At 37.5% G+C, this 72089-nt stretch overlaps 1 protein-coding gene across 1 annotated transcript; it reads left to right on the top strand.

The window, feature by feature from the left end:
* Window positions 1–32200: 32200 nt before the first annotated feature.
* LOC145992342 (uncharacterized) lies at window positions 32201–32584 on the top strand. The gene has a single exon (XM_083128726.1). The coding sequence runs from the start codon at window positions 32201–32203 to the stop codon at window positions 32582–32584; it is 384 nt and encodes a 127-aa protein (XP_082984852.1).
* The last annotated feature ends 39505 nt before the right edge of the window (window positions 32585–72089 follow it).

Here is a 72089-nt window from a genome sequence, read left to right on the forward strand (position 1 = left end):
TTACCTGTGCGTGCTTCCTGGTATTTCTAAGAAATGCTTAAGAATGAATAATATAAACAAGAGTATAATTCTTGAATGTTTGGCTTGGGAATATTCTACCCTAAGGTCACTTGACTCTGTTGATTGGTAAGATATATGTATATATATTAGTATGCTCCTTCCCTCCCCTCTCCTTCACACTTGCAGATTTTGAGAATTGGAACTTATACTTGTAAGTGAAATTCGGGAATATAACGAAAACTAAACTAGTTCGGGAATGCACCGTCAGAGTCACATGACCACCTGCTGATTGGTTGAAATCATATATAATTATATATATATATATATATATATAGATATATATGTGTGTGTGTGTGTGTGTGTGTGTGTGTGGTGTGTGTGTGTGTGTTTATATATGTATAGTTATGAGTATGCGTTTGATGTAAATTCTATTAATACCCAAAACATTTTATTATTCTTGATATTATATGCATAAAATTTGTTTTTCTAGCAATATATATATATATATATATATATACAAATAGCTGGTCTAGATACCCTGGCACTGTGGGACTATGGAAACTAATCACCAAGAAATACCCCAAAGATTTAACAGATGAAGATTAGCAGAGTTACTGAGAAATTTTGATACTGTCTGATGCTCTATACCCAAACAATGATGCTAGTCAGGAAAGAGTTAAATCTAGCAAGAATTTGATTTAGTCTATATGGAACCAACTTAAACTGTTAGTGGCATTATACACTACAATGCTCTAACCAAAGAGTTTGCGTGGGTGGATTATGTGGGAAAACTCATAGATAGATTATTGAGTATTATAGGAGAAGAAAATGCTGGCAACAAAAAATTCCATAATGACAAAATAGGCATTACGGATATAATTAGTGCAAATCTAGCCAATTTTATTGTAAATGAGAGTAAAGGCATAGGATACTTAATTAAAATTATTAATACTCTACCTCCTAAATTCTGGAAAGGTCAGGGTTTAGTTAATGACATTATTAACAAACATCTTTTCGAAATGAACTCACGTAGTTACAAATACTATGGGCCAGGGACTAAACTAGAACAAGGACTGGAGAAAGGACACAAGGGAATGTATCCTTCGGATACAGCTTGTAAAGACCATTACATTGCCTACAATACTCATACTAATCTTAGTGCTCGTCATAAGGCAGATCAAAAATTGGAGCAAGCAGAATTTGGAAGACTAATCAGCAAAGATGCTTCAATAGGTGAAAAATAGCAGCATTGGGTACAACCATTTTCATGAATACAAGACAGAAATTAGGGTGGGGTCTATAATGCTAAATATATATATATATATATATATATATATATATATATATATATATATATATATATATATATATATATCATTTCGTTATGAAACCTAGAGGTATTGCATGCCAAGTACCTTTTTAAGATCAAAATCTCTAGGATTCCTAGACAGTCTCCTCACCGAAGTACAAAAACAGAAGAAAAATCTTATTTCAGTGAGGGTCATGGAATGAAATTAACTCTTAGTACACCTCAGTTGAAAATATTGCAGAGTTCCAGTAAAATCAAACACTAGTGGATTCATATTCAGTATTCCAGCTATTTTAGCAGCTCTAGGTGCTATGGGTAGTTTAGCAGGAGGTAGTACTGCTATAGTAAAACAGTTATTGACGCAAGGAAGAATAAAGCTGAACTAGAATAGCAATACTTCAAAATTTGGCAATGGAGAAAAAAGGCAAGGGTATTAATGCTTTGGGAAAATATTTTTTTAAAAATAGAAATACTCTCCAAATTTGATACTGAAAATTTTATTGAATTTCTGGGAATTCAACACTTCAGAGGTGTTTTCATGTCAGATTCTCTACATATCAATAGACCATATAAAAAAGAGTGGTGTAGTCAATTTGTATAGTTTCAAAAATCAAGGCACCCACTGGATCTGTTACTACAAACAAATTTTCGTTTTTGAATCTTTTGGTTGCATACCTCCATTAGGTTTAGTTTGTTATCTCAATACTCCTAATATCTAATATAGTTACTAGTCTATCCAGGGTCTTGAGTATGTAAATTGTAGCCACCTATGTGTTTCAATGCTTGCCTTTTTATACCACATAAATAATTCATTAATTGAAGATTTTCAGAAAGCTCTGTTGCATATAAAGCATCATGGGAGTATCCCATTTCACTAGTGACACTTCAATACTAAAACTCAGCTTACAATTATCTATCCTAAATCTACAGGTCTTCGTGCTTTTTACAGTATGTATCTTATTCCCAATATCACATAACACAATAATATGGTTGCAGTGGGAAATGAAAATAATATTATTACTCCTTGTCAGTATGATCTATCAACATCACATCATCTGCCTAGAGGAGTGTTATTATCACAATAATCTGTTACACATAGAGTGTAATTAGTTTCTGCAACTTAAACAGTTGATCTGGGTACACTTCGAAAAATACTAGGTTTTGAGAATAATACAAAAATTTGAGCATTCCACCAAACACATAGGTGAAAATATTCCTAATTCTTGGCCATAGAGATTTTGAATATTCATTGTAATGTACATGAAGGAATGATTATAATTCTGATGGCAACATAGGTAGTCACAAACAAACTGGAATCATAGCAACTTTCAAACTAAATTCGAGTTCATGGAGCCTATCATCTACACACCCTCCTCACCTATCTATTTTCTAGTATCCCACAATCGTATAGACCACATAGTGTTAGTAGTAACGAACGAAAAAGGTGAAATAGTAGATTTTGCTGGTGCCTCCACAACACCAATCATTGAAATTAATATATAAAATAACAATTAACATGGAGCATATTGATAGTTATGAATTACAATCTTTTCCTCCCAATCGACGTACCTTTGATAATCTCAATGAACCAAATCGTGAAATTGAATTTGATCTGTACCTGGTTGACAGTTTTGTTACATCCTCACAAGGCTGACTTGTATACTAAATATGAAGTAATAAAAAATGAAATAATGAAGCATCTCCCTGGTGCAAAAATAAAACTAGTATATCATTTTAAACCATAAACTCCGAGACGCACATTTACTTTTCTTTCGATTTTGGAGCATGCTGCGACTCAACCAAAGTTAAAAGATACATATATTGGGGGCTACACAAAGAGCTTTAAGCATTCTATTCGTATTTTGTAAAGTTCAATTTGTTTCAGAATATATTTGTTACATTTATATGGAAAATTATATATTTTCTCCGAAAGTAAGAGATGCAAGTCCGCAATTCTTGTAACGAGAATGAATCACATATCCGGCAATATGCAGGTAACGTTTTAAACCATCACGTTCCGGCGTTGCCTACGTGAAGACCTGATGAAATTAATATTTTCTTAAAAATGTAATTTGATTTCACTTTCGTGTTTTTCTTTAACTTAAAAAATGAAAATTAAGGTTGTTTGACATTGGGTGTATTGTCTAGTGTGCACAGAAGAAAGCGAGATATACATTTAAACTCTGGTATTTATAGTTTCTGAGATAACAAATTTTGGATTGTTAAATTTTCCGTTAAAATGCACGGATTTTAATATGAGAAAATATTTCTCTACTACGAGAGTATCATCAGTAAGTGCACAATTCTAACTACGAGAATGAAATACATATCACGCAATACGCAGGAACTGTTTTGAACCCTAACGTCCTGGCGTTGCCTACGTGGGGTCTCGACGAAATAAAAAAAATATAAAGATAAATTAAGATTATTCAATTTCTCATTCTTCTCCTTATTCTTCTATTTGGGTAGTGCACATTGGATTTATATATTAATGTTTTATCAAGTATTTCACATACAGCCTTAACCATTTTACATTGGAATGTATAACAGTAGAAAGGAACAATTAAAATAACAACAAAATAATAACATAAAGAAAAGTTCCATCATATATGGACGTTTACACGTTTTTGTACAATACTGTTTCAAAACGTCCCTGATTATCAAAAATGTATATTTGATATGTCAACATGTTGAATTGGCTGGGTAGTCTGTAGAGCAAGTTACGTTGGATGAGGCTTATCCTTGGCTTCTGAGAAGCGAAAATTTAAGTGCTTCTCGTTTTGCGAAATATCACTCTAGAGTTAATTTCCTGAAGAAGGCGCTCACTTCTGATGGTACCATTAACAATTTTTTGAAGGAATACATGGTGTGCCAATGTATGTCTCTTGTGAGGTGGTTGTATATTTAAAACTTTCAGAAGATAGGCTTTTGTAGGTGTTTAGTGGATGGAATTCGGTAACGAACAATGGTCAGAAAGAAATTTCAAACAGAATTTAGTATATATAAATTTGAAGGGCATGCCATATACCAGACCGGAGAACGGTATTCAATTTTAGGAGAAACGAAGGATTTGTAAAAAATGTTGAGAGCAGACAGGTTGTTCATTTCGGTAAAACAATAGAGACCCAGAATACGCATGGAACCCTTCATGACTGCGGACATGTGTTCAGAAGAGGAAAGTTTCTCATCAAAGATGACACCTAGGTCCTTCTGTGTGGCAACTCTTTGAACACAATTATTATTTATGAAGCATTTTGTGTTGAATGTGTTTTTCTTTAAGAAGAATGTAATTGTAGTACATTTCTGAGTGTTATGTTTCAAGTTCCATATTTCACATAACTTTGTCAGGGAGTCTACATTCATTTGCAGAAGTGCCATATCACTGAAATTTAATATTTTACTGTAAATTTTGCAATCATCGGCAAACAAACGAAGGTTTTTAGAAGAGTCGGAAAGATAATCTGGATGGTCATCAATATATATATATATATTACATCCAGTTAGGAGTTTTCAGATATGGAGTGGATAGCGTCAGATAGTAAAATGCTCAAGTTATTTAAGCAGTAGCTGCCTGGTAAGAAGCCTTGCTGTGCTGTATTTATGTATGGAGAAGTACATTTGTAGAGTCGGTCCTTTATTACTTTTCACAGGCGATAGAAAGTGGTGATAAGAGAGAGAAAGGTCTGTAGGAGGCATTGGCACCCTTGTCTCTGAATTTGTATCACAACAACACATTAGATAATTTCCATGAATCTAGGAATGTACCCTCATTGAAGCACCTGTTTATTAAAATGGAGAATGCGATAGAGAGAGAAGAAGGAGTGTTTTTGAGGAAAGTAGAAATGATATCGTGAGGACCATTAGCGTGCTTTTCAGGCATTAGAGATAGGATATATATATGTATATACATATATACATTTTTACATTGCTAACGTACGATTCTGCATTGCGGAACATTTATTTAGGTGAAATAATGAATTTCTAACGAAAATAATGTCTATTTCTTACATTAACGAGTACTTACTGTTCTTCCTTATTTCCACACAATATGGCGATAGCTTACCCGTTCATCGTGCGTTGTGCCAGTGTTTTGTCGATTTGGAGTGTGCATGCAGTGTTGCAACCCTTTTCACCGAAAAATACCTAAATTTAAAAAAAAAATAATAAAAACACTTCACGAAATTTTTTCACGAAAAATAGTTCAACTTTTGACATAAAGAGTAATTATTAAACCATTGACGTTAGCCCCAAAAAACATTCACGGGTAGCCCCAAAAATTCACGATAGCCCCACGAACCATCACGGGGACGAGGTATGCCTACTAGGTTAGGGTAGGCCTGATAGGTTAGGTTCCATTAGCACTCCTTTCATTCAATTTAGTATATACGGACAACGACACGTCATCTAATAGTGAAAAGACGGCATGGGTTGAAACACTGACTACGGCGTTTACGTCAATAAACACATGGAACATTGTGCTCTCAAGCAGAAAGCAAATGGCGGCAGCAGTAATAGCGCGTCGGAAAGAGATTTTCGTAGAAAACCACACGCATTCGCATTAAAATGGATCAAAACTACATTACCGATAATCACCAACGCTACAGAAAATGATTTGCGTAAGTACTTTCTCCTGTAAATTTGAAGAAACCCGTCTCTGGTATAGTAAAGTGTTACCCTTTATTTTTAGTGAAATATGAGTTGAAAAGATCCGCTCTGTCAGGGCTCTCTGAGTATAATGAGTCGTGTTTAGCTTTGAATGGTATACGAGAATATTGCTTCCTTGAGTTAATGAGTGACAAAATGCGTTCGGGATTTGATTCAATTTCGTTTGTGATATTGCCAATGTATTCACTGTATTTCATTTTCTGCAGTTGTTTAGGGTGGCATCGTAAATCCGTGAAAGTTTCTTGTGTTTTCATGAGGAAATATTTTTCACATATCCGAGGCCTTCTTCCGGATACGAAGGGCAAGTAAAAGTTCAGGGTCAAACCAAGAAGGGATTTTGGCAGATTTATTTTTCTCGAGTGGCACATAGTCTTTTATCACTGCGTGAATCACATCTGTCAAAACGTCAGAAGCTTCGAACACTCTTCCTCTTTCCAGTATCGTCCAGGGAATGGAATCCGCCGCCGATCGGATTTCTCCCAACGCTGCTTTGCACAATCAAGGTATTGCCGTCTGCGGTGGAAGGTCGTTGACTCTTCAGGTGGTCAGGGAACCAGAATTTTTTCAACAATGGGCGTGTAGATGAGATGTTATTAAAATAAACAAGCTGTAATTGTAACTCTAGGATTCGTAATTACGGATGTATATATCATCATATAAAACCTTGCACAATTTTAAACTTCCCACTGAAAATGCGCTGAGAGATTAAGGGTCTGCCTTTACTGTGCACGAGCGTCTTGTAATGTAACGTAGTAGTGGGGTCAAGTTGTGGTTGCACGCGATATTTAACTTGGAAACGGCTGCACGGCAACCACAACCACGAAAACAATGAAATTGGATCTGAGACCCGTACTATACGTTGCAAATTTATATTTGTGTCGTACTACCTGCACGGTGCTGCGGGAGTTTACAGGCGGCACATAGAAGATCGTATTTTACTCAACGTTATTCCCTTTCTCAATTGCCCCTTTAGATTGCCTTAAATTTTAATTTGACTCGCAATGCAACTTTCTCTCACGCGGGTCTTACTGACTAGAATTTGATAGGTAAATGAATTTATGCTACTCCAGAATTCAATTAACAATAACATACGTATATTGTCCCATTCCCATACATTCTTGTAAATACAAATATCCAAAAGGTAGTTGCAACGAATATCAACAAACGTATAACCCAACAACAATCCTTTTTTAGAGCGCAATCGCTCAATTATTTTTTCCGCACGTCCAGCGTGCTATGCCCTTTTTACATTAAACTTTGATTCTGCACCCACAAATTATGCGTAATTACCAACGCGCATGCATGCTTAACAACAGACTAAATCAATAATCATTAACCCACAAAAAAAAAGGAATAATTAAAGTACACACCATTCTCTCTGTCAAGCGTGCACGGAACGTTCAGCAGAGCCCCTTTTTACTTAATCAATGACTCCTTTTTACTTTATTTTATATTAGAGTTAACCACGCTGTTATTTGTTTTGTCCTGATCCCTTTAGCATCGTTAGTGCTACCGTAACAAGAATAGGATTAATAGCAATTTGCGATTTGAACAAACTAGGGAAAAGATAGGGGATTGTAGTTTTCTATGCCGTTTTCTTAAGTTCAAATAATGTCCATTTTAACGCCACTATGCCCAATCTTGAATAAACAAAAACATCAAGTTGCACTGCAAGGTCGAACACACATCTCGTACATCTGCCATATTATGGTACGCCTGTTCATTAAGTAACTGACCGTGCCATATACGTTACTTACAAAAGACTGTTCAAGAGAACGTATTTATGCAAAGGTAATTTTAACTAAGTTCGCTCATGTTTTATGCACGTTTTCCTTCTCTTGCCCCTTTACGACACTCACGCAAAATATACGTATATATTTATTTTTGGCACAATTAAACTGTTCAACACGAGAAAAGAAGGGGGCAAAAATGTTGGGGAGAAGCTATAGGTTTCTCCTCGTTCCTTATTTAAGTCACGTGGAAACAATAACGACGCAAATAATTTTTATAATGAACGGCGACGAAAAAGTTAATGAGTTCCAATATCACAGTCAAGAGTTTTCTTACGTACCTCACCACTAATGTTCAGCCGATGTAAAGACACAAAGCCACTCTTCCATCGGGATTCTTGTGCTCATTGGCCTGGCCTCTTCGCGCTGGTGGTTCGCGTGGCAGGCTTCTCCTCCACAGGCAGCGTGGTTGAGTACGGTCCTTTGCCGACGAGGAATAGATGTAATACGCAAAAAACTGGTGCGTGCCGTTCGTAGCGGGCGATCGAAAGAGACTGTTTGCCCGGTCGGGCGAGATTTACGGCCAGGCGTTTTTACGCCAAACTGCCACTGGAGGCAGCACCAGTAGAGCTATCGAGGGAAGGAAATGCCATCTGATAGCCGAAAGTTGAACATGCAGTTCAATTTTCAATTATGTAATGTTTGCAGGCACGAAAGTAATGAAAACATTACAGTAATAACAAGTTAAAATTTTGATCCAAATTGAAAGAAGGTCTAATTATGTAGTGTGTACAATTTAGCTTCGAAATCTCATGTCCGTTTTGTGCTACATCATTACAAACTTCCACCAGTTTTCGTTGATTTTTCAATTTATTTCATATCCAACCACATATAATATGGATTGGGTGATATACAGGGTGTTTCTAAAGGTCGAATACAAGAAAAAACTGTGAGTTCCATGTTTATGACTGAGGCTTCGTTTCAGAGATAGGAACCTTGCAAAAGGTGACAAAGTGAACGTCACATCTAAATGGGACGAATAGTATCACAGATAGAGAGGCGGTTCCAAGGGAATCATCAAGGAATCGTAAGTGCTCAGTCCAGAAGTCACTATGAAAAGTTCACTGCAAGCATGCGCAATGGAGTCCTCAAAGGAATTGGGTATTTCCAGCAAGAACAATGCATGAAAATGGTATGTAACGCAGCAAGAAGGACCGTGGCAATGAGAAATGCGTTAAAGACAACACATCCTGACCTCAAACATCAAAACATGAGCACGAAAATCAAAATCCGAAAAGTTGGGCACGGTTGCATACCCCAGTTACACGCCAGGAATGAACGAATCATGTCATGTGGCATACGAGAGACAAATTACTCCACCAGGAGGAGGGAAAGAAAAACGCAATATCAGATGATTGCGACAACGTGTACTTTTACATGCGACAACTACGTAATATCCCCCTCCACGCACACAACAAACAACAAATGCTACAATGTCTTACACACAGACAGTGCGTGTCACTGTACAACAAATGAAGATGTCACTTTCACCACACAAAGGGGGTGGGGAGCAATACAAAGAGTGTTCGCACGCGATCACTGTGACGTAAAAAAAACAGTTTTGGAAGCGCTGCGCAGGCAAGTCTGGCTCTCGTAGTCTACGTTTGACCTTCATGACTGCTGTACCCTCGAGAGGAGCTCAAAGGGTTGGTTCTCTGCGGCCGTCGTCCCAGTCATGTTGCAGGTGCTGGGAAATGATCAGCAGTTCGCTCTAGTACTAGTACGTTGTATTGAAATAAGTTGACGTGGTGGAGTGGTCAAGTCAAGTATCGTATAAATTGGTCTGTGGTGTTCGTGCGGTGAAACGGCCAATTTGTGAAGTGTGCCAGTGTAAAACAAAAATGATACTTTGCAGTTCCAGCTCCCTATTACACAGATGGCTGCGCATACGACCCAGCAGCTAGCAGACATGCATCTCCTGTATGGGGAAGCACGTGGTAATAGCCGTGAGGCAAGGCGTCTGTATGGAGAACACTTTCCACATGGACGTTTACCGTATCACGCCTTCTTTCAGGTAGTGGACAGTCGACTGCGTGAAACAGGGTCAGTGTTAGCACGGCGGCAAGAAGTTGGAAGAAACCGAAATGTACGCACACATCAGTTTGCAGAAGATGTTTTAACATCGGTCGCAGAACATCCTGGCACCAGTACGCGCGTGCTCGCTCGGGCACGAAACACGTCTCATGTGAATGTTTCGTGAGTGTTGTCAGAGGAAGGAATGCACCCTTTCAAACTACAGAATGTACAAGAACTATTACCTCGTGACTTTCGACCTCGTATGGAGTTTTGCCAATGGTTATTGCATCAGCTGGACACAAACCCTAACTTCGGGGCAAAGGTATTATGGACAGATTAAGCCATTTTCAGCAGGATGCATTTCTTCGATAGTAGGGACAGTCATGTCTGGGATTTTGACAACCCACTTTTTGTGGCCCATCACAAGCACAGGTTTTCAGTGAATGTGTGGTGCGGGATAGTACATGATCATTTAATTGGACTATACATTCTCCCTGTTCGCCTGAATGGTTCACGTATCATGTATTTTTAGTGAGGTTCTGCCTGAACTGTTGGAGACCGTACCTTTGGCACTGTGGCAAGAAATGTGGTACCAACACGATGGGGCACCAGTTCATTTCGATCGTAATGTACGACATTTCCTGCATGACGTGTTTCGCAATAGGTTCATTGGTAGCGATGAGCCTGTGCCTTGGCCACCGAGGTCGCCAGATCCCAACCCTCTCGAATTTATCTTCTGGGGAGAAATGAAAACCCTCGTATATGACACGCGTCTCACATCAGTTGAATACCTCGTTGCTCGCATCAACGTCGCCGCCCCGACGGTAGCAGATACACCTGGCTTGTTTGCTCGTACTCGAAAATCCTTGATTCGTCGCTTTTATCTCTGCGTAGAAGTGAACGGCAGACATTTTGAAAACTTTCTGTGATTATCGCCCTCGGCAAATCCCAGTGAGAGCACTCTTTGTATTGCTCCCCACCCCCTTTGTGTGGTGAAACTGACATCTTCAGTTGGTGTACAGTGACACGCACTGTCTGTGCGTAAGACATTATAGCATTTGTTGTTTGGTGTGTGTGTTGGGGGATATTACGTAGTTGTCGCCTGTAAAAGTACATGTTGTCGCAATCATCTGATATTGTGTTTTTCTTTCCCTCCTGCTGGTGGAGTAAAGTGTCTCTCGTATGCCACATGATATGATTCGTTCATTTCTTGCGTGTAACTGGGGTATGAGACCGTGCCCAACTTAACGGATTTTGGGTTCCGTGCTCATGTTTTGATGTTTGAGGTCGGGATGTGTTGTCTTTAACGCATGTCTTATTGCCAGGGTCCTTCTTGCTCGTTACATACCCTTTCCAGGCATTGTTCTTGCTGGAAATCCCCAATTCCTTTGAAGACTCCATTGCGCATGCTTGCAGTGAACTTTTCATAGTGACTTCTGGACTGAGCACTTACTATTCCTTGATGATTCTCTTGAAACCGCATCTCTATCTGTGATACTATTCGTCCCATTTAGATGTGACGTTCACTTTGTCACCTTTTGCAAGGTTCCTATCTCTGAAACGAAGCCTCAGTCATAAACATGGAACTCACAGTTTTTTCTTGTATTCGACCTTTAGAAACACCCTGTATATCACCCAATCCACGACTTTGTCTCAGTCGTAAAAATAGAACTAACAGTTTTTGCTTGTTTTCGTGTGAGGAATCACCTCCCAAGCGTTGTAAACGACCTTTAGAAACACCCTGTATATGGATACGAGATTATGTGTTCATACTAAGCTCACATGATGGTTACTAGAAAACTTAATGCCACCTTCCTGGTCGGATTACACATGTAACAGCAGGCACAATAATTAAGATTTTTTTTGACACGTAAGGCTTTTTAAGTCATATTTTCTGGTATTTTATTTTCTAACGTAAACAAGCTGAATGTATTTTGACGGATTACACGTGTGACTTGCTGACAGTTTTGTTTCGTGTTTAAATATAACTAGGTAGTTATTGATTGCAAGGTTATTGAGTCCTTGTTAGATGTGAGGCCAATTTCTCATATTGTAGTTAAATTTTCTGTTGCACACCACCAGTAGTACAGTAAATATGCCTTCTACCGCAACCCTGATTTTTCGACCTCTAAGAAAATCGCACCAAAACCTCAAAAACTCACTTTCTCTCCACGTTCCGCGCATCATTTATTGCGCTGACGATGTTTCACAGCGCAGAAAAGCAGTGATGAGTAAATGCACTTTCTCATCCTTGAAGGATGAATGCACCTTATCGTAATTTTCCAAGTCCGGGACCAATGTTTATATATCGTGACCTTTGTAAACCTCATTTTTTTGGTATGTAGTTATTTATAATACGTCAAGACGGTTATTGTAACGTTGCAACGTTTAGTTCTGTACGTGAGAAAAAGTATGAATAGAACCTATGTTCGGAAATCGAAAATGGCGACAGGAAGTGGGGTTATCTTGGAAACGGTAAGACTTAGGAAAAATCTGTTTGCGGATTCATCACGTACGCCTATACGTGAGAAAAAGTATGAATAGAACCTATGTTCGGAAATCGAAAATAGCGACCGGAAGTGGGGTTATCTTGGAAACAGTAAGACTTAGGAAAAATCTGTTTGCGGATTCATCACGTACGCCTATACTTGAGAAAAAGTATGAATAGAACCTATGCTCGGAAATCGAAAATTGCGACCGGAAGTGGGGTTATCTTGGAAACGGTAAGACTTAGGAAAAATCTGTTTGCGGATTCATCACGTACGCCTATACGTGAGTAAAATATGAATAGAACCTTTGCTCGGAAATCGAAAATGGCGACCGGAAGTAGGGTTATCTTGGAAACGGTAAGACTTGGGAAAAATTTATTTGGGGATTCATCATGTACGCCTATACGTGAGAAAAAGTATGAATAGAACCTATGCTCGGAAATCGAAAATAGCGAACGGAAGTGGGGTTATCTTGGAAACGGTAAGACTTGGGAAAAATCTGTTTGGGGATTCATCATGTACACCTATACGTGAGAAAAAGTATGAATAGAACCTATGCTCGGAAATCGAAAATAGCTACCGGAAGTGGGGTTATCTTGGAAACGGTAAGACTTGGGAAAAATCTGTTTGGGGATTCATCATGTACACCTATACGTGAGAACAAGTATGAATAGAACCTATGCTCGGAAATCGAAAATATCGACCGGAAGTGGGGTTATCTTGGAAACGGTAAGACCTGGGATCGCCGATCTATTTTCCAGTATGTCGCAACCGCATAGACAACATAGAGTTGAGTAGACCCAAATAGAGAATTGACAAACACCAATTGGGGCTCGGTGGGGCTCGCAGTGTTGGCGACTGCTTATTCGATAAAATCACCAAGGTTTTTGTTGGTCTAACCTAACCTAAAGCAAAAAACTGGCAATTTTGCTTGAGAGTTCACAAACCGGAAGTGGGGCTCGGTGGGGCTCGCAGTGTTGCCAACTTTTTACTCGAAAAAATCACCAAGGTTTTTGTTGGTCTAACCTAACCTAAAGCAAGGAGCTGACAATCTTGCTTGAGAGTTCTGCAACCGAAAGTAAAACTCGCAGTGTTGCCAACATCTTACTCGAAAAAAATCACCAAGGTTTTTGTCTTGGTCTAACCTAACCTAAAGCAAAGAGCTGGCAACTTTGCTTGAGGCTTGAGTTACAGTGCATAAAGCAATTTTTGGTAACCTACTGGTACTTTTGCCATGGCTTTTTACAAAAAAGAGAGGAGAGAGGAGAGAGAGAGAGAGAGAGAGAGAGAGAATTAAACAACCGACAGCCTACCTACAGCCTTTTTCTTCTTGGTCTAACCTAGCCTAAAACTACTATTTTTTTTTAGGCTTAGCCAATTTATATACTGGCGTAATATACACACACTAAACAAGGAGAGCCGGCAACAAATATATACTGCCGTAAAAGAGAGAGAGATTTATGGCTGGCAACAGTAATGAGCGAATGCGCCATATCGTAATTTTCCAACTCCGTATATCGCGACCTTTGTAAACCTTTCTCTCTCTCGGGGAAACGATGTGCCACACACACACACACACACACATACACTCACTTTCTCTCTCTGTTCCGCGCCTTCTCTCATCTTCTCATCTTCTCATCTTCTTATTCTCTCATCTTCTTATTTTTTTATCCTCCAAAATGTTTGTAGATCGTGACCTTTGTAAACCTCTCTCTCGAGAACGATGTGCCACACACACACACACACACACACACACACACACACACACACACACACTTATATTATAACACAAACAAACAAACAAAATAATAATAATTGTTGTTTTTTAGGATTTCTGTCCTCCATAACCCCGCCAGGAGTGCGTGGTGCCCAACCAAAAAAGTAAAGGTTTACAAATAGGAATTGGCAACACTGACTAGTTGCTTCACAAATCTTTTGTTTTTTAAAAAAAATTGGCATATGATATTTCAGAGGCGAGGCTAACCTACAAATAGGAGTTGACAGCGTAGCCTTCTAAGATGATAAGTATGCGGTAAAATGAAGAAGAAGAATTAATGACGCTAACCGGCGGTGCAGTGTTAATGCTTTCTCTTCTTTTTTTTTTTTTTTTGTATTTTCTAGCATACTGATCTATTGCATGCTAACCAAACCTCTTGGGAGGTGGGCCACGGGTCCTCTACATGTATGTATGTATGAAATGCGATTTGGGGGAGGCCAAATTTTAAATTTACAGCTTAATTAATCTGCATGCATGCTTAATGTTTGATTTTTTTGTTTCTAGTTCGACATGAGATACACACAATTTTATTTTTTGAAGTACAGTTAATATTACCTAGGTTAATCTGTGACATACAACTAGCGATCGACACGACCACCTGACACACAGACACAGAGAGAGTGAGCAAATTTAAAATGTGATCTATCGTGAATTAAACTAAGCTCCCTCACCTACCCACATATAGCCTTACAGGTGACTCAAAAGCAGAAATTGGTCATAGCGTGACAGGTCGATCTATCGTGAACTAAACTAACCTCCCCCACTCATACATACACACTATGTCTTACAATAAGTAAGGCTGCTATATTACATGTAAGGGCTGACGGTTGCCAACATACACAAGATTTATTGCAAATTTTATTAACCTACGACATAAGCTATGGACATACACACACCAAGCCTTCCAGATAGGCTATAAGCAACTCACCTCTTGCAATTGTATAACGGGGAAAATTAACCTACAGCTAGCAACACTGTTTGAGCTGCTTTCGACGAGTAGTGTTACCAAACTTATTTTTTTGCAAATAGGCTCTACAGCTAGAGGCTTGAAACATATACCCTACCAGAGTATGCCAACTTACCTCATGTAAAAATATTACCTAGTACGGGTTAAGCTGTGACATACAACTAGCGAACGACACGACCACCTGACACACAGACAGAGAGAGTGTGATACAGCTTATACGCAGTTTTTCCTACACACGTACTGGGTTTAAAAGATAACTTGCAACAACCATTTCACTCACCTCCTATCATATAATAAAATTACCACAGGTTTTTGATACTTGCTGCCAGAACATGGTGGTTTTAGACTGGAAATTCAGCCCGATTATTCTATTTGTGCAAGAGAAAAATGATGATGCCTGCATTTGGAATATATAATTCTTCTTACGGTATTTTGCGTGCCCCCAGTAACCTTGCTTTCGATTCACGGAAGCTATGACGTGTATTTCCTGTTTCGCGAACATACGAGAACCTTTCACAATGTCGCATCAGATAATATATTGCAAGAGCGAGTTGGCTGTGTATATAAATCTAGTCTTGGGGAATGGACATGAATATAATGTCAAAATTATTGCATAACTTAAAAAGAACATTTATTGCACTGCGCTTTCTAGCAAAGGTAAATGTGGAATGCCCCGGCCCCTCAGAGATTCGAATACTGTTAGTTAAACAGCAAGTATTGTCATATGAACTGACGATTATTATTTTTTAAAAAAAACAGACCTCGTAGTAAGTTATAACCTGAGCTGTCTTGCAAGTCTCTCGAGTTTGATATCTGGTGAAGGAATATGATGCCACTATAAACTGTATACAAGATATACCCAGTCCCTGGCATGAGATGGACGAGAACCTATACAGTTGTACAATGGTTGTTTTTTTTATTAAAGCATAGCGCTTATTTACATGTCAGCGCAACATGCATGCAAAGAAGGGAGGGAGACCATAACGGATAATTCTTATTTCGATTTCAATATTTTTGCTAGTCACGCTATCTAGACGAACACTGGAAGATGGGCAAAAGCGAGGGAAAGAGAGAAATGTTACTTTTTGCCTCTCTGCCTGTGTGTGATATACTAGTTTTACATGCATACGGCTGTATCGTGAAGCGAGGCCGAAAATAAATTTTGAAAAGCAGTCTCGAGCATCTTCGCGTTCAGCCAACAAGAGAAATAAAACATTACACATGGGTGTGGGGCGCAACAGCCACAGTACGGTAATGTGCATGGATGTTAAAACTTTTGGGTTTTTCTGAATAGACATACATATCAGTTTTGCAGTCTCCAGATGGGACCGGAGCTTATTCTTCATTTGGACAAGGGGGTTCAGATCAACTATAATTTTTGTTCACATCAAAATGAAACAAAGGATTTTACTCCACTGCTTACTTATTCAATATTTTTATTATTGTAAAGAATGGGGCGGTGTGTCTTATTGTATATAGTCTTCCAACAACCACCTCGGGGGCGTAAATTTATGTTTCTGCATGTATGCAAAATGCACTTAACTTCAGTTGTGAAGTTTGTTTTGCTGTTGTGATTAAATACTAAACCAAAATCTTATTACATAACTTTGAAGTATATTTGTTAATACGATCTATATTATATCATCGCTATAGGTGGTCCATATTATGCGCAGGAGAATTTTTAAAAAATGTCTTGTTTCTCGAACCTGTGACCTGCAGATTTGCTTTTGCTGGCAACAGAAACAGAAAATGGCACTATGTTATTCTATACTGATACAGGTGTACTGTAATCATAACAATTTTCTAGTAACAAAACAACAACTATGTCGGAAAGAAATGGTGGGGGACTTGTCTGTGTGGGGTCTTATTAACTACTTCACATCTGTACCCGCACAACTCATCGACTACAAGGCAACAATTTTAGGAAGTGTGTGCATGGTCCCAAAAATACAAAATTTAAAATCACCAATGAGACATGAACTCCCTTCACTGGTGTGTATTTGAATATGCGAAAATGAGGTACTTTGAATAACCACAAAAAAGCTTGCAACGGTATAGAGAAGGGTCACAACTTCAAACTTTAGACTATTTTCGTTAATCTGCAAAGGGCCAGGGCGTACGGTAAATTGATTTTATTGAAAAGTATGCAGAAGCAGTGTTGGAAGCAGTTTGAAGACTGAAACGGCTATGGAAGGACACTTATTATAATGTTAATATTTCAGTATAATGTTTTCAGAATTGCTTTTCGATAATGTTCGCTACTTAATTTAATCAATTGTTAGACAAAACATACATTCGAATTCAAGGACGGAAAATATGAACAGCGAATGAATGCTTTAGAGTAGATGTGATATTTAAAGGAGGTGATTATTTTTTTTACTTTCTCAATTCAAAACAAAAATTCATGAATATTATTATCATTGAATGGTTGGTTAGGTGCTCGGTTTACCTTGTCCCTCCGAACGAAAGATGGAATGTATACAAGCCTGTGCCTCCTAAGTTTATCGCGGCTATGAGGATAAATCGCGAAATGAAACGAACTGGAAATTTTCAATATATATATATATTTTTTATAACATGCTTCACTAAGGAGGTCAAATGACAAGTTGGATTGCTATCCTTTTTATAATTTGTTAAATTTTATTACGAACGAGGAAAGAATGCATGGCACTTAATGCTGTAATGTTATTGATTAGATCATCGTTTATCTTGTCCGCATCGATTAATCTCCTTATGTTCTTCTTTTTTGTCTTTTCGTCGCGCCCATCTCTTCTGTTATCACAATCGAGACTTCCAGATTATTATTTTTTCTCCCTGCAATTTTAGAAATGTAATTTTTCATGATCATCCAGCGAACGCCTGAGACATTTCAGCAAAATGTCGATTATTCAATGGATGTTGTAAGGTTCCATGTTTTTTTTTCACTATCTCTTGTTTGGTCGATTTTGAATTTGGGAGTTATTTTTTTTTATTTTGCCTTTCGCGACATGTTCGACTAATCGTGACAATACGTTTCAACCTTTCTGCATAAACGTTGAAACGTTTCAACGAACGAACGTTGAACCAAAAAAAAGGTTTTCTCAAACGTTTAGACGACTACGAAAACGTTGAAATGTAAAATATTGTTGCATTGTAATAAAAAAAAATTCGTTGAATATGCCTAACCTAAAATAAAATTGAAGAATTAATAGAGTTAAACATTTGCCACTCTGAAATAGCGACGGCTATCATAACATTATTTTCAGCAGAATAATAATGACAATATTATATATATTAAGGATTAGGCCCGAGGGATTCTTATTCACTACACTCGTTTCTAACCTGTCCATACTGGAAACCGAAAACACAAGTACGAGACACTAACTTGGGAGAGGACATGCAAAAACTCTGCGGGGCTCATCTTAAAAACTTCAGTAGATGTTTGTCATAGAACTCCCTCCTTAAATTCGATTCGAAAGGCACAAATATTCCGGTTCTTGAATAAGAAGCGCGTATGCCTTCGGAAAGAGAGAAGAAGAAATAAATAAATCAACTCATGCATATTCTTCATGTACGTACGCTTGGTGACAAGAAACAGTATTTTTTTTTCTCTTCAAGAAATTGTTTTCAACTTTTTGCTAGGTGACCCAACAGGAGTGGACGAAATAGCTTATTCATTCAAACTGGAAGCTTGCTTTTTTTTCAACAATGGAAAAACACATTATTTCCAGTGAAATATCGACTCAACTACCTAGAATGGCTACCACGGGCTTGGTGACTGAATACTAAAAAACTATCGAGCGACTTACTTCACAGCAGTGTCACTTAGTTTCAACAAGAACAGTTCAAGGCTTCCCGGGTGTCCTGCAAGGTTCGGCATTTATTTTTTTTAATAGCAAGCAGATGAACTGGCCTTACAATATGAAGACCCCTCTCACTGTGTCGGTTTTAGTTATTTTCTGGTAATTATGTCTTGGCGATGGTGTTGTTGCTTTGTAATCAAAAAAGTGCTAGGTTTCGATTGATACCTGTTGGAGGCGCATGGTGGTTTGATTTACAGGCCCAATCCCGATTTGCCTTTCCGTGCATAAAGCGAACTTAAAGCTGCAATTCAATCAATGATTCACTGGTAATTATATTCTTGTGTCAAGTACATCCCCTCTCTAGGAACTTTTAACATATATACTGCTTGTTAAATAATATTGTGTTTCTGATTCTTTCATCCTCATAGTCATGAATAATCCAAGAGAAAAATATATTGTGCTGACATTCGAAACATGCAATAAAAATGTATGATCAAAAAGCTAGCGAAAAAAATAAACAGTGAAGGTAATACACACAAGATTCGAGCCGTATGGTTTGAACAGAATTAGATACAAAATTGGATTGATCTTGCTCATTTATAGGGTGAGAGATGGAAGGCTTCTGTTGCTAAACCTTCGGGTTTAAGAAGACAAGAGAATTAGTTGGTTAATACCGAGCTATTAGGAACTGGTATTCTTGAAACTTCATGCTGCAAGCCTCGTCCTCTACACGTTTATTTCCGACATAATCCTCACTCTCGTTATGCTTTTTTTACAGATAACATCAAAAGCCGTGACATGCGATTTTCTGGCTTTTTCACTCACAACATGGACATTCATGTTTCTCATCACATCGCAATGATGAGGATACTCAATACCATATAGGGTTTGGCGAGTCTCAGAGCTCCAGGAAAAAATAAACTCCTGTAGGATTTTCCGTGTAGCAGTGAGACACGCTAGTACCGTAAATTGAACTGCACATAATTTAGATTTTATTGAAAAGCAAGCAGAAGCCGTGTTGGGAGCACTTTGAAGACTGGAACGGCTATGCAAGGACACTTATTATAATATAAACATTTCAGTATAATATTTCGAGAATTGCTCTTCAGTACTTAATTTAATCAATTGTTAGACAAAACACAACATTTTGAAATGAGAATTCCTTTTTTGGTACTTGAGAAACTATTTAACACTCTTCGTAAAGCTGTATATACTATTTCCAACTTTTTGAGCCTGAAATTGTGGTGAAATCTGTTTTCTGTTCCTACAATAGTTAGCCCAGTTTTTTAACAGTACATCTACAAATTCCATGGAAGTGTACCAGTTATCAGTAGTTACATTTCTGTTGGTATCAAAATTAGGTTTACACAGTCTTACTACAGCCTGCCTATGTATAGAAAGCTTTTTCTCGTTTTCACATAACTCTAGCCTATCTGTTCTAATGTGTTCTGATTATTAGTTCTAGTTATATTAGCACCAAGCGAATAGCAAGCTTGAGAATTGACATTAAATTCACTCAAAACTTGCAAAATTGCTTTCAGGGTTGACAAATCTCATAGAACTCGGAAGTACTGCAAATCTAGCTGATGACATGGTTACTCAAAATATGTTCTGTTCCGTCTGTAGCAAAAAAAAATCGAAAATTTTTGTTGTTCTATTTAAAATTATATTGTAAATAAGAAGTCCAAGAAAGCTTTTCAGTTCTGTAAGAGCACAAGTTGTGAGCACAACTCTATCAGAATTAACGTATTTCTTTCTCACATTTTCAATTTATTTTCTTTGTCTATTTTAGCATGTTCTCCTGCATAGTGTCTGTGATAATGTAGCCCCATGCATCAACTGGAACTATTTTGTTTCTTCTTTGTAGTTAGGGGTGAAACAAAAAAAAATATATATATTCCGGGACTCTGGTATGTTTCGTAGTCTCCACTGAAGATCTCTTGAATCTATTTTTTATCATAAAAATATTTGTCACTTACTGTATCAGGTCTACTGTTTTGGTTGTCTTCATCACTGTCAACTGACACATATGAATCGGTATCATGATTGCTTTGAATATATTCTTCGTCCTCTGTATTGGAAAAATTCAATATCTGACACATTACTTGAAATCTCGGCAAGCATATTTGCAAGTTTCTGTTCGAAGTTCGGATCACGAAAAAAGAGGTCGCATTGCCTGATATGTTCTACATTTTTTTATTTAACTCACAGTACACACACAAACACAGTCGTGACGTTCGCTAAAACCGACACAGTGAGAGGGGTCTTCATATTGTAAGGCCAGTTCATCTGCTTGCTATTAAAAAAAATAAATGCCGAACCTTGCAGGACACCCGGGAAGCCTTGAACTGTTCTTGTTGAAACTAAGTGACACTGCTGTGAAGTAAGTCGCTCGATAGTTTTTTAGTATTCAGTCACCAAGCCCGTGGTAGCCATTCTAGGTAGTTGAGTCGATATTTCACTGGAAATAATGTGTTTTTCCATTGTTGAAAAAAAAGCAAGCTTCCAGTTTGAATGAATAAGCTATTTCGTCCACTCCTGTTGGGTCACCTAGCAAAAAGTTGAAAACAATTTCTTGAAGAGAAAAAAAAATACTGTTTCTTGTCACCAAGCGTACGTACATGAAGAATATGCATGAGTTGATTTATTTATTTCTTCTTCTCTCTTTCCGAAGGCATACGCGCTTCTTATTCAAGAACCGGAATATTTGTGCCTTTCGAATCGAATTTAAGGAGGGAGTTCTATGACAAACATCTACTGAAGTTTTTAAGATGAGCCCCGCAGAGTTTTTGCATGTCCTCTCCCAAGTTAGTGTCTCGTACTTGTGTTTTCGGTTTCCAGTATGGACAGGTTAGAAACGAGTGTAGTGAATAAGAATCCCTCGGGCCTAATCCTTAATATATATAATATTGTCATTATTATTCTGCTGAAAATAATGTTATGATAGCCGTCGCTATTTCAGAGTGGCAAATGTTTAACTCTATTAATTCTTCAATTTTATTTTAGGTTAGGCATATTCAACGAATTTTTTTTGATTACAATGCAACAATATTTTACATTTCAACGTTTTCGTAGTCGTCTAAACGTTTGAGAAAACCTTTTTTTTGGTTCAACGTTCGTTCGTTGAAACGTTTCAACGTTTATGCAGAAAGGTTGAAACGTATTGTCACGATTAGTCGAACATGTCGCGAAAGGCAAAATAAAAAAAAATAACTCCCAAATTCAAAATCGACCAAACAAGAGATAGTGAAAAAAAAACATGGAACCTTACAACATCCATTGAATAATCGACATTTTGCTGAAATGTCTCAGGCGTTCGCTGGATGATCATGAAAAATTACATTTCTAAAATTGCAGGGAGAAAAAATAATAATCTGGAAGTCTCGATTGTGATAACAGAAGAGATGGACGCGACGAAAAGACAAAAAAGAAGAACATAAGGAGATTAATCGATGCGGACAAGATAAACGATGATCTAATCAATAACATTACAGCATTAAGTGCCATGCATTCTTTCCTCGTTCGTAATAAAATTTAACAAATTATAAAAAGGATAGCAATCCAACTTGTCATTTGACCTCCTTAGTGAAGCATGTTATAAAAAATATATATATATATTGAAAATTTCCAGTTCGTTTCATTTCGCGATTTATCCTCATAGCCGCGATAAACTTAGGAGGCACAGGCTTGTATACATTCCATCTTTCGTTCGGAGGGACAAGGTAAACCGAGCACCTAACCAACCATTCAATGATAATAATATTCATGAATTTTTGTTTTGAATTGAGAAAGTAAAAAAATAATCACCTCCTTTAAATATCACATCTACTCTAAAGCATTCATTCGCTGTTCATATTTTCCGTCCTTGAATTCGAATGTATGTTTTGTCTAACAATTGATTAAATTAAGTAGCGAACATTATCGAAAAGCAATTCTGAAAACATTATACTGAAATATTAACATTATAATAAGTGTCCTTCCATAGCCGTTTCAGTCTTCAAACTGCTTCCAACACTGCTTCTGCATACTTTTCAATAAAATCAATTTACCGTACGCCCTGGCCCTTTGCAGATTAACGAAAATAGTCTAAAGTTTGAAGTTGTGACCCTTCTCTATACCGTTGCAAGCTTTTTTGTGGTTATTCAAAGTACCTCATTTTCGCATATTCAAATACACACCAGTGAAGGGAGTTCATGTCTCATTGGTGATTTTAAATTTTGTATTTTTGGGACCATGCACACACTTCCTAAAATTGTTGCCTTGTAGTCGATGAGTTGTGCGGGTACAGATGTGAAGTAGTTAATAAGACCCCACACAGACAAGTCCCCCACCATTTCTTTCCGACATAGTTGTTGTTTTGTTACTAGAAAATTGTTATGATTACAGTACACCTGTATCAGTATAGAATAACATAGTGCCATTTTCTGTTTCTGTTGCCAGCAAAAGCAAATCTGCAGGTCACAGGTTCGAGAAACAAGACATTTTTTAAAAATTCTCCTGCGCATAATATGGACCACCTATAGCGATGATATAATATAGATCGTATTAACAAATATACTTCAAAGTTATGTAATAAGATTTTGGTTTAGTATTTAATCACAACAGCAAAACAAACTTCACAACTGAAGTTAAGTGCATTTTGCATACATGCAGAAACATAAATTTACACCCCCGAGGTGGTTGTTGGAAGACTATATACAATAAGACACACCGCCCCATTCTTTACAATAATAAAAATATTGAATAAGTAAGCAGTGGAGTAAAATCCTTTGTTTCATTTTGATGTGAACAAAAATTATAGTTGATCTGAACCCCCTTGTCCAAATGAAGAATAAGCTCCGGTCCCATCTGGAGACTGCAAAACTGATATGTATGTCTATTCAGAAAAACCCAAAAGTTTTAACATCCATGCACATTACCGTACTGTGGCTGTTGCGCCCCACACCCATGTGTAATGTTTTATTTCTCTTGTTGGCTGAACGCGAAGATGCTCGAGACTGCTTTTCAAAATTTATTTTCGGCCTCGCTTCACGATACAGCCGTATGCATGTAAAACTAGTATATCACACACAGGCAGAGAGGCAAAAAGTAACATTTCTCTCTTTCCCTCGCTTTTGCCCATCTTCCAGTGTTCGTCTAGATAGCGTGACTAGCAAAAATATTGAAATCGAAATAAGAATTATCCGTTATGGTCTCCCTCCCTTCTTTGCATGCATGTTGCGCTGACATGTAAATAAGCGCTATGCTTTAATAAAAAAAACAACCATTGTACAACTGTATAGGTTCTCGTCCATCTCATGCCAGGGACTGGGTATATCTTGTATACAGTTTATAGTGGCATCATATTCCTTCACCAGATATCAAACTCGAGAGACTTGCAAGACAGCTCAGGTTATAACTTACTACGAGGTCTGTTTTTTTTAAAAAATAATAATCGTCAGTTCATATGACAATACTTGCTGTTTAACTAACAGTATTCGAATCTCTGAGGGGCCGGGGCATTCCACATTTACCTTTGCTAGAAAGCGCAGTGCAATAAATGTTCTTTTTAAGTTATGCAATAATTTTGACATTATATTCATGTCCATTCCCCAAGACTAGATTTATATACACAGCCAACTCGCTCTTGCAATATATTATCTGATGCGACATTGTGAAAGGTTCTCGTATGTTCGCGAAACAGGAAATACACGTCATAGCTTCCGTGAATCGAAAGCAAGGTTACTGGGGGCACGCAAAATACCGTAAGAAGAATTATATATTCCAAATGCAGGCATCATCATTTTTCTCTTGCACAAATAGAATAATCGGGCTGAATTTCCAGTCTAAAACCACCATGTTCTGGCAGCAAGTATCAAAAACCTGTGGTAATTTTATTATATGATAGGAGGTGAGTGAAATGGTTGTTGCAAGTTATCTTTTAAACCCAGTACGTGTGTAGGAAAAACTGCGTATAAGCTGTATCACACTCTCTCTGTCTGTGTGTCAGGTGGTCGTGTCGTTCGCTAGTTGTATGTCACAGCTTAACCCGTACTAGGTAATATTTTTACATGAGGTAAGTTGGCATACTCTGGTAGGGTATATGTTTCAAGCCTCTAGCTGTAGAGCCTATTTGCAAAAAAATAAGTTTGGTAACACTACTCGTCGAAAGCAGCTCAAACAGTGTTGCTAGCTGTAGGTTAATTTTCCCCGTTATACAATTGCAAGAGGTGAGTTGCTTATAGCCTATCTGGAAGGCTTGGTGTGTGTATGTCCATAGCTTATGTCGTAGGTTAATAAAATTTGCAATAAATCTTGTGTATGTTGGCAACCGTCAGCCCTTACATGTAATATAGCAGCCTTACTTATTGTAAGACATAGTGTGTATGTATGAGTGGGGGAGGTTAGTTTAGTTCACGATAGATCGACCTGTCACGCTATGACCAATTTCTGCTTTTGAGTCACCTGTAAGGCTATATGTGGGTAGGTGAGGGAGCTTAGTTTAATTCACGATAGATCACATTTTAAATTTGCTCACTCTCTCTGTGTCTGTGTGTCAGGTGGTCGTGTCGATCGCTAGTTGTATGTCACAGATTAACCTAGGTAATATTAACTGTACTTCAAAAAATAAAATTGTGTGTATCTCATGTCGAACTAGAAACAAAAAAATCAAACATTAAGCATGCATGCAGATTAATTAAGCTGTAAATTTAAAATTTGGCCTCCCCCAAATCGCATTTCATACATACATACATGTAGAGGACCCGTGGCCCACCTCCCAAGAGGTTTGGTTAGCATGCAATAGATCAGTATGCTAGAAAATACAAAAAAAAAAAGAAAAAGAAGAGAAAGCATTAACACTGCACCGCCGGTTAGCGTCATTAATTCTTCTTCTTCATTTTACCGCATACTTATCATCTTAGAAGGCTACGCTGTCAACTCCTATTTGTAGGTTAGCCTCGCCTCTGAAATATCATATGCCAATTTTTTTTAAAAAACAAAAGATTTGTGAAGCAACTAGTCAGTGTTGCCAATTCCTATTTGTAAACCTTTACTTTTTTGGTTGGGCACCACGCACTCCTGGCGGGGTTATGGAGGACAGAAATCCTAAAAAATAACAATTATTATTATTTTGTTTGTTTGTTTGTGTTATAATATAAGTGTGTGTGTGTGTGTGTGTGTGTGTGTGTGTGTGTGTGTGTGTGTGTGGCACATCGTTCTCGAGAGAGAGGTTTACAAAGGTCACGATCTACAAACATTTTGGAGGATAAAAAAATAAGAAGATGAGAGAATAAGAAGATGAGAAGATGAGAAGATGAGAGAAGGCGCGGAACAGAGAGAGAAAGTGAGTGTATGTGTGTGTGTGTGTGTGTGTGGCACATCGTTTCCCCGAGAGAGAGAAAGGTTTACAAAGGTCGCGATATACGGAGTTGGAAAATTACGATATGGCGCATTCGCTCATTACTGTTGCCAGCCATAAATCTCTCTCTCTTTTACGGCAGTATATATTTGTTGCCGGCTCTCCTTGTTTAGTGTGTGTATATTACGCCAGTATATAAATTGGCTAAGCCTAAAAAAAAATAGTAGTTTTAGGCTAGGTTAGACCAAGAAGAAAAAGGCTGTAGGTAGGCTGTCGGTTGTTTAATTCTCTCTCTCTCTCTCTCTCTCTCTCTCTCCTCTCTCCTCTCTTTTTTGTAAAAAGCCATGGCAAAAGTACCAGTAGGTTACCAAAAATTGCTTTATGCACTGTAACTCAAGCCTCAAGCAAAGTTGCCAGCTCTTTGCTTTAGGTTAGGTTAGACCAAGACAAAAACCTTGGTGATTTTTTTCGAGTAAGATGTTGGCAACACTGCGAGTTTTACTTTCGGTTGCAGAACTCTCAAGCAAGATTGTCAGCTCCTTGCTTTAGGTTAGGTTAGACCAACAAAAACCTTGGTGATTTTTTCGAGTAAAAAGTTGGCAACACTGCGAGCCCCACCGAGCCCCACTTCCGGTTTGTGAACTCTCAAGCAAAATTGCCAGTTTTTTGCTTTAGGTTAGGTTAGACCAACAAAAACCTTGGTGATTTTATCGAATAAGCAGTCGCCAACACTGCGAGCCCCACCGAGCCCCAATTGGTGTTTGTCAATTCTCTATTTGGGTCTACTGAGTTGGTGGTGACGAACGAGAAAGGAGACGTGGTGGATTTCGCAGGTGCCACGACGACTGCCGTCCTGGAGATCAACGTATAATAAATAACACACATAGTGAAAATGGAACAAATCGAAAGTTACGAATTGCAATCTTTCCCTCCCAACCGTCGCACGTTCGCAAATTTGAACGAAGCGAACCGGGAGATCGAATACGACGTGGACGTAGGCGACGGGTTCGTTCATCCTCACAGAGCGGACCTCTACCTTCAATTCGACGTGGTGAAGAAAGAAAGCGGAGACGCGTTTCCCCCAGCAGCAGCAAATTTGATACTTGTGGACAACTTCGTGCCTCACCTGTTCTCGCAGGTGGAGGTGAGGAAACACAACAACGTCATCGACAGAATAGATTATCCAGGCATCACGTCGACGGCAGTGGGAACATTGAAAATATCCAAAACCGACGCAGCATACTATCAAGCGGGGAGGTTCGTAGCGGGGACGAAAATATCGACGAGAAGTCACACGGTGCTCTTTCCCATGCGTCTGCTGCCGGGATTCTTCTCGGACTACAAGAAGATCATGTGGAAGGGAGGACTGAGAGTCACGTTTCGAAGAGCGGCCAACGACAACGACGCACTGATGCGATACAGCAACTTGGGTCCGGACGGCACGCCGCTGCCCAACACTTTATCCGAAGCAGGCAAATGCGTCATCCGGAGCATGGAGTTGAGAATGCCGATCGTGGAATACGAAACGAACTACGCCCTCAAGTACAAAGCAGAGATCTTGAAGAGTCCGCAGGTACCGATTCACTTTCACGGTTACCAGTGCGTGCAGAAGTTAGCGTCGGGAAGTCACATGGAATTCGACGTGACGACGCAGTTCAACAACATACAGTTCGACATGCCAGATTTCGTCATTGTACTTTTTCAGACCGGGAGGGACAAGAATCAGGAAAAAGATTCCAGCAAGTTCGACGACTGCAAGATCAAGAACGTTGATCTCAAGAATGGGAGGAACGAAGTGTTCCCGCGCGAGAATTACAACCTCGACATGACCAAAGACGATTACCTCAAACTTTACGAAGCTTACACGGCTTACAAGCGCGTGACCGAGGGAAGCGTAGACATGTATTACACGCCCAGCGAATTCAAAACCCACAGGCCGATGTCCGTCATCAACACGACTAAGCGGAAGCAGGTCGTGGTCAACGATCGCACCAACATCAAGGTCGTCTGCGAGTTCCAAGACGCGCTGCCTGCCGATACTCTATGCAGCGTCATCCTGGTCGCCGAGAAATCCTTCATTCACGACGTGAAGAACGAGAGGGTCACGGAGCAGTTTTAACAGGTTTAACATCTTTTCTTGCACAATAATTTACAATAAGAATTTTGTACTAGCACAATAAGTTACAATAGCACAATACGAATTTCACTAGTTCAGATCAGTTACAATATCTTTTTTATCCTATCAGTTACAATAAGCATTTTTTTTCATCAGTTTGCACTATAGCACTAGACAATCAGTTACAATCAGAATTTGCACAAAATTTTCTTTTTTTTTACATGAGAAAATTAACAATAAATTTATTTTTTTACTTTATCGTTTCAGATGCTGTCGAACATCAAAACACATATACATACACACTAGGAAAAAAAAAAGCATGCAACTTTATTTGTTTGTAACACACATTCTCCATCTTCATCAAGAAAATATTATTAATAAACATAATTTTTTATCTATCTCACAATAAAACTCTATATATAAAAAATACAACATCAAATAACACTAGAGTCGTTAGTACACGTTGCATGCATTACGGAGGTCCTCTGTAGAGTTTGATGGAAGTTTGAGAAAAAAAAACACGTGAAACTCTACAGAGGTGTGGTTATCTAACCGCAGCCGTTAGAACCTTTCTTTCGGTTGTGCACCACACACCCTGGCGAGGTTATAGGGGCCAGGAATCCTAAAAAAAACAATTATTATTTGTTTGTTTGCTTGCGTCACAATACAGAAATAATGAGAGGCGCGCGCGCGCGTGTGTGTGTGTGTGTGTGCGTGTGTGTGTTTGTGTGGCAGAGAGATCACACCGTTCCCGAGAGGTTTACAAAGGTCACGATATATAATCATTGGTCCCAGACTTGGAAAATTACGATAAGGTGCATTCATCTTTCAAGGATGAGAAAGTGCATTTACTCATCACTGCTTTTCTGCGCTGTGAAACATCGTCAGCGCAATAAATGAGGCGCGGAACGTGGAGAGAAAGTGAGTTTTTGAGGTTTTGGTGCGATTTTCTTAGAGGTCGAAAAATCAGGGTTGCGGTAGAAGGCATATTTACTGTACTACTACCACCTTCTTCCACGGGCTATACCTTTAGAATTATTTATCTGAGGAAAGTAATATTTGGAATACAAGCCTTCCAGACATGATTGAAACTTCGTGGCAAAATGCATCCAAATCAATAAATCTTGACCTCGAATCTTTTCTGAAATTGGTAGATTTTACATGGAATGTCCAAAGTAGTTTTATAAATGTTATCATATCTTTTGAATCTTTGTGTAGTAAGACATATATATATATATATATATATTAGGGATGGGACGATATGAAATTTTGGCCGATACCGATAAAGTGCCGATATAAAATTTACCGATACCGATAACCGATATTCTACCGATCCGATATAAAATTAGAAATGGTCCCGGAAGAACCAGAAAGGTTCATTGACCTTAAAAAAATGTGTGTTTCAAAGTGACTGCAGTGCAAGAGAAATTGCATATTTAGACATTTACTTTTTAAAAAAGTAGGGAATGGAGATCATCCATAAAAATTACAACAAAAATGGCAGAATTTTGCACTAAACTATCAGATATTTATCGATATATCGGATCGGTAAAATAATCGGTAATTTTACCGATAAACCGATACACCGATATGCCTATATCGGCCGATACCGATAGAGTACCGATTAATCGGTCCCATCCATAATATATTTCAATATTAATTCACTGGTAAATCATAGTTATGTTTGCACTACAGTGATTGGGATACTTTCGTTCCATGAAATGTGTAGATGTCTTTCTCATTAATATATATGCCAAAGTTTCACTGTTTTTTAATATTAGATATAATTTAATTTAGTATTCAAACAAAGTAACCAATAAAAATAGCTATTGAAGCATTCCACGGAATAACGCTGTATAGCACATGTCAGTGATTGTGAGAACAACGTATAAAACCCATAGTATGTTACTGTACTACAATAGAAAAAGCATAAAAGCTGATGCAAGCACAGTAGCAATCTTTGAGCATCATCCTACTTTATGACTGTCCAGCTTGTAGCCCGTAACCGCAGGGCCGTAGCAAGATTCCACAGGTAACAGCACATTTGAAAATATGTCATACAGTGTTATTCGGTGGAATGTGTCATGATCGAAAAAATATTGCAACCTAAAGGAACTTAGTAATCTTTTAATTACCTGTCATTGAATTGACACAGCAAATAATTCCAGCACTTTTAAAAAAGTACAGCCATCTCTTGAGCAAGGTGCTCAAAATGCAGAACAAAATACCGGAACTATGAATCCTAGTTCACCTATCGTAAGGGATGTAACGTGTAAGAACATCTGCTTAATGACATTCTGAACACAATCGTTCATACTAACAGACAAGCACACTGCTTGAAATAACGATCAATTAAAGACTTACGAGAGTCTTGTCTGTGAGGTCAATCCAGCGAAATTTGGCCTTTATGGCATATGACGGCCGCAAACAGTTTACTGGAATGACCTTCCTAACAGCACGTCATCGGTAGTAGAGTCTCACTTGTGCTCGCGGACACATTGATTTTTACACTATATGACTGGGAAAACTTAGCTGGTTAGATGAGTCACGATTCCACTACAAGTTAATGGTTGGGTTTGAATGTGTTGTGGACCTCATGAGGTCATGATCCCAAAATTTGAACAAGGCACTGTGCAAGCTTGTGTTTGCTCGATAATAGTGTGGCGCATCTTCACATGGAATGGTTTAAGTCCTCGGGTCATATTGAAATATCCATTGACTTGGAATAGCTATGTTCAGCTGCCTTTTGTTGTTTTCTTTTCTGCTGGTAAGGCTTGCAAGAATACGGTAGTTATTGGAGGAATCTCGCTCAATCATAGACTTCAATGCTCAATGATTTATGTATCTCCGTTGCAGCCTGCCAGGACTATATTTTTCTGACAGAGCTTTACATTCATAATTTCGCTAGCTCTAATATTTCATGTGTTATATCTTATCAGTTACATTTGCCTTATTTGCAAATGGCAATTACGGCACACAAACACTGCGTGATTATATTTGACTATTGATCTTCAGAATCAAAACTCAGTTCAAGCATAAATAATATCATATAGCGGAGAGAGTACGTCTTCACAATGCAACCTACTAATTATTTTGAACTCAACGTGTCTGCCATGAAAATACGCCTGACGCAGATTTACGGTCTAACGTGCTGGAATGCGGAAATGGTTAAATGTTATTTCTCACTTTTTACTTGAACATAAAAGTTCGTTAACGTATCGCTTTCGACATGCAGAGTATAGCTTGGACTACTGGAGGGAGAAGGAATAAATGCAGCCAGGTCTTTGTGCTGCCACCTTTCCTTCAAAAACAGTGGAACACAGGCTTTGGACAGGCGATACCCGTGCTTGTTCTTCTTCACCGTCTGTCTCGTGCCACGCGTTCAATCTAGTATTTCGAGTCACATGCACAAACGGTGTGGGTGCTATGAGAATCCCGTAGATCTTTCTTTGGGTCCTTCGGTGTACATTAAACATTTATAAGTAGCAAAATTCTCAGTAACTCTCTTTACATTTCACGCAGATTTAAGGAAACTTTTAAAGAAGTGTTTGACTGCAGTTTCCCCCTATACACTACCGACAAAAAGTTTAAGACAACCATGAAAAACGGCCAAAAAATCAGTATGGAGTGTTGTATGGAAACAATGTTTCCTGAACAAGAAACATGTAACAATGATGTACATGGAAAATACAATGTAGTCTAGTTTGAACCTCGGAAGATTAGAAACCAATTTTTTTCCGAATGTGTAGCATGTGGTTGGCAAAGTGGAAAGTGACAAAAATGTTGCTGAAGCTGGCAACATTGCAGCTGTGTGCTTGAAACCGGTCAGTACGGTAGCCAGTCTCTTGCGCATCCTTGTCAGTGGCTCCACGTCAGTTGCTGTTCATGCAGGCAACATTGCGAGCACATTATTGTGTGTGAGGTGTGCAAGATAAGTGGAGATGTGTGAAATGGCCCGTCATCGTGGGGAACAGGTGATTTCGGTTGAAAAGCGTGCTGTGATATGTGCACTGAAAAATGAAGATTATTCGGAACGCGAATTAGTAAGAAAACTGAATATTTTCAAAACTGGTGTTCATTGTGCATTAGACAAATACCGTAAAACCAACAGTCATGCTGACCGTGCATGTAGTGGAAGAGCTCGTGCAATGTCTTCATCTGACTATAGATATATTACAGTAACTAGCAAACAGAACAGGCACCTAACGGCACCAGTCATCGCTGCTTCCTTGAATAACAGCAGAGTGACGCCTGTGTCTGTGACAACGGTGAAGAATAGGTTGCTTGAAGAAGGGCTGCATGGCAGAGTAGCTGCTGGAAAGCCATTGTTATGACGTGTGAACAAGATGAAACGATTAGCGTGGGCTAAAACGCACCTAGGTTGGACTGTGGATAACTGGAAGCGGGTACTCTGGACCGACGAATCCAAATATGAATTATTTGGCAGCAATACGCGAACCTTTGTGCGTCGAAAGGTCAGCGAGAGAATGAAAGAAGAGTGTTTTGTTCCCACAGTCAAACATGGGAGTGGAAGTGTAATGGTGTGGAGATGTTTTACCGGAAACAAGATGGGGGACCTTCATAAAATTCAGGGTACATTGGTAAAAGAAGGGTATCATCAGATATTGGTGTATCATGCCATTCCCTCTGGTCGTCGTCTTGTTGGTAATGGGTTTATTCTTCGACAAGATAATGATCCCAAACATACATTCAAATTGTGCATGCGGTATTTGGATCGCAAGGCAACAGAAGGGGCATTAGTTCTCATGACGTAGGCACCGCAGTCAGCTGATATTTCACCAATTGAACTGCTATGAGGCCAAATCGATAGGGACATCAGGAAGAAGTTACCCAGCAACACTCAACAGCTATGGGAATTCATCAACGATGCCTGGCGTAACATTCAACCATCCTATCTGGGAAAACTATTGGAGCGCATGCCACGTGTTTGCGCTGCTGTCATTAAGGCCCATGGCGGACATAATGATGAAAGCAAAATATGAGGTGACATTGGTATGTATAGTGGATGTACCTATGGTTATACATTGCCAAGCAGATTCTTACATCTGTTTCTCGTACATTAATTACAAAATACATTCATTTCTACTGACTTTTGGCACTTTTTCTGGTGGTCTTAAACTTTTTGTCGGTAGTGTACAGAATTGTTACTACTGACGTCGAGTGTCTGTCTGCCTTGTAGATGTTTGCCTGTAACAAAGTCATCCTGCCTTGAGTAGTTGTAACGACGTAGTGCTTGTGTTTGTTTTGATATATCTGGAAAGGAAGCCGAATGACTTGTAGACCTCTCTGGCGTTTGCGAGAAGATTTTTATGCTAACAAATAAAAGTTGTCAATCGGACATGCAGTCAGATGAAGAAAGCACAGACTTGTAACATATTTTTAACTTAATTGTTTAAGCAGCAACATTTTATCTCCACAGTTTATTATTCTAAGTATCAACGCACGTCCAAGAAGCCTAAATACAAGTAAGAATCAGCAAATTCAGACATACTTTCCAAAAGGGCCTCACCAAAAATTAGAGCAGGGACCTTTCATACCACAGCTAAAGTTTTGCCTGGGAGAAGACATGCACATTTAATGAAGAACAACTATAAAGAGGTTTTAAAGGGACACATCTTACGAAGACGAGCTCAGCAAGACACAATACCCTGACACATACCTCATAGAAAATGTGTTGCATGAAACCAAAAATGTTATGTTGGTCAATATATCAACCTCAAATATCCAACCTTCTTCAGGAAGAAAGTTGTATAAACACCGACGAGGTGATTCTATGACAGCGTGTTTTGTTGTGAAGGGACTACCGGATGCACAATGTCAAATTGCAAAATTGGAGAATTCCTACAGAATACATGAGCACTTTACCTTTTGTTACTATTATCGGGAAAGCTGAAACATGGGATAGTCCAATCATAAGTAACAATAATGATGAGAATAACAATGAAATTGGTGAACAGGCAAAGGTTTTAGCTACGGAAGAGTCAGGGAACGTAAGTTACGCACGGGTGGACCCTTGTCAGCTTGATGTGAATCCGATATTAGAACCCCAGCAAAAGGAGCAACTTTTGGATGTTTTAATCAAATATCCACATGTTTTTTCGTGGTCAAAGGATGATATAAGTAGAGCCACGAAATATAAACATTGAATTCAAAGATAAAATGACACAGAATTTCACTTAAAATCCTACCCGATTCCAGTTCACCTTCGTGATGAAATTAAAGATCAGATTGAGACTTTAGTGAAGCAAGGAGTTATTTCTCCTACACAATCACCCTTCGACTCTCCTGTTATCCATGTATAAAAGCAAAGAAGGTTATAGGTTATGCCAAGATTATCGCAGATTGAATGTGTCGTCTGTATTTGACGCTCTGGGTGTGAATAACATCAATTAAATATTATACAATATGGGGGGCAAGAAATACTACTGTACGGCAGACTTGAAGAGCGGATTCTTTAATATCCCTCTCACTGAGAACAGTAAGAAATATACAGCATTTACAATATCAGGAATGTCACAGTATCAAATGAACTTCGTGCCAAAGGTCCACGTCAGTTCACCAAATGCAATGACTCGCTGCGTTCACTTAGCGTGCTCAAACAGGGATTCCAATTACTTTTCCCATTATGTGGATGATTTAATTTGCTTTGGAAACACCTTTGAAGAAATAGTCATAACTCTGGAGAAAATATTACAATGTTTGAGGCTGCGGGTTTAAAACTTGCAACAGAAAAATGTCACTTCGGTTTCACTGAGATTATTGCATTATGACATAAAATTTTAAAGTTTGGCTATCGAATCAATGACAAAATCATTGATTCTATCAAGAAATATAAGACACCGGCAACTGTGTTATCAACTGCACTCCACTGTGCAATCTCCTATTATAATAGAGTGTTAAAAGACCATGAAACTCGACTTTCAACCATCGAGTAAGAATCGTTGGCAATTATATACGCATTTAGTTCATTCAAATTCTTTTTAATGAGCCGACATTTCCAATTATTCGCAAATAACCAAGCTATCACATTCATTCGGTCCTCAACGCAACTTTCAAATACATTATTTGGATGGTACACGTTGATGGCCGATTTCGATTTTACGCCAATTCACTGTAAAACTACAAAAAATATAGCGGATACTATAAGCAGAGAGACAGAACATAATCCACAGGATGAAGGCGAGGAGCTTACAGAGCCACGTAGGTTGTTATTGTTAGATGATGTAATTGATGTTGCTATACACCGACGAGAAGATTCCTTTTATGGAAATATTAATATTTTGGAAGGAAAATAAGACGAGGGGGCAACAACACACCCAACTCCTCCCTGCTGAGGCAAGCTTGCTATTATATTATGGAAAATTGATTTCTTTATAGACAACATAAACTGGGAGCTGCCACTAGAAAATTATTTTTCATACCGACGTCACTTCGCAACACTGTTATTGAGACATTACATAGTTTACCAGCTGCAGGAGCCCATTATGGCTTAAACTAAAACATACAAAAATGCACTGGATAGGATTTATTTCCATTTATGAAGAACCATATTCAGAAAATGCTCAAAGAGTGTGTAATTTGTCAGCAGAATAAGCGCATAAAAGGAGAGCCATATGGAGAACTTTCAACGTTGAGCTCACAGAAACCATTCGATAGAATCGCTTTTGATTCTAGCGGACCGTATTCACCAAGTGGTTTTCTCCGCCGTATATACTAAGTGCAATCGATCATGGTACTCGATTTTTAATTGCTCAATCAGTAGCAGATACTTCAAGTGAGACAGCACCTAACTTCCTTTTTGAAAATGTAATTTTGCGCTACGGTTGTCCTTCTCATATACTTTATTTAAAGAACTATCGGAGAAATGTAGAATCCGTATGAAATTCGCTCCATCAACTAACCACAATTTAATTGGATTGTTGGAACGATGACATGCTATTTTACAGGGACATATGTAAAACTTTGTCAACTCAAAACACACACATTGTATTTCATACATAATATTAATTACTATTATTTTCGTACGTTACTGTGCTTGTTGTTCATAAATATGAAACCTCGATGTCTACATGTTATAACTAATGATTTTAGTGTCGTAATAACTAATACGACGTGTGGTCGTGCGTGTTAATAAACAGGATAATTTAAGGAACGGTACATTTTTTCTTCATGGATTTACGCCTAGATTAGTCTGGGAGAACGGACTACATTTAACAACAGAAATGCAACAGACAAGACGTTTCTTTGTACAGAAACGCCACCGACAAGCAAAAATATACTACGATAAACGACACCAGTCCATTGAATTTACGCCAGGAGAATTGGTTCTAATATTTGATGGCAGTTATCGCGCACACACAGCAAAATGCTACTCTTGCGTATTTAAAGGACCTGGTAAAATTAAAGCAAAAGAAAATCCCTATGTTTACAAAGTGAAATTTATGACAAAACGGGGACAGACAGTCGTGGACTCAATATCGGTCCAGAGATTGGAGAAGTACTACGCTTCGGAACACGGTAGCGGGATGAGAATGTAAATTGTGATGATGAGAATGAAGAACAGGAACAGCAGGAGTCAATGAGTGAGAACATATCTTTTACCCTGTATATAACCTCATTTTCACTACTCTAATGCATTAAATAAATGTTATATCTCGCAAATATTTTCTTAAATTACAGAACACTAAATTTATGTGAAATATTATTGTTAGCACTTATTACTTAGACGGAAGTGTAAAACTAGTTATTACGACACTAAAATCATTAGTTATAACATGTAGACATCGAGGTTTCATATTTATGAACAACAAGTACAGTAACGTACGAAAATAATAGTAATTAATATTATGTATTTGCGAACATTGAGCAGAGGGAATGTTGATGAATGTAAACAGCGCGAAAGATATTCTCCTCAGGTATGTGAATGCATGCGGAGAACTGATGGAAATAATCCTTTGTGAACTACAAAAGATAAATATTGTAAGTAGACTTTAGTATTTTTATGAATAAAATGTGTTAAACACATTCGGTAAGGAACATGAGAATTAAAATTCTCTACGATTAATCGTGGATGTTTAAAATAGGGTTTAAACAAGTACAATATTTCAACAGTTAAATTTACGTAACAATTAAAATTATAATTTTATTAATTAAATAAAAACCAGAAATTGGGATTGTCAGTTTTATAAGGTATAAACAACGTTAGAATAAATACAGCAGTTATAATACCAGCTTAGTATGAGTACAGCCAGTAAATTATTCAATAAAACGAGTTACAGATCAATAATGACTGAAATAAGTATTGCGATAATAAGAATTATAATATAGATAATAATATTAAGGAAGAAAATAGTGAACATATTGAGTTCTTTGATAATTACAAAGCTTAAATAAAATATATCACATGGAAATAATATACATATGAATATTGACTTTATAATTATATGCATTCTACATTAAAATTTAATTATTTTGTATATCTTTCGTACATAACATTATATAAAATCTAGATTTGAAATCTAATATGAAGAATAATTATTCAATTAAGAGCATAGGAGAAATAATAGTATTTTACACATGAAGGTACGATCATGAGTTATCAGCAACCACTTGTCACATTTTATTAACAAAATTACCGACTCAGTCATGAGATGAATTACGACAGTCTTGATGAAGTAAGGTATCTTTCATTAAAATAGCACATTACATTGATCCATATAATTTGGAATATTTCATTACAAATACGACTCAATTAATTTATTGAATGTTATAATTAAGTTACTTATAGTACTTCTTTTTTTGTCCCTTCTGCATGGTAGAAATTTCCCATCTCGTAACATTCCCACTTAAAATTTCCCTCACATGTATTTCACACTTCTCGAAGCGATATACAAAGTCAATTTCGAATGCGTCATACTAAAATGTCTTTTGTCAGTAAAATAATAAAGTTCAACTCGGATGCAACGGAAATTTTCCTTCCTCTATAAGCAATGGGGAAACTTGAGTTACATTCAGAAACACAGAACAACTGAAGAAATATGCAAGTTAAGCATTCTATTCATTTCTTGTAGCAATGATATCTCCCTTCATCGGCAGGGGCAAAATTATTTCTTGACATGAAGAAACCAACACTTTGCAAAATAAAAAGAAGATATCTCACATTCCACATTAGACGGGGAACTGAATAAACTGCGGACAGAGCATTCTTTCAAGGATATTGGCTTCAAGGATATAAAAGAACATGCAACTTTATGTCCGTTCAGAACGATTTCTTCATCTGGCAACATTTGGAATATGAGTTGCAATTAGGTTTTTATTTTTATGTCATTTAATATTAGGTAATTATATATATATATATATAGTTAAACACTACCAATTGTCAATTTTCATTTTATTCTCTCCATTTTTTTTGTATACACAATTGTATATTAGTTTCCTTGAATATTCTTAGGCTGATTGCAATATCATTAGGTGGGAAGAAGTCAATAATGAAAAACGAGATATCGGATTCTTAGAATATTATTTTACGTATTCCAATTGTCATGGACACTATCAGCAAGTTGTGTATTTTACAATCAATCTTTATTAATGACGTTATTTTTAACAATATTATACTAACAAAAGGACGATCGTTCGACACATTATTTTTAGGTAATATTTAAAGTATTTCATTTCATTCAATTGTTATTTTATTGATTTCAGTAAAATTAAGCATTCATATATTTTCACAAACCAATTATGAATTAAAATTTGCAGTAGCATACACTCATAAATTCTTAAGAGTTTTGCAATATTACATTAAATTCATATATACAGTTCAATTTGTTTTCAGTAATTATTAGTAGTTATATTTTTTTTCCTTCTCAAGATTATAATTATATTTGGTGTGTATCGAATGGAATAAATTATAATTTTGGTTATTTGTAGTAAGACTAAATGTTATGACTGAATCGGTAATCCTTTCCAAATTATTTTTTTTTCCTGAAATATAAAAACCTTCATCTAAAAGAATTTCGTACTTGTAATATTTACAAGCACTACTTATCCACTACTTTGTCTCAACAAAACCTATACACATGCATACCTACACAGATAAAGTTCTCTCTCACACACACAACATTACACCAACGATCAGGAGGAAATGCCTGTTCGGTATATGAAGCAAATATCCTTTCCAAAACCTACCTGTACAGCCTCACAGATAGTTAGAATTTTAACGGCGAAATGAACATTTTAACAATATTATAAAGCCATATTAAAAGTCATCAGTTCAGCTTTTTCACAGATGTCAACATCCAGAGATGATCACCAGCTACATCTTGGAGAAATAACTAACAAACGAAGGTTACACATGAAGGACGCAGATAAATTAGTTGAATTACAAGCTCTTTTAAGAATATCTAAGATTTATTTTTTTACTTTTTCAACACGTGGGACATGAATTACAATTAGACCTTTCATCAGTAGTAACTACGAAATCCAGCGAAATCAGTTTATGAGCACCAAATTGTCCAACACGGATCTCATTCAGTATATTCTAATTAACTCCTACTAAAGTCAAGTGGTAGAGAGACCTAATATTCAACGCTGATACATACATACATACATCGATTTGAAGACACAATTATATATAACTAAATACTTTCCATCCATAATTCGACGATATGCAGTTCTCTACCATACGTTTTTCATCATTGATGATATTCAAAGCTGCAAAGTGAATGCATGAAGTGCGAAAAAAATGTTTCACGCATTCAAGGGACTAATACATATATATAAGTTGTCTGCTTCAAGGCGAGTGAAATTCATTGATATAGGAAGAAACTATCATGTACTGTTAACGAGAGTAAATCCATGGGATTGTATTTGCTTTGTGAGAATCAGGATCATTCAAGGATCAATTTATGGACAAATGCTAGTGATATTCATATATAACCAAATAACCAAAATTATAATTTATTCCATTCGATACACACCAAATATAATTATAATCTTGAGAAGGAAAAAAATATAACTACTAATAATTACTGAAAACAAATTGAACTGTATATATGAATTTAATGTAATATTGCAAAACTCTTAAGAATTTATGAGTGTATGCTACTGCAAATTTTAAATCATAATTGGTTTGTGAAAATATATGAATGCTTAATTTTACTGAAATCAATAAAATAACAATTGAATGAAATGAAATACTTTAAATATTACCTAAAAATAATGTGTCGAACGATCGTCCTTTTGTTAGTATAATATTGTTAAAAATAACGTCATTAATAAAGATTGATTGTAAAATACACAACTTGCTGATAGTGTCCATGACAATTGGAATACGTAAAATAATATTCTAAGAATCCGATATCTCGTTTTTCATTATTGACTTCTTCCCACCTAATGATATTGCAATCAGCCTAAGAATATTCAAGGAAACTAATATACAATTGTGTATACAAAAAAAATGGAGAGAATAAAATGAAAATTGACAATTGGTAGTGTTTAACTATATATATATATATATATATAATTACCTAATATTAAATGACATAAAAACAAAAACCTAATTGCAACTCATATTCCAAATGTTGCCAGATGAAGAAATCGTTCTGAACGGACATAAAGTTGCATGTTCTTTTATATCCTTGAAGCCAATATCCTTGAAAGAATGCTCTGTCCGCAGTTTATTCAGTTCCCCGTCTAATGTGGAATGTGAGATATCTTCTTTTTATTTTGCAAAGTGATGGTTTCTTCATGTCAAGAAATAATTTTGCCCCTGCCGATGAAGGGAGATATCATTGCTACAAGAAACGAATAGAATGCTTAACTTGCATCTTTCTTCAGTTGTTCTGTGTTTCTGAATGTAACTCAAGTTTCCCCATTGCTTATAGAGGAAGGAAAATTTCCGTTGCATCCGAGTTGAACTTTATTCTTTTACTGACAAAAGACATTTTAGTATGACGCATTCGAAATTGACTTTGTATATCGCTTCGAGAAGTGTGAAATACATGTGAGGGAAATTTTAAGTGGGAATGTTACGAGATGGGAAATTTCTACCATGCAGAAGGGACAAAAAAAAGAAGTACTATAAGTAACTTAATTATAACATTCAATAAATTAATTGAGTCGTATTTGTAATGAAATATTCCAAATTATATGGATCAATGTAATGTGCTATTTTAATGAAAGACACCTTACTTCATCAAGACTGTCGTAATTCATCTCATGACTGAGTCGGTAATTTTGTTAATAAAATGTGACAAGTGATTGCTGATAACTCATGATCGTACCTTTATGTGTAAAATACTATTATTTCTCCTATGCTCTTAATTGACTAATTATTCTTCATATTAGATTTCAAATCTAGATTTTATATAATGTTATGTACGAAAGATATACAAAATAATTAAATTTTAATGTAGAATGCATATAATTATAAAGTCAATATTCATATGTATATTATTTCCATGTGATATATTTTATTTAAGCTTTGTAATTATCAAAGAACTCAATATGTTCACTATTTTCTTCCTTAATATTATTATCTATATTATAATTCTTATTATCGCAATACTTATTTCAGTCATTATTGATCTGTAACTCGTTTTATTGAATAATTTACTGGCTGTACTCATACTAAGCTGGTATTATAACTGCTGTATTTATTCTAACGTTGTTTATACCTTATAAAACTGACAATCCCAATTTCTGGTTTTTATTTAATTAATAAAATTATAATTTTAATTGTTACGTAAATTTAACTGTTGAAATATTGTACTTGTTTAAACCCTATTTTAAACATCCACGATTAATCGTAGAGAATTTTAATTCTCATGTTCCTTACCGAATGTGTTTAACACATTTTATTCATAAAAATACTGAAGTCTACTTACAATATTTATCTTTTGTAGTTCACAAAGGATTATTTCCATCAGTTCTCCGCATGCATTCACATACCTGAGGAGAATATCTTTCGCGCTGTTTACATTCATCAACATTCCCTCTGCTCAATGTTCGCAAATACATAATATTAATTACTATTATTTTCGTACGTTACTGTACTTGTTGTTCATAAATATGAAACCTCGATGTCTACATGTTATAACTAATGATTTTAGTGTCGTAATAACTAGTTTTACACTTCCGTCTAAGTAATAAGTGCTAACAATAATATTTCACATAAATTTAGTGTTCTGTAATTTAAGAAAATATTTGCGAGATATAACATTTATTTAATGCATTAGAGTAGTGAAAATGAGGTTATATACAGGGTAAAAGATATGTTCTCACTCATTGACTCCTGCTGTTCCTGTTCTTCATTCTCATCATCACAATTTACATTCTCATCCCGCTACCGTGTTCCGAAGCGTAGTACTTCTCCAATCTCTGGACCGATATTGAGTCCACGACTGTCTGTCCCCGTTTTGTCATAAATTTCACTTTGTAAACATAGGGATTTTCTTTTGCTTTAATTTTACCAGGTCCTTTAAATACGCAAGAGTAGCATTTTGCTGTGTGTGCGCGATAACTGCCATCAAATATTAGAACCAATTCTCCTGGCGTAAATTCAATGGACTGGTGTCGTTTATCGTAGTATATTTTTGCTTGTCGGTGGCGTTTCTGTACAAAGAAACGTCTTGTCTGTTGCATTTCTGTTGTTTACATCCACACTGGGCGTTAAATGTAGTCCGTTCTCCCAGACTAATCTAGGCGTAAATCCATGAAGAAAAAGTGTACCGTTCCTTAAATTATCCTGTTTATTAACACGCACGACCACACGGCCGATTGCCTGTATGAAATACAATGTGTGTGTTTTGAGTTGACAAAGTTTTACATATGTCCCTGTAAAATAGCATGTCATCGTTCCAACAATCCAATTAAATTGTGGTTAGTTGATGGAGCGAATTTCATACGGATTCTACATTTCTCCGATAGTTCTTTAAATAAAGTATATGAGAAGGACAACCGTAGCGCAAAATTACATTTTCAAAAAGGAAGTTAGGTGCTGTCTCACTTGAAGTATCTGCTACTGATTGAGCAATTAAAAATCGAGTACCATGATCGATTGCACTTAGTATATACGGCGGAGAAAACCACTTGGTGAATACGGTCCGCTAGAATCAAAAGCGATTCTATCGAATGGTTTCTGTGAGCTCAACGTTGAAAGTTCTCCATATGGCTCTCCTTTTATGCGCTTATTCTGCTGACAAATTACACACTCTTTGAACATTTTCTGAATATGGTTCTTCATAAATGGAAATAAATCCTATCCAGTGCATTTTTGTATGTTTTAGTTTAAGCCATAATGGGCTCCTGCAGCTGGTAAACTATGTAATGTCTCAATAACAGTGTTGCGAAGTGACGTCGGTATGAAAAATAATTTTCTAGTGGCAGCTCCCAGTTTATGTTGTCTATAAAGAAATCAATTTTCCATAATATAATAGCAAGCTTGCCTCAGCAGGGAGGAGTTGGGTGTGTTGTTGCCCCCTCGTCTTATTTTCCTTCCAAAATATTAATATTTCCATAAAAGGAATCTTCTCGTCGGTGTATAGCAACATCAATTACATCATCTAACAATAACAACCTACGTGGCTCTGTAAGCTCCTCGCCTTCATCCTGTGGATTATGTTCTGTCTCTCTGCTTATAGTATCCGCTATATTTTTTGTAGTTTTACAGTGAATTGGCGTAAAATCGAAATCGGCCATCAACGTGTACCATCCAAATAATGTATTTGAAAGTTGCGTTGAGGACCGAATGAATGTGATAGCTTGGTTATTTGCGAATAATTGGAAATGTCGGCTCATTAAAAAGAATTTGAATGAACTAAATGCGTATATAATTGCCAACGATTCTTACTCGATGGTTGAAAGTCGAGTTTCATGGTCTTTTAACACTCTATTATAATAGGAGATTGCACAGTGGAGTGCAGTTGATAACACAGTTGCCGGTGTCTTATATTTCTTGATAGAATCAATGATTTTGTCATTGATTCGATAGCCAAACTTTAAAATTTTATGTCATAATGCAATAATCTCAGTGAAACCGAAGTGACATTTTTCTGTTGCAAGTTTTAAACCCGCAGCCTCAAACATTGTAATATTTTCTCCAGAGTTATGACTATTTCTTCAAAGGTGTTTCCAAAGCAAATTAAATCATCCACATAATGGGAAAAGTAATTGGAATCCCTGTTTGAGCACGCTAAGTGAACGCAGCGAGTCATTGCATTTGGTGAACTGACGTGGACCTTTGGCACGAAGTTCATTTGATACTGTGACATTCCTGATATTGTAAATGCTGTATATTTCTTACTGTTCTCAGTGAGAGGGATATTAAAGAATCCGCTCTTCAAGTCTGCCGTACAGTAGTATTTCTTGCCCCCCATATTGTATAATATTTAATTGATGTTATTCACACCCAGAGCGTCAAATACAGACGACACATTCAATCTGCGATAATCTTGGCATAACCTATAACCTTCTTTGCTTTTATACATGGATAACAGGAGAGTCGAAGGGTGATTGTGTAGGAGAAATAACTCCTTGCTTCACTAAAGTCTCAATCTGATCTTTAATTTCATCACGAAGGTGAACTGGAATCGGGTAGGATTTTAAGTGAAATTCTGTGTCATTTTATCTTTGAATTCAATGTTTATATTTCGTGGCTCTACTTATATCATCCTTTGACCACGAAAAAACATGTGGATATTTGATTAAAACATCCAAAAGTTGCTCCTTTTGCTGGGGTTCTAATATCGGATTCACATCAAGCTGACAAGGGTCCACCCGTGCGTAACTTACGTTCCCTGACTCTTCCGTAGCTAAAACCTTTGCCTGTTCACCAATTTCATTGTTATTCTCATCATTATTGTTACTTATGATTGGACTATCCCATGTTTCAGCTTTCCCGATAATAGTAACAAAAGGTAAAGTGCTCATGTATTCTGTAGGAATTCTCCAATTTTGCAATTTGACATTGTGCATCCGGTAGTCCCTTCACAACAAAACACGCTGTCATAGAATCACCTCGTCGGTGTTTATACAACTTTCTTCCTGAAGAAGGTTGGATATTTGAGGTTGATATATTGACCAACATAATATTTTTGGTTTCATGCAACACATTTTCTATGAGGTATGTGTCAGGGTATTGTGTCTTGCTGAGCTCGTCTTCGTAAGATGTGTCCCTTTAAAACCTCTTTATGGTTGTTCTTCATTAAATGTGCATGTCTTCTCCCAGGCAAAACTTTAGCTGTGGTATGAAAGGTCCCTGCTCTAATTTTTGGTGAGGCCCTTTTGGAAAGTATGTCTGAATTTGCTGATTCTTACTTGTATTTAGGCTTCTTGGACGTGCGTTGATACTTAGAATAATAAACTGTGGAGATAAAATGTTGCTCGTCAATAATTGCTCCTTAATGTTGCTGCTTAAACAATTAAGTTAAAAATATGTTACAAGTCTGTGCTTTCTTCATCTGACTGCATGTCCGATTGACAACTTTTATTTGTTAGCATAAAAATCTTCTCGCAAACGCCAGAGAGGTCTACAAGTCATTTGGCTTCCTTTCCAGATATATCAAAACAAACACAAGCACTACGTCGTTACAACTACTCAAGGCAGGATGACTTTGTTACAGGCAAACATCTACAAGGCAGACACACGCTCGACGTCAGTAGTAACAATTCTGTACACTACCGACAAAAAGTTTAAGACCACCAGAAAAAGTGCCAAAAGTCAGTAGAAATGAATGTATTTTGTAATTAATGTACGAGAAACAGATGTAAGAATCTGCTTGGCAATGTATAACCATAGGTACATCCACTATACATACCAATGTCACCTCATATTTTGCTTTCATCATTATGTCCGCCATGGGCCTTAATGACAGCAGCGCAAACACGTGGCATGCGCTCCAATAGATTTCCCAGATAGGATGGTTGAATGTTACGCCAGGCATCGTTGATGAATTCCCAAAGCTCTTGAGTGTTGCTGGGTAACTTCTTCCTGATGTCCCTATCGATTTGGCCCCATAGCAGTTCAATTGGTGAAATATCAGCTGACTGCGGTGCCTACGTGAGAACTAATGCCCCTTCTGTTGCCTTGCGATCCAAATACCGCATGCACAATTTGAATGTATGTTTGGGATCATTATCTTGTCGAAGAATAAACCCATTACCAACAAGACGACGACCAGAGGGAATGGCATGATGCACCAATATCTGATGATACCCTTCTTTTACCAATGTACCCTGAATTTTATGAAGGTCCCCCATCTGGTTTCCGGTAAAACATCTCCACACCATTACACTTCCACCCCCATGTTTGACTGTGGGAACAAAACACTCTTCTTTCATTCTCTCGCCGACCTTTCGACGCACAAAGGTTCGCGTATTGCTGCCAAATAATTCATTTTTGGATTCGTCGGTCCAGAGTACCCGCTTCCAGTTATCCACAGTCCAACCTAGGTGCGTTTTAGCCCAGGCTAATCGTTTCATCAAAAGCTTTGTTATTCTCATTTTTAATTTGGTTTCTAGGTGGTGTACCGAATCTATGCAAGGTAAGCTTATTTTCCTCAAAATGTAACTTAGCCTTCCGTCCCTTCAATGAATAATTTCCTAATATAGTAACTTAATAAGAATGCTTAATGATTCTAAATTGGTGAACAATTGTTTGGTTATGTATAGAAAATGGAAGTAACACAAGTTCGTTAACCGTCAGTTGACAATTAGTGACACCTCTAATCGCAGTGTTTATATTAAATCGTTTGGCATTGACTGGAATGTTCTTATCTCCCGTTACCAAAATTTGACTTCCACTATCCTGGATGAACTGACGAATATCCCCATCTACTATGACATTGATGTAAATCAGATCTTCAAAAAGAAAAGTAGAGACCGTTAGATTTTTCCCTGATAGCCCTGCACCTAAAGTCCCGTCATATGCAGGTCTTACTAGTTTAAAATTGCTTCTGTTGTTAAGAAAATTTTAGTGATTTGCATTAACAACATGATTAATGTGGTTATTTAAATCTTCGCGCTCCTGTTCTTCCTCAAAAAATGTACGCGGCGATGTATATGAAAAGTGCGAACGCTGAAATCGAGGGTTTACGCCATTGCGTCATCTCCCACCTATGTGATCGTGCGAATGTGTGTCGAGATTATTATTGTGGTTGTTATGCCAAGTATTTCTATTCTGAGCTCTATGATTACTATTTTGGTAATAGGTTCTCCTATTGTTTCTATCTCTATGTTCATTTTTTCTAACTGGATACGCGAATTATGACTCAGTGAATGAATGTTTTTTCCGATGTTCTTCAAGTTTAGTTACTCTAGTCTCAAGATTCTGAAATTTCAATACTAAATCTGACTCATGAGACTGAAGTCCTGTGTTCGACTGTAATTGAGCGAGATCTTGTTGCAGCGCCTTTAATCTTTCCTCGATCTCCCGATTAACCCGAGAATAACTTGTCAACATTACCATCAATTGTGCGTTGTACCGGGATAGCTTGCTGAGTCGACATGTATGCTCATCTCGATTCAGAACATGACAGAGCATTAATCGTGTCAAATTCAGTTTCTAGAATTTTACGTTTTTGGATAAGATATTTGAATTGTTCAACATTTTTCAGATCTCGTAAGATTTCATGCACTGAATCATATTCTGTCATAAAGTTAGGTTGTAAACCCCCGCTTATTTGCTTAATTTGTTCACTAATGTCCATGGCAGGATCTAATTTTAATAACAATAACTGTTTTATTCTCATATATTTTGAAACTGGTTCATTTTCCTGATGGAAGCGTAACCTGATTTGTTCTTCTAATTGAAAAGTCTCCCCGGATCCGTAAATGCTTTCACAATTTTAGTTTTTAAAGTTACAAAATCTCTATCCTGTGCTTCCTGAGTTCGACTCCAACTATTCAGCCACTCCAATGTTGAATCACCCAAAAATGCCGGTAGCATTTGCCTCTTCTATATTTCATCCCAATCATTAAGAATAGCTAAACTTTCAAATTTATCAATGAATTTGGAAACATCCTAGTGAATGTTACCATCAAACTGCATAGTTTCGAGAATGTCGTTGTGGATAAATCTATCTGGTGTTCGAATCAAGTGTTCTGAATGACAAGCTTGTCCAAAGAGGTGCTAGTTAGGGCCTGACTTTTCGCCGGCGATGTTAGTTCGAACGGTGTGGTTTGAATTCTGGATATTTGTGTCGATACGGCATAATTTAGAGCAACGAGCGCAAGGAGCCCGTTGATCAGCTAATTAATTTTTACTAAGTGACATCTTTGATTTATATACCCAGTCCGACGATGGCATCGATGATAGTTTTGTCCTGGCGGTTTTTCTCTTGGTAAATTCCACGATACTAGGATTTCCACTTCCTGGAGAGTTTTGCCATGTGGTCGCGCAGCTTCAGGTTGTCGCATGCGAGTTTGAGTTTAGCGATTGTTTGGAAGTTACGTTATGATATACCACGTCGCTTATATTCAACGTTGCAACGTTCGTGAAGTCGTTGATGTTGAATCTGCATTTTCTGACGTTCGATTTCCTCGTCATGTCGATCGTCAAAAATCCGAAGTGGTCTCGGTTCTAGCTCGACGCACAGCATTTTGAAAATTCGTTGTAGCTCAAATCTCTGCGCTGGTAGTCGTCATGCAAGTACTTGAGGTTGGTGACATCCTGACAAAACAGGCACACGAGGTTCGTGGTGTCCCAGAGTAGCTCCTTGGCAATATTGGAATCAAGTTTGTACCAAGTAATAACATTTTAAATAAAACACTTATGAATCAATTTCTTGTGCAAGGTAGAAGTAGTCCGTCCCCCTGTGGTGACCCTAGTTGAGGAAGTTGCGAATCTCTTTCTGATTTGCACGATCACGTCGTCGAAGACCAACACCGAATTTTCGAAGCAGCGGTTCCGCGGTATCGCTTCAGAATTTATGCTCAGTCCCTCGTACAGCTTAGCGAGCTGACAGTACTTGAGTTCCTCTAAACATTTGGAGAAAGCTTACAGGTAACTGTTCATCCGGACCAGCCAGTCGGGCGCGAGTTGAAAGTTCACCACAATCAAAGTTTTCTTCCCACATCCCGTAGGTCCGACAACGAGGCAGTGGATGTTGTAAGGCAACAAATCGCCATTTGTTCTAGTCGAGCGTTCCGAGGAGGTATCGGACAGTCGCCTTACCACTTCCCACGCACCGATCACACGATCACCTCGTCCGCGTCGATCTAGCTTCTTTCCTCGAGTACCAGCCATTTGACCAGCAGCTTCTTATCTATCCTGCTCAAGACTTTCTCGCTGAGATTCGTGTCCCGATGTTTCGTCTTCAAAAGCTCTTTCTCGTATTATCGCCCTTTCAAGATTTTGTCACGAGCATCCTTTATTAGTTACGTGTTCATCATTCCCGTCATGACTCGAATCACGGTGAAGAAATCCGCGCTCCAGTTTCTAAGGAACCTGTTCTCGAACGTGCACTTGAACTTTCTGATCTTTACTTGGTCTCCTACTTTGTATTTCGGTTTCCTGATCGTATTTCGGTACTTGGGAGAATTACCGGTGAATATGAGACGTGTCTCGTCGGAATCGTCGACGTTTGCAGGTTTCATGTGTATCGTGCGGTTGACCAACTTGTTGTAATCGTTCACGAGATTCCGCAGCACGTCAACCCGCTTGTAGTAACCATGATGCGTGAACCGCTTCCGCAAGCGCTGTTTCAAATCCTGTTGAAGCGTTCCCGGATGTTGGATTTCGGGTCACTGAACGTCGAGTATACAAGATATGGATATATAGAACGATTCTTATTTTTATGTATATGGATAAAAGTAGTCAAACTACTTTCGGAGGTATGTGTTTATGCCCTGGTACCTGAAAGTTAACCTAGGGCGTCAGTTCCGTGAATTTTTTACGGATTCCCCCGCTTTTCTTTGATTCATCGTTGATTTCTATTTTTTTAATTACAATAATTCACTGTGACATTGGCAAGAATGTCCCAGTGTGAAGAACCAAATTTGTTCGGTTTTCCTGAACAAAGTTGGTTTCACATCATTCTACAAGGTAAGAAGATCAAGATAAAGGTTAGAAATAGTAGGAAGTAAATACGTGTTAGTGTTTAACATTAATATTATATATGATCACAGATACGAAATTACATAAGTGTGTAATTGGGTAGGTAATGTTTTCTTAGGATAACTTTTATTGTGTGTCGTGTGCATTAGTGTTGATGGATGAGATAAGGAATAGACATAAACACGATTCTATGAATGTTAAGCAGGGTCTATGTTCTAGTATGTTATGTTTGAGATAGTGAAAGTATTATTGGCTTTGAGATGTACGTATTAATAGTAGGAAGAGATATGAAAGAACGAGTGGTACCTGATGCAAGGAGACTTGCGGGAGACCAGCAAGAGTTGGTCGGACTGGGATGAACATCGGTACGACGGTTGGTACCCGGGACATCATCAGGAAGGAAAGAAGTAGGGAGGGATTTCCTGGGAAGTATCGGGTACATTAGTACGTTCGGTAGTGGAAATATAGAGAATTGTCAAGAATCAGTGAGAGAAGTTTGCAGTGTGTTTATTAACGAGAATATAGAAGGGTGTGTAAGATTACAATTTAAGAAAGAAACGAAAAAGAAAAATCTGGGTTAAATTCGGTTGGTTCCTAGGTCGAGTCCTTGCAGTGTTATCCTTTGCCTTCTCCGGGGAGGCGTGACCTTTTCTTCGTTTTGGCGTATCACTGTCTTGCGTATTAGTGTCTCCTTCTTGATGTTCCTGTGGGAGGTTCTGCTTCATTATCCTATTGGTGATCTTAGTACTAAAAAGAGATGTCCTGTTGTTGAGTTTGTCGAAAGTGGATTCTTTGTGATCTTCTGGGGGGTATATTACATTCCGGAGGTAGGGGTTGAATGGGGCGGTGAGTGATGCCGGATTTGAAGAGGGAATGTTCCTGTTTCGACACCAGGTTTGTTAAGTCGTTTAGTAACGTAAAGTGCTCGAGATTTCTTATTAACTGGTACGTGTTGAAGTTTGGTAGCTTTTGTCTTAAATCTTCGATTTGTTTGTTCGATGAGCGGCAAAAGAAGGCTTTATGTTCCGGTGTGTCCGTCTCGGTTTTACATTTCAGGCATTTATCAGTCTGTCTGAGGTTGTGCTTATTTAGGTGTTGTCCGTAGGGGCCGTGTCCCGTTAGGAAATGTATGAGACCTCTCGTGGGATGGAAATGGTTCATCGAAAGTCGTTCTTTTATGTTTGGAAGGAAGCTGTGAAGTCTCCTTCCTTGCGTAGCTTGTGTCCATTCCTGTTGCCAGACGCTAAACAAGTGGTTGTAAATTTCTGGTACCGTGGCAGGGCGTATTCAAATTAGTTTATAGATTTCGTCCTCTTGTCCATTTCTAAAGTAATATTTTGATGCTCTAGTTTTAATAACAATTTCAATAGGCTGTAGGCCCGCAATCATGAAAAGAGCCAGGGTTGAGGTTGTTCTGAATGCACCCGTGAGGCGAAGTATCACTTTGCGTTGTGAAGATCTCAAACTGTTTTTAATGTACTGTTTACTGGTTTCCATGACCCACAGGGGCGAGCCATAGGAAATAATAGAATTATATATGGTAATGAGATATGTTTATGTGTGATAGTGGAAGGTTGTAATTTGCGGAACTCAATGTGGCTAGACTGTTTATAGTTGTTTCGGCCTGGGCTGTTGCCAGGGCTATGTGTCGGTTAAAAAACATCTTCTCTTGAAGAGTAATACCAAGGTATTTAGCTTCTCTTACTCTTTTTTAAGTTTCTTTCTCTGAGTTTGATTTGAGGGTTTCTTTGTAATTTCCCCTTAAGGATAATATAATGAGTCTTTTCCGAAGCTATTTTGAGTTTAGCATGATCACACCAATTGGATAGCATATTGATTGCAGTAGATGCTTTATCTTCGATTTCCCTTCTTGAGTTACCGGAAGTGAGCATGATAATGTCATCCGCATAAGCTATGATCTGGTCTATGTCTGGATGGTCTTGTAGTTTCATAAGCGCACGCTCCAAGTTAGTATTCCAAAGCTCGGGTCCCAGAATGGAACCCTGAGGACAACCTTTTGACGTGATCTTACTCATTTGTAGGTCCGGATATTTGATGCTAACTTTTCTGTTAGAGAAATAACTTTTCAGAAGTAGGAAGAGTGTACCTGGGCAGTTCATATTTTTAAGTGTTTGAAAAAGGCTGGACCACCACAAGTTGTCAAATGCCCCGGCGATGTCCACCATGATTCCAACCATGTACTTGTTTGGAATGTTTTGTATTGTGGACGATAGCAGGCGTAATGCATCGTCAGTGCATTTACCTTTCGTGAACCCAAATTGAATCCCTGATATAGGTTTTAGCAGGCGAAATTCTTTGATTCTTTTTAGGATAAGTTTCTCGAAGAGTTTTCCCAAAACGTTGAGAAGGCATATTGGTCTGTATGAATTGACCCTGGTTTCATCTTTATTTGGATGTTTCTTGATGATTATTAAGTTTGCTTCCTTCCAGGTTTCTGGGAATATCTTCTGAATAAGGCAATCATTAAATAGTTGAGTAATGTAGTGCGTAAGTACTGGAGTGATTTCTTGTATTATTTCAACAGGAATTCTGTCTGGTCCAGGGGACTTCTTCATTTTCATGCTGCTTTTTTCGTTTTCTACTTCCTGGGTAGTGAAAGGTAATATTGGTGATTCTGGATATGGCTGGTGATAAATTTTTCTTGTATCCTTATTTTCATCGCTGTCGTTTTCAGGTTTGTCGTCTGGTATGAGATTCTTCATTAAGAAGTTGATGGTTTCTTCCAAGTCCTTTGTCATATTCGTGTTGTTCTAGTCATTAATTAAGGTGGAAATGGTTTGCGGTTTTTTTTATTTTGCCGGTAGCGGTTTTATACGGGGTGCCCCATCTATTTATTTCCAGACGTTTTTCGATGAAGATATTCCATTGTTGTGTCTTATAATTTAGTAGCTCGGTTTCGTATTGCTTTTTTTGGCACGGTAAATCTAGAGGTTGGCATTTCTGTATTGTGCGATGATGGATTTTTGATATAGTTTCCTGGCTTTTTGCATTTGTTTCTTAAGGTTGTTTAGTTTCTTTGGCCATGGCTTCCTCTTCATTTTCCTTTGGTTATTTCTGAGTGTTGAATTTTCAATTGCTTGTCTGATGTTTGCAGAGAGTTCCTCTGCGAGCGTGTTGAGTGATTTTTGTTGGTCCAATTGTTCAGGGATAATGAGTTTTTCTAGGAATTTTTGATGATCGATTTTTCTCCAGTTCAATATTTTCTCCTCGTCTGTCTGATCAAGCTGATGTTGCCTGTAGATTAAGTCGAATAGTATTAAGTTGTGATCGCTTGTTGTGGCGAGATCTATAACTTTCCAGTTTCGGACATCGCAAAATGCCCTTGCATTCGTGAGTGTTAGATCAATGTTGCTTGAGGCGCCCGCCCTTCCCCGGTAGGTGGGAGGATTAACTGGCTGATTATCGACTTGTAGGTTGTGCTCAGAAATGAATTCCTCCATGGCTACTCCCTTGGTGTCGGTTTCTTGGCTGTACCACCACGGAGAGGAGGAGTTCGTGTCAGCTGTGATTAGGATTTTGTAGTTTTTGTACGCATTGCAGATCAGATCGATTTTTTCCCGCAGCACGTCAACCCGCTTGTAGTAACCATGATGCGTGAACCGCTTCCGCAAGCGCAGTTTCAAATCCTGTTGAAGCGTTCCCGGATGTTGAATTTCGGGTCGGTGAACGTCGAGTAGTGTCTGAGGTCGTGGTTTTGCATTATTTCGCGATAGGTCGAGCTGTGGAATTCTTTCCCGTTGTCCGTCTGCAGGAATCGCGGCCGTCCGCTGGATCGCCGGAAGATCAAGTCTAGAGCTTTCGTGACTTACGCTTTCTTGGCTTTCAACGGCAGGGCCCATGCATATTTGGGAACGTGTCTATGACGGTCAGGAAGTACTTGTGGCAATTGTTGACTTTGTTCAAATTCTTCAAATTACCACTACCCATTTAGGTGAGGTCCGCCTGCCACAGACCGTCGAAACCCTTTGTGACCACCGGCGAAAGTTCGTAGTTCAGACGTGCAGGTTTGTGCAACTCGTCATCGATCGCGTGCCTACACATTAAGTGAGAAATTTCGTCGGAAGTAAGAGATTGCGGAAAACCGGTTATCCTCCCGGTACAATTGTTTGACTTCGAAGAATAGTCTGCCCTCACTTTCAACGTCAAAAACAGATATTTGTTCATCCTCGTGTATTTTATATTTGTTGGCCGCATCGTCCCAATATGCGATCATTATTTGAAGTGCTTATTGTATGGTGAAGAGCGGCACCTTGGGATGTTTCCAATTTTTCCAATCTAATTTTGAGAAACCGAACCGTGCCGTCGAGGAAAGAATCTTCCTCGGCGCGTGTGTACAGATGCTTGAAATCATGAAGCTTTGTGCCGAAGTCGACCAAGGCCAATTCCTGATTTGCTACTGAAGATTGACGTTCGCGACGATATGCTGCAAGATTTCCACGAGCCTCAACTTTTAGGTTTGGCTCGCGGGTTCTTGGACTTAGGTGCTCATCTCAGCGAACAGCACGTGAAGGTCGGTAACTTTCTATTTGGTTGGCAAAGCGGTGACCGTGTCCCGAAGTTACGCGATTTCGGTTTGGATGATTTTGATAACGCCGGATTTGAATATTCGATTTACGGTCCTCTTCACTGCTTTCAGTTCTTGCAACGTGGGCAAGCTGGCCACCTTACTTTGAAGCGACTCCAGAGCCTTTTTCACAGCATCTAACTCTGTTGCATCCGCCACGATACACATTTCATCTTCAAGTTCAGCCATGTCATCCTGGGTGGGCGTCGATCGCTGCAGCGTTTCAAACTTGTTGTGTATATCGCCTATCGGGTGGTGGAAATGCGAGACTTCGGATTCGGTGTTCCGATTTTCTACCATGGAGATCTTCTTTTGGACGGTAGCCAGAGTTTCGCTCATGCCGGGGAATTTCGATTCGAAAGCTTCTTGGACGTTTGACTGATCGCTTTTCTTGGTTACCAAAGTATCTTCGATGTGAGCTACTGTGCTTTGAATTTTCCCGGATTCCTCGTAACTCTTGAGCTAGAGTTTGATTTTTACTACGCTGCAAGCTATGGCGTTCAGTTCCCAGGACGAAGGCTGGTTGTCTATGAAGCTTTCCATTGTTCGGAGTTTGGCTTGGACCTCTGAAATGGGGGCGTGCAGAGCATCCGTTTGATGTTCCATCTTGATGTTTTCCAGTCAGGGAATTTCCAAAAATTGAAACTGCTCGCTTAAATCAGCAGTGCCTGCGTAATTATCCTGAGTGTTGATACTCTGTAAAATGGATTGCAGTTTGGTCTGGATGCTGCTAGTTTGATCCTATAATTCCCGTTTCATTTGTTCCACGTCGTTGGTCCGCGCCTTGAGTTCGGTTTCTTACTTGCCGACTCTCATCAACAAGTTTACGAAGTTGATGATGGACGCGAGATCGGTTTACTCCTGCAGCAGGGAATTGAGTTCGGCGTCGATTTTGAGTATGGGGTCCATGCATTGAGACTGCAGTCTGGCTATCTCGGTCTCGATGCTGGAGTTGAACATACACTGCAGGCCCTGCAGGTCACTCCGCAAATTCTTGACCTTGACGTTGAGGATGAGAAGCTCATTTCTATAATCGTCGGTTTTCGTGTGACCGAATATGTCGTTAGGCATTGGTACAATGGTTATGTATTATAGTGTAAGTGATACGCCACCCGATGAGGTCCGGGATCAATTTAATAAACGTACGCTAAAAAACAAAAGTCGCGGTTTTTTGAGGCCTTTGACAAGTGTTTAGCACTGTCTCCTCAGTCTCTAATGAGAACCAAGCTTAATGTAGAATATGCCTGAAAATATGGAATACATCTTCGTCGAGATTGTCAGACTTCACAGTGTTCCAAATATTCTGGACATATGTTAAGGTCATTAATATTTACAAATTAAATCCCTACACACAGACTCATGATTTTTGGTAGTTTCTGAAGTTTGGACATTTTGAAATATTGTGTGTTCAGAGCACTTCGAATACCAATAGCATCTTGCACCAATACTAGCAAGAAATCTAAAATACATGAGGATGAACAGTTGTCTGTTTTTGATGTCGAAACTGATGACCAATTGTTATTTGAAGTCAAGCAATTTTATCCCGAGGATAATCCCTATTTTGTAATATTTTCTCACCAGACTCAATGTGTAGACAATATATAGTCAAGGAACTAAACGCCTCTGGTTGAAGTAAGCATAAGAAATTTGAAAAATTTGAATAAGGTAAATAATATTTTTAAGTATTTGTTCACTGTCCTATACACTTTTAGTGAAAATGCTTGGGCTGTTCTTCTGGAATCTTAAACAGGTGTTTGTGTTACCGAGGCCTATAAGTTTAAATTCGAGCAAGGCAGAATCCCCCATCACAGACAGAGGAAAATAATTTTACACTTCTATATTTACCTTAATAATGAACCAGCATAATATTCGGAATTATTCCACTACAGTGATTTGAAAGCCAGCGATTCAACATGACACAAAAAAATTATCTGTGGAAGCAGTTTAGTTTGCAGGTTTATTGGTTTACTGTTCCAAATATCAACACACAATTAAGAAACCCATGTACAAAATAGAAAATCAAGTGTAGAGTCAATAAAATCAAACACCATTTTGAAATGGGCTTCACTAAAAATTGGAGTACAGATTTGTTCACCGTGGTTCGAGTCTTACCAGGGAATAGGCATACACATATAATAAAAGACAATTGCAATCAAATATTGAAAGGGCGATTTTATGAAGAGGGGCTCAGCAAAACTAAATTCCCAGCTACATATCTTATTGAGAAAGTATTGCGTGGAAAAGACAATAATTTGATGAAAAGGCAGGGTCGACCAGAAAGAAAATTGGATCAATGCAGACCAGGTAATTCTATGACAGCAAAATGCAATGTAGTGAGGCGCTTGCATTATTTACCTGAAAGTAGAAAAAAATGGTGAATTGTACCCTGACAATATTCCATGGCTCATTGTAGGTCCACTTGGTTCTGGAAAACTACATTACTTTTAGTTACTTTTCTGGTTGCTCCAAATTAGTTAAATTGAAAGAACCGATCCCTGTATGTTTTCTCAAAAGGTTTGGAGCAACTAAAATACCAGCAGCAAAATAAACTGTGTAAGGGATAGGGCGGTCACAGGGGAATAAACTGTGTTTATCTGACTAACTAACTAACTCCCTAGCGTTCTTAAACCCGAAGGTACATGGCTGCAGCAACACAGGCCTTCCATCTTTCCCTATCTTGAGCAAGTTCTATATACTCTTTTCCATCCCTACCTATTTCCCTTAGATCCATCTCAACGTTGTCCCTCCATGTTCTTCTTGGCCTTCCTACAGGTCTCTTACCATCAGGTTTCCCAACAAGAATCCTGTAAACTCCTCTTTCGTCACCCATTCGTACCACATAGCCTGCCCACCTAAGTCTTCTTGATTTAATTATTCTAATAATATCTGGACATGAATACAAATTATGTAGTTCTAAATTATGAAACCTTCTCCACTCACCTGTCTCCTCATCCCTTTTAGGTCCAAAGATTTTCCTAAGGATCTTATTTTCAAATACTCTCAATTTATGTTCCTCTTTCAATGTAAGGGATCAAGTTTCACATCCATATAATACTACAGGCAAAATTACTGTTTTGCAAATTTTAACTTTTAGTTTCTTAGATATTAAACGAGAAGACAAAAGTTTATGAAGACAGAAGTAACATGCATTTCCTGAATTAAGCCTACTTTTTATTTCCTCTTTAATATCATTTTCATTTGTTAATATTACTCCTAAGTGTTTGAATTTGGAATCTGGTTCAAACGAGTTGTTATCAATAATTAGATTTTGATTATTACCTAACACTTGGTTTCGGCCTGTAAGCATATATTTAGTTTTCTCTTTGTTAACTTCCAAACCTATCTCTTTAGCAGTTTTAAAAAATATTTTAGCATTATTCTTAATTGTATTCACATCATCCCCCAGTAAGTCTACATCATCTGCATATGCTAACAACTGAGTCACTCCATTTAATTTTAGTCCTTCTTTAGTTTCTTTTACCTTCATAACACCATATTCTAAGGCAAAATTAAAGAGCAATGGAGATAATGCATTTCCTTGTTTTAACCCGTCATGAATTGTAAATTTGTCAGATATATTAATACCCACACGAATTTTACTTTCTATTTCACAGGTGCATATTTTTATCATACTAACAAGCTTCTTAGGTATTCCAAAAGAAGTGTCTGTCTGATGTGAAAAATTTGATCTGTAGTTGATCTGTTACGTTTAAATCCACATTGATAATCCCCTATAATTTCATTAGCATAAGGGGTTAGTCTTGTTAAAAGAATGTTAGATAATATTTTATATGTTGTTGAGAGTAGAGATATTCCACGGTAATTATTGCAGTTCATTTTATCACATTTTTTAAACACAGGAACAATTATGGATTCTTTCCACTGTTGAGGGATTTCTTCTTTATTCCATATTAAACAAATTAATTTATGAATTTGACATATCAACAAATTTCCACCATATTTAATTAACCCAGCTGGTATTAAATCAATGCCAGGTGCTTTGTTATTCTTTAGAGTTTTAATAGCATCTTTAACATCAGTCAATTTAGGTTCTGGAAATAAAGGTTCTGCAGTGTGTACTTCATTTACTTCTGATTTATCTTCTACATGAATATTTAAAAGGTCTTTAAAGTAGTTCTTCCATATATTTAGAATATCGTTAAGGTCAGCTAGAACATCACCTTCTATATCTTTTATCAAGTTTACTTTAGGTTGCCACTCCTTTCTAAATTCATTTACACCTTTATATAAATCTCTGATATTTTTGATTTTGCTTTTTGTTTCAATTTCGTTAATTTTGTTTTTCAAGTAATCTCTTTTTTTTACTTCTAAACGTGCGGTTAACTTCTCGTTTTATTCTATTATAATTGCTTAGATTTTAATCATCAGAATTATTTAACCACATAAGTCTAGCCTGATTTCTTATTTCTATTATATTATGAGATTCATTATCAAACCATGGCTTACCTTTTCTCGGTTTATGGTATCCTATTCTTGCTTTAGCTGCTGATTCTATTGCATTACGTATGTGCTCCCAATTCTTATTTATGTCTGTTTCATTTATGTTTTCACCATCATTTAAATCCTGCAAAACATCAAATCTATTTGACAGTTTAATTTGGTAATCTTTCTTAATTCTTTGATCAGTACTCTTTCCAGTATCAAATTTTAGAGCTTTTAGATTTTGTTGCTTATGACTTATCACTGAGAGTCTTTCTCTTAATTTAGCAATTACTAAATAATGATCACTGGCACAGTCAGCACCTCTATGTGCACGAACGTCAATTATACTAGTATGCCTTCTCTTATCAATGAGATTATGATCAATCTGATTATGAGCTTTACCATCTGGAGAAGACCAGGTATATTTATAGATATCATTATCTTTAAAAGTGGTACTTTTCACAATTAAATTCTTTGAGGTTGCAAAAGTAATCAATCTTATACCATTATCATTACTTAATTCATGAAGACTTTCTTTACCAATCGTGGGTTTAAATGTCTCTTCTTTGCCAATCTGTGCATTACAGTCACCTAACAGAATTTTCATATCATACTGAGAAAATTTATCAAAGACCTGTTCTAACTCTGTATAAAAATCATCTTTAGTATTATCATCTTTATCTTCCGTTGGTGCATGTATGTTTATTAAAATAATTTTACACCACCTACCCTGTAAAACTGCATATGATATCCTATCATTAATAAATTCTACTGTTTTAAGAGCCGAGATAATTCTATTATTTATGAAAAAGCCTGTTCCAAAATTATGATTTTCAGTACCACCATAGAAAAGTACAATTTTTAGTTTTACAATTCCTTTCTCCTGGCCACCTAATTTCCAGGACAGCTACTACATCTAATTTATACTTAACTATCTCATTAACTGTACACTAAAATGCCCCAGGCCTTTAAAGGCTCAGAACATTCCAGGTGCCTAATTTAATATCCTATGCCTAACGTAGATCTTATCCTTAGTCCAGAGACCTCCCAATGTAGTCCCCATCCGGAGATCCGAACGGTTGACTATTTTACCTCCGGAATATTTTACCTTGGGAAGATCCATGGCCTTATATTGCTGTTTCTTGACATTTTTTTTACAGTGTAGAATTGTCAGCTCTACGCCTAACCCCCAATATGAATGGAGGAACTACTACACAAGATAAACACAAACACATTAGACAGCACAATTACTACACAAGACAAACAGAAACACATTAGACAGCACACCTACTACACAAGACACACACAAACACATCACAACTATAACACAATATAAACACAAACACACCACAACTACTACACAAGACAAACATAAACAAATTAGACAGCATAACTACTACGCAAGACAAAACAAACATACTAGACAACACAACTACTACACAAATATACTAGACAGCACAATTACAACACGAGACACATACATACACACCACTGATACTACACAAGACGAACAGAAAAACATTAGACAGCATAACTACTACTACATAACTACTACGACATAGAAAACTAATTGTGTGTGTTTCTTGTTCTAACTTTTCTCATGGTCTGCAATAAGAACTTTTCTATTCAGAGTAGATGAGTCACATATCTCTGGAAATGCCTCTCTGGAGACTTTACTAACCCCCCCCCTTTAATGTTTTTTTACTTGGGACTGGGTGTTATATCATTCTTAGCCATTACTTCCCTCATGATTTCTAATTATGCATACACCAAAAATATGTAAACAGTTTCAAATTTAAAAGTATTTGATGTCATCCAATATCAGATTAGCAAGGTTTTCCTGTATTATTGTTTATTGATTTGGTTTATTTTACTTCGCGTTTTGTGCCTCTTGGCTAATTTGCGAAGATGGGGATGAGTGATGAAATGATGAAATTGATGAATGGACATTCACAAACAACCAAGCCCGACCGGGATTCGAACCCGGGACCCTTGGCGTCGCAGCGCGATGTGCTAACCACTCGACCACAGGGTCGGGCAAGGTTTTCCTGTACCCAACTTTATTAGCTTCTATTTCTTTTTTTTTACGTTTAGAGCTACTTTTCATTCTTAACACTATGAAAAGAAAAATACAGATTTAACACTCAAATGCTGAGAAATAAATACTTACAGTGCTTTCCATAGCAGACAAATGCAGCACTTGTGATAAAGCAAAAAGTGCTGATTTCTGAAGCCCTGGAATTTTGAACGAATCACAGAGTATTTCGATCACTTTATTCAGTAAACTGGGATCAGCCTCCATAATAAAATAAATCATTTCACTCAAAATCTGAAAAGATACAATGTAAATGTCATACATCTTCAAAATCTACTTCTCTTCTGTAAACATCTTCAAAGTCTACATCTCTACACAATTACACCTTCTGTCTGAAGAAAACTAACAAAGATTCTTGCTGAAAATTTTAAAAAAGAATTAACCAAAGACAATGCAGGTGATGTGGGTAAAACATAAGATTCTCGTTACAGTTAATATATATGAAACATTGGCTATTCATATCTGTGGACAACATTTTGATCCTGTGTCTTGAAACTCGTTGAAAAACATGCACTCTTTCAGTGCGTAAACCTTATTTTTCTACCTATCAGTCATGTGTCCAAATGTTTTTATCTGTGTTTATCTGGATCAGATTTATTCCAAGATTCCCTAACAGTTACTTTGCGTTAATATAAATCTAGTTTGTCTGTTTAGTCAGGACCACACCAATCTTAAACATGTATTAGATGACTATGTCGGAGGAGATTTAAATTAGAATCAATTTTCAAAATTTTACACTTCATGCTGGAACAGAGATGATTTCGAATTTGCTACAATTGACATGACTCGAAAACAAAATAATGGAAAGTACAGAAACAAAATTAACAATTTTACAAATATAGAGTCGATATGATATAAGATACGCTTTGACATTATAAAGAACCTGTAATCAAAATGACAAAACATAAAATCGAAGACAATCTGATATTGCGTGACTATCTAGTAGAAAGATTTAGGTGCTGAAAATCCGAGAATCGTGGATACTACGGAAAGCACAAACATCAAGACCAACCAATTCTTTATGCCATCAGCAATGCTGGTAGAGAAATTAAGCATGTTACAGAAAAAAAAAACAATCTCATAAATGATCTAGTGCCTCTTGGTGCTAGAAATTTTATAGATTTTCCTTCTACACCACTATCTAGTACTTACACACATCTATTACTCCAACAACCACCTATCAAGGCAATAGGAGAACATTAAAAAAATTAGTTGGGTCCAATGGCAAGAAATTACCTGAGTACTGGGAAATTTGACAAAGATGAAGTGTTTGGATTGTATCCAACCATGGAGCCTAACAAGGGAGTGGTTTGGAAATTTGGAAAATCTAGAGTCACATTTAAAGGGGATGATGTTAAAATTAAATTTGGATGAAAGTACAGCTGGTCCAGATATCCCGGCACTGTTGGACTGTAGGAACTCATCACTAATAAATACCTCAGAGATTTTACAGATGACGATTACCAAAATTACTCAGAAATTTTGATACTGTCTGATGCTTTGTACCAAAACAATAATGCCAGTCAGAACTGATTTAAATCTAGCAGTGGGGACAAATACAAGAATCTGGTCAAACTTGTATGGAGGCAACTCAATCTGGTAGTGTCATCAAACGCTACAATACTCTACCCAAAATATTTGTATGAGTGGATGATGTGAGAAAACTCATAGATACATTGTTGGTTAAAGCAGGAGAGGAAACTGCTGGCAACAATAATTTGTATAATGAAAAATAGGCAGTGTAGATATTATTAGTGCTAAACTAGCCAATTTTATTGTAAATGACAGTAAAGTTATAGGATACTTAATTAAAATATCAATACTCTACCTCCTAAATTCTGGAAGGGTCAGGGTTTATTTAATGACATTATTAACAAACTTCCTCTAGAAATGCACTTACCTGGTTACCAATACTGTGGTCGAGGAACTAAAGTTGAACGAAGACTGGAGAAAGGAGACAAAGGAATTAATCCTTTGGATACAGCTTGTAAAGTCCATGAGATTGCCTCCAATTACTCAGAAATACCTTAGTGTTTGTCATAAGGCTGATCAAAAATTGGAACAAGTAGCATTTGGAAAACTAATCAGCAAAAACGCTTCATTAGGTGAAAAAATAGCATTATTGGGTTCCACCATTGCCATGAATACAAAAACCAAATTGGTGTGGGGACTATATTATCTCCTAAATATATATACCATTGATCATGAAACCTAAATGTATTGTATATCAAGTATCTTATTCGGATCAGAAAACTCTGAGATCCCTATAGTCTCCTCACCAAAGAACAACAGGAAAATAAAAAATCTTGTATAAAATGGGTCACGGAATGAAATTTTCTCTCAGTATACCTCAGTTAAAATGATTTTAGAGTTCCTGAAAACAGAAACACACTGGTGGTTTCATATTCAGTATTCCAGCCATCCAAGCAGCACTGTGTGCCGCGGAGAGTTTAGCGGGGGTAATGCTGGCATAGCAAACAGAGATATTGATGCAAAAAAGAACAAGGCTGAACTAAAAGAGCAGAAGCGTCACAATTTGGCAATGGAAAAAAAGGGCAAAGACATTTATGCTGTAATAAAATATATAAATAAGAACCACTCTCCATATTCGATATTGACAATTTGATCAAGTTACTGAGAATTAAACACTTCAGAGGTGTTTTCATGTCAGATTCCGTGCCCATCAAGGGACCATATACAACAGAGTGTGGTGTAGTCAATTTTGATAGTCTAAATAATGAAGGCACTCTCTGGATCTAATATTACAAACATGCCAACACTGCTTTTGCTTTTGATTCTTTAAGTGGCTTACCACCATTGGGTTTAGTCAGTTATCTTAATACTCCTAATCTCTATTATAGTGACCAGCGCATCCAGGGTTTTGAGGATGTAAAGTGTGGCCACCTATGTGTTTCAATGCTGGCCTTCTTATCTCATATAAACAACCCATCAATCAAGGATTATCAGAAGGCACTGTGGCCTTTAAATCATCATGGGAGTTTTACATCTCACCATCAAGACTTTTGTATTGAATCACAGCTTATACAATGATATTATCTATTCTGAATCCATAGTTCTTCGCGCTTTCTACAGTATGTATCTTATTCCCAATATCACAGAACAGAATAATAGGGTCACAGTAGGCAATGAAAAAAATGTTATTATTCCTGGTCAGTATAATCTATCAACATTACATGTTCATCTGCCCAGAGGAGTGATACTATCACAAAACTCTGTTACACCAAGAGTGGAATTGGTTTCTGCAACTGAAACATTTGATTTGGGTACAGTTGGTAAACTACTGGGTTTCGAATGAATGAATTAAAATGATTGTGTGTGTCGGCTCTTAAGGCCTTTTTGCATTACTGGGTTTCGAGAATAACAAAAAAATTCGAGCCTGATTTCACACACATAGGTAGCAATATTACTAAATTATTGTCATAAAGACTCTGAATATTTATATATTTATATATATTTTATTTATTTAATTATTCGTTTGCTTCCAACAGAGAGAGAACATCGAATTACAAGATAGCTTACATAAATTATATTCAAATAATAAACATATAACAGTAGAATACATATAAACACACACACACACACACACACAAATGCATTTATACACACAGATAATAAGTGAATTACTGCAGGAAAGGAACATATATACACACATATACAAATATATTCATTGTTCAGAACATAGCCTTCACATGATATTGAACGAGAAAAAAAATGTAACATATTTATGACATACGTAGTCACCATAGATACAACAGATGAGTGAGGGAAATAAAAGTTAAAATAAATTCAGAATATTCGTAAATAATGCGAACTAGAAAGGATTCACATATATCGCATACCTAGGTATGTATATCGTTTCAAAAATTGGTTCTAATGTGTTTAAATACAAGGAAAGTGGCAGACTGATGTCCAGGTTTTCATGCGTTGTAGAAATATTATTATATGTAGAACAGAGTATCAATAAAGGTGATGATTTGTAATTTTCTGTTCTCGGGATATCACGGAGTAAAAGGTGTCGCATCCACAGTTTAGATTTTCTGACATTAAATTTAAACTGATGAAGAAAATTACTATTATCCACAATTCCATTAACTGTTTTATAAAGAAACATTTATTGTGCTAATTCCCTCCTATTACTGAGACTTAAATAGCAAAACTCTTCCAATAAATTCTTATAAGATAGTTTCATCTTGTAAACAGATACCTGATTTCTCTAATAATATAGGTACCGTAGAAAACATTTTTGAATTTGCTCTATTCTATTTTTATAAGATGTATACACAGAATACCATAAAACCGAGGCATATTAGTAGTATATATTGATTTTTTAAAAGTAATCCTTTGTAGGTATTCCCTATTTCTATGCATTTAACATCAGTCGTATCATATTATGACCATTTTGGGGGGGAATTTATTGCTTTTGTTGACGTTCCAGTACAATTTTCACCGCAACTCGTTTTTTTCGTACAGTCATGTTAGAAAAATCGGTCGCATGGAATTTTTCTAAGTCCAACGTCTTACGAAATTATGTCAGTAGCTCTGAAACAAGGAAGTGTTGTGAAAAATACCATCCTCCAATCAGAGGGAAGTTCGATTCGGAGGAGCAGGAGGCGTGACTCACAGTCTTGTCCACAGGAAGTTCAACCAATGCATCATTTTCAAACATGACATAATGTTCCCATTGGTTAAATATTGTCTCAATAACGCGAATCAGGAGAAAGATTGTGCAAAAGTTTACTTAGTCGCTTTAATTGCCATTAATCGTTTCAAATTAGTATTAAATTCTCCCAATTATACGATACACGAACTTAATATATATAATAATATATATATTCATATATGTGGTTGACAATCATATATGACTCATTAGAATAACGTTCACTTTGTTTTCACTACTTGAGATGACATTTCATTTACATTTAAGATAAAATAGTGGTTTTGGGTGTAATAACAGTTTCCATTAATTAATTTAGAGATGCATTTTTGTTTGTTCAGTTAATGATTAGGTTACTTCTTTATTTTTCTCGGAAAGAGGGAACCACAGCGGAAAGAATATACACAAATTACATTATTGAGGTCAAGAGTTCGTTTAAACATCACTTTTTGCACACATAGGTTAATCACGACTCGGGATACATTTAAATTGGAATCTGAAACCTTATGTGATCTGACTTGGACTCGGAAAAAGGACACACTGATTACAAGACGTCGATACATTACCACTAAGATCCACTAACGCCAATAATAATGAGTGGTTGTGGTAGTGGGAGAGGGGTGACGGAAAGTAGAAAATAAATAGTATTTTGGGGAGGTATTTAATGTTATATTTATGCACGTACAAACCTAAGAAAATATTTATTTTGATACATGTGTGTGGAGTGTGGGAAAGAGGGAAAAGAGAGAAACAGAAAGATATTGCGAGAGATAGGGCGAAGATTATGTTATAAATACCATATTTCATGAAAATTTGTTTTAGAAATTGGTGCGGGGAGCTGTTTGTTTAAGTTCAGTGCAGCATAACAATTGGAGACACATAGTGGTTCGTATCTCACTTTAAATTGTAGGTTCAGGCCAGATTCGTCTCTCCGTGCATAATGTGGACTTAGAATTCAGTAGGAAAATAACGTCATCGATGTAGTATTTTGGATTTTAGATGAGTTGAGACCACTAAAATTTCCAATTCTTATAAAAAGAAACTTGTCCTCATATTACCATTTTGCAAGGGAGAGTTAATTGTATAATCTTTTGTTGTTAATTTCAAAGAAGACTAATTCACATAGTAACAATGGGAACAAATAAAGCTTACGAAAAGTATTTGCCATCGTAGGGATTAGAACCTTCGACCATTAAAGTGATAACCCAATGCGATAACAACAACCCCACGAGTTCGTTAATTCATACACCATGATTGTAAGTTAAGGCCAATTCGTTCAATGTGCATTAGAAATATAATCCCCACCCGCCTCTTTCCAAACAACACATCCAAACGCTACTTTTGTAGCAAATGAAATAAAGGTGGTATGAATGTCACAAAACATTTAAGCAAAATCTACTATGTTTACGACGCAATCGTTTTACTTGGAAAGGTTACAGCTTCGGAAATTGAGGTTGTGACGTGGCTTCTTTTAGAGGTAGGCTAGATATTGGTATGGCAAGGTTCTAGCGTGCACTGGCCAGTAATTTCCGAGAAAGAATTTTTCTAAGATGGTAAAGTTGATCGGAGATAGGCTATCAGTATCACACGCCGAAGTTTATCGGTCTGACGTCTGTTGGATTACCCCTATTATGATTATATAGAGCAATTAAGTATTGTATTTAATTAATAATATAAAGAAATAAAAATGTTATCTATTTTTCTAAAAATAACACTCCTTTCTAATGATTTTTCAATGTTATTTTCGAAAATAATTTTTCAGAACATGTTTTTGAATTTATCTTCATTTTACAAATATTTCCATTAAAATTTATCCACGGGTTATATTCGACGAAATGTCATGTACAGCGAGAGTTATACATATTTTTATTATGGGGAAAATTATCAAGAAACAAAACAAATAAATACTATTGACATCATTTTGTGAATGGTTTTTATTTTACATTATTTTTTGTTCACCCTGCATTGTTGTATTATTGTAAAAGCATGAAAAACAGTATTTCTCTACATTTCGCAAAGAAAATATTATACGAATTTTTGTAATAAGTAGTCCAATCAACCCGTTTCTGCGCCATCTATTGGTGCTCGCCTTAATGGATTTGTATCGTAAGGCAAGAGCCCCCATTTTCTGGCAGTGTTGCCAACTGCTTACTCGAAAAAATCACCAAGGTTTTTTTTGGGTTTAACCTAGCCTAAAGCAAGGAGCTGGCAATCTTGCTTGAGAGTTCTGCAACCGAAAGTAAAACTCGCAGTGTTGCCAACATCTTACTCGAAAAAAATCACCAAGGTTTTTGTCTTGGTCTAACCTAACCTAAAGCAAGGAGCTGGCAACTTTGCTTGAGGCTTGTTTTACAGTGCATAAAGCAAGGTTGGTAACCTACTGGTATTTTTACCATGGCTTTTTACAAAAGAGAGAGGAGAGAGAGAGAGAGAATTAAGCAACCGACAGCCTACCTACAGCCTTTTTCTTCTTGGTCTAACCTAACCTAAAGCAAGGAGCTGGCAACTTTGCTTGAGGCTTGAGTTACAGTGCATAAAGCAATTTTTGGTAACCTACTGGTACTTTTACCATGGTCTTTTACAAAAGAGAGAGGAGAGAGAGAGAGAGAGAGAATTAAGCAACCGACAACCTACCTACAACTTTTTTTTTAGTTGGCAAGGGACTAGAGAGAGAGAAAAACTTATAGCTGGAAACAGTAATGAGCGAATGCGCCATATCGTAATTTTCCAACTCCGTATATCGCGACCTTTGTAAACCTCTCTCTCTCGGGGAGGGGTGATGTGCCACATACACGCACACACACACACACGCACGCACACACATACACACGCGCACGCGCGCGCATATGTATTGTAACACAAACAAACAAACAAAATAATAATTGTTGTTTTTAGGATACCTGGCCCCTATAACCCTGCCAGGGTGCGTGGTGCCCAACCAAAAAAGTAAAGGTTTTCCCGTACGGTTTTTAAACGTAAAATTGATTGACGTGGGGGGCGAATCTCTTCGGGGGTGTTCTGTTTGGTGTCTATTTTGAGCAGTTTGCCCGGCGGCAAAGTTTTATTGTTCTTAATTTTTTTGATTTTTTTATGCAAGGCCATAATTTTACGTATGCACGTGACATTAAACGTGTCCAATGAGAAATACACGTGAAGATCAGCTTCCGTGCAGCCTAGTGTGGGATTCGTGACACCACGATAAACATCAACTTCCGTGCCGGGTAAAAAACACAAACATCGCTTGTTCTGCAATGCTTTGCTGAAATAATAATGCAAGTTGAATTTGTGCCCTCGAACCTGGTCCGCGCGCAACACGCTCTGGCAGTATGTTGAGACGATTGTTTGCACGAGTCTGTTTTTCAGAAACACACGTCTCTCACAAGCATCGAATCCTGGACGTTGTACTGCAACAGATCGTCTATCTTGTTTTTCTCGTAGAGCGTCTGCACGGTTTCGCCCTCGGGTATTATCTTCGGGTGGATGGCAACACAGTATGTGTGTGCGTGTGTGTTTATAATATGTAGTATTATTAACTAGAGAGTGTTGGCAAACCACCTACAACTAAAAAAAATAGAGATGCCAACGTTACTGTAAGATAAAGAGAGAGAGACCTATAGCTGGCAACAATGGTGAACGAATGCACCTTATCGTAATTTTCCAAGTCCCCGGGGGTCAATATTTATATATCGTGATTTTTGTAAACCTCTCTCGGGGGAATGATGTGCCACACGCGTGCGTGCCTCTTATTATTTTTGTATTGTAACACAAACAAACAAATAATAATTGTTGTTTTTTAGGATACCTGGCTTCTATAACCTTGCCAGGAGTGCGTGGTAAAATGGGTGAAGTCAGATTCAAAGAGAATGCCACGTGATTATTTTGATCATAGCTCCGTCTAGTTCGCTGCATTTTTTGACTGCACTCATGCGTCTAGTTGGTTACACGGTGCAACCTATCTTGTTGATTTTGGGTGTCATGTAGTGTATTTGGTGTCTGCACCACGTCTTGGAGAGGTGTAATATGTGGTGTGGTGTATGACCACGTGGTGAGTGGTTAACTAATCAAATGAACGTTTAAAGCAGCAGACAGGCATTTGTTGAATCTTCTGAACTTGAACACCGCTATTCGTCTACTTGGTTGAATGTTATTTTCTTTCACCAGCCTGACACCGGGATACACCTGCACTGCATCTAATGTCAAAGAAGTGCAGCGTACTAGACGAGGATATTAAATTGCTCTGTTGTAAATGAGATGCATGATGTTCTCTCGCAAGTTGTTAATATGAATTGATGTTACTGTGAATAACTGAAGGCAGAATAATGCCAATGCTATCTGGACTCGCTTAGTTAATTCAAGATAGTCGCGACAAACGTAAACGGGCTGTGCAGGACTTGGAAAATTTTTTCGATTGATGAAAATTTGGTTCTATGATGATGACCTATACTAAATTTTTGGTATGGGAGGACAGAGGATACCGAGACTCGACCAACACACTAAACCCCAGACCTCTCTATGGCTACATGTTCGGAAGTTACGAGTGATTAAAAGTTTTGGGAGGGTGTGTGCAAACATCCCTTACCCTTGAACTCAGGACCACCAAACTTTGGCATACATACGCTACATCCCCAAAATCGACAAGGGGTGGTGTTTGGGGGAGATTTTTCGATTTATTTTCGCGCAATATCTCACCGTTTTCGAGTTATTTGCAATTTTTAATGCTGGACTTGGAAAGTAAATAATTATCTACCTCATCAATAAATTGAAATATAAAGGAATAATCATACTACATCTACGAAATGTCAATATCATGCTGCTGCTTCAACCATGATAACCTATGTTTATTTTGTTAGGAGCCAATGCTAGTGCATGTCTCTACGATGATCCTATCGAAAAGAAATTGACAATTGGCCCACCCTTGACCTCCAAATTTCGTACACGTACTCTACATCACCAAAATCGACAAGGGGGTCGACCCTATCTTCTGCACAAGTCTGACGTGTACGTCCTGTTTCGCGAAGAGTCGACAACCTTCCACAGCTGTTTGTATTATATTACATCAGATATTATATTGCATGAGTGAGTTGGCTGTGTGTATAAAGACTAGTTTCAGACATGGACGCGAATATAATGCCATGATAATTAGCTGCTGTCCAAAGTTATTGCATAACTTAAAATATTTATATATAAAAAAGGATATTTATTGTACTGTGCTTTCTAGCGAAGGTATTATTGTAAACGATATTGTTTGTAAATGTGGAAAGTTAGAAGCTCAATCCCCGGCCTATCAATGATAAAAAATTTCATCACGGACAACAACCAAAAAAAGGGTGTGCACGTCACAAAAGCATTGTCATATGGACTGACGATTATTATTTTTTTAAAAAAAAAAACAGACCTAGTTACGATGGGTTATAACCTGTGCTGTCTTGCAATTGTTTTTGCTTATTTCAATGTCAGCGAGCGTGATATGAAACATGCATGCGAAGAAGGGAGGGAGATCATAACAAAATAATTCACACTTCGATTTCATTACTTTCGCTAGTCATGTTTCACCTCCTATCTAGAAGGATACTGGATGCTATTTTATTTGAAGATGGCTAAAAGCGAGGGAAGGAGAGAAATGTTATTTTTTATTTTTTTGCCTGTGTGTGACGAAAATAGTTTTACATGCATACGGCTGTATCGTGATCTGCTTGAATCATCATCACATCTGTGACATATCAACTAACGGTTATGAATTACGTAGAAATTGGCTTTTGTTAACGGTCCAGTGGCGAAGTTGGAAACAGAGAGCGGTCACATCAGACAGGTGCTCCTGGTATCTAAAGAAATGCCCCCCTCTTACAGAAAAAAAATGGAGTGTTAGAAAGGAAAGATGTTATACCCGAATGAACGGGGAGTCTCGAGCATATTCCAATCCTCATCTTCGCGTTCAGCTAACGAGGAAAAAAGAAATTTTACATATGGGG

The sequence above is a fragment of the Lepisma saccharinum genome, chromosome 9 (genome assembly GCF_977018435.1).
Source record: "Lepisma saccharinum chromosome 9, izLepSacc3.1, whole genome shotgun sequence".
Taxonomy (NCBI): Eukaryota; Metazoa; Arthropoda; class Insecta; order Zygentoma; family Lepismatidae; genus Lepisma; species Lepisma saccharinum.

Bases quoted from the DNA above. Each gene is read 5' to 3' on its own strand.
- LOC145992342 (XM_083128726.1), top strand. From the start codon at position 32,201: ATGGCCCGTCATCGTGGGGAACAGGTGATTTCGGTTGAAAAGCGTGCT.